Source organism: Artemia franciscana, chromosome 16 (assembly GCF_032884065.1).
Source record: "Artemia franciscana chromosome 16, ASM3288406v1, whole genome shotgun sequence".
Classification (NCBI taxonomy): Eukaryota; Metazoa; Arthropoda; class Branchiopoda; order Anostraca; family Artemiidae; genus Artemia; species Artemia franciscana.
The window spans coordinates 37478815-37550903 of NC_088878.1; the positions used below are offsets into that span (position 1 = coordinate 37478815).

Sequence of the window (72089 nt, forward strand, 5' to 3'; positions counted from 1 at the left end):
GATTGAAGCACGTTAACAGTCTAATTTGGAGGATTTGAAGGACAAGCTCTGCAGACGTTAGCTTATTACATTTAAATAGGCAACAGTAAATTGTTTTTTATATTTAGTATCAGTCTTTTCATTTTTGTGATGTTGTCTTACAAATTGAATATGAAATTTCTGATGGAAGTTTGTTTTATTAAGCTTTTATTTTTGGCGATTCGAAATTTCTTTAGAGATCCTGAGAATTCTGTATTTATCCATATTTGAAAACGCTGTCATAATGTTTTATCCTCATTTCCATCATCGCCATCTTTGCTTGTTCAAATATCCGGTAATTTCACCAATTTATTGCTAGACAGAGCTTCTCAAAATCATATTGAGGCAGTTTTTACCGATCTTGGTGTGAATTGTCACAAGGTTTGAATTGTAGGCAAGGTTTTAGTTTGGAACTTTTTGCTGTCTTAGGAAGCTTTGCTAATTTTTAGGAGAATCATCTGTTTTTTTGTATATCCAGTATGCCCATAATTTTTTTAGTAGCAAGATCCCTTTTATAAACAAGGTGCAAAATCATCAAAAAGTCTAATAGGCTACAATTTGTCTGAATTAAGTACTTTCTAGATATACACATTTTGCAGCAGGAAAATCTTTATCTTCAATTCTTTCTTTGTTTTTGCACTTTACCTGAGTAATCCAAGAATTTCTTAGTACCTATGTATTAGGAATATATACCCCCACCTCTCTAATGTACAAATATACACCTAGAATTGTATTATGAATCTAAATATAACCTTGATTTGTATCACAAATTAACTTTACCCATGTCATGATATGCAAATAAAGCTTATAGGCCTACCCTGATCAGGATATATTTAGCAGTGGGAGTAATTTTCTTTTGTGATGATGCAAATGAAGGTTATATTTAGATTCAGAATGCAATTCTGGGTATATATTTGTGCATGAAATTTGCTCCAAGATTGCTCTAAGCTGCAATTTAAGGTAATTAAGGGGGTATATTTTCTTTTAATGTATATAGCCTAGGCTAATATATGGTAAAATTCTAGTTAATTGACTTCTTGCTTTCTCAGAAAGGGTTTACGTTAGGAAAATGAAACTTTCAGGGATGGGTCTACAGGCTAAAGTATGTCCTGGGAAGGTATTTTGAAGTACCTACCTCTACTACTTCTCCCTCTAGAGGGCCCTGACCTTTGATGACCTTTAAAAATATGTGTGTTATAAAAGTGAAATCTTGCAGAATAGATCTTCTGCCTAATTGAAGTAGGCTACAACAAAATTGTTTTCAGCTTCATAACTTTGCTCAATCACATTTTATAAGGTTTTAAAGATATGCAAATACATTTCCAAAATTTTGAAAAAAATATCAATATGGCTCAAAATTCTACTCAAACAACAGGAATTGCATCTTCAGAACTAAAGGCAGAGAAAAAGCAACTAGTAACTGAAAATTAAGGTAAAATAATGTTTTGTCAAAATAGGCATATACCTGTCATGTAGTCAAATTTCAGGGCCCACTAGAGAGAGAAAAAGTAGAGGTGGGTACTTTAAAATACCTTCCTGGGACATACTTTAGCCTGTAGCCCCATCCCTGAAAGTTTCATTTTCCTAACCTAAACCCTTTCCAAGATAGCAAGAAGTCAATTAACTAGAATTTTACCATAATTTCAAGTAAACATAAAGTGTTTGGCCTTTTCTCAAAGAAATATACTGAACAAATAAAAGTGAGCTAGAGTATGTTTTGTGGAAACATTAAAATAAAGATAGTCCCATTTTAGGCTATTCCTTGTTTTATTCTCCTTCCAAGTATCAATGTTGCTTCTCTGGCAGTGCAAACCACCCTTACCCCCATGCTTGATGGTCCTATATATAGCTCTAATAAAATATTTCTTTTTTTCATCTCTTGAGGTTTTGTTGGCCTATAACAGGTAGTTAGTCTAGATTTAAAGATTTTCACTACCTGTAAGCTATCTTCATCTTTGATTAAGTAGAAAATTTACCAAATATTCTTTGAAATGATTTAAACATCCATAACAATAGAAATAATCATGTTAATCAGATTAATAAAAACAGCTAAAATTCTAGTTTAGCTACATTTTGATATCTTGAAAAGGGGTTAGGTTAGAAAAATGAAGCTTCCAGGGATGGGCCTACAGACTAAAGTACATCCTGGGAAGGTATTTTAAAATAACTACCTCCACTCATCTCTCTAGAAGGCCCTGACCTTTGATGAACTTCAAAAATCTTTGTTTTATAAAAGTAAAACCTTGCAAAATAGATTTTCTGAAGGAACAAGGTACAACAAAACTGTTTTCAGCTTCACAATTTTGCTTAATCCCAATTTATGAGGTTTCAAAGATTTACAAATGCATTCTCCTAAGTTTAGACAAAAATCCATCTATATGGCTTAAAATTCTACTCAGATGGAATTGCATTTTCAGAACCAAAACTAGAGAAATATAAACTGATAACTGAAAATTAAGTTAAAATTATGTTTTGTCAAAATTCCAATTAGTATAGACCTGTCAAGTAGGCAAATTTCTAAGACTTAGAAATCAGAAAAGGGTTAACATAGAAGCTTGGCAATACCTTTCCAGATTATGTTTTTGGCCCTGGTTTTATTGCTGAAATTTTCATTTTCTAACATTACCCTTTCCAAGATAGCAAATAGTAACTAAACTAGAATTTCACCAATTTAAATTTAGACAAAAGTTACCTATACATTCTACCTATTTAAATACACTAATTCCATTTCACAAGACTTGTCTTGGATTAAGTCTATCCAGTGTTGACTTAGTTCTAATTTTAAGAGCCTGTTTCAAATATTAGACAGCATTTTCTTAGATTAGGTTCAAGTTTTAAATGTGTGGCAAAGTTTAGACCCTATTGTTGTCTATCAGTATGTTTGAAATTTTGAATGTTGTGTGTGGTTGAAATATTCAAGCTAATAACATACTTGTTAAGAAAATTTTGACATGTCTAATGGTGAAACAATCCACTTCCTAGGTTGTATGATTTAGATTTTACCATGATTTATCTGTTAACAAGTAGCTTAGCTGACTGACTACTATGTTATCTTACCCTAGTAAGAATTTTATTGTAAATTGTTTCCTCTGAAAGTAAGAAGCAACATTAAAACCCAAAACAAACAAATTATTCCGTATGTGAAGGGGCTGCCCCCTGCTCAATACCTTGCTCTTTATGCTAAAGCTCTTAGCACTTTTAATAAAGATTCTTATTCTGAATTAACAGTCCTTGTGTTTTATGAGCTGGCACTTGTTAACAATCCAGACCATACCAAAAAAGTGAAGTTGTGTTAATCCAAACAAAATATACCAAAATATGATGAAAATATAATACTTAACTAAAGAAAAAAATATAGAAACAAATTGTTTTCAAAGAATTATGGAAAGCAGGCTGCCCAGAACACATTATATTAAATACCTAACCACCTCTATATATTAAATATTTAATGAAAATATACCTGCATTGTAGTTTATTTCATAAAAAACTGGTTTACTCAGATCAAACAAAGCCAACTTCTTGAGTGTGTCCTGGATTGCAAACAAGTACTGTAAGGAGCAACATTAAAACTCAACAAGCAGAAATTATTCTGTATGTAATAGGGTTGCAGTCCTCCCCAATACATTGCTCTTTATGCTAAAGTTTGAGTTTATTGCAATTTTTTTTAGATCAAATCCTGGGGTTTTCTCTTGCATTTGTTTATAATTAGCATATTCTTTCGTGAAATAAACTACAATGCTAGTAAAATTTTAATCAATATTTAATATAAAGAGGTGTTTATGTTAGTGTAGAAATTTCCTCCCATGTAAAATATACCTCCTCCCCATAAAATTTCCTCTAGATAGTTCTATGCTTGCTGTAAATCCCCTCCCCCTTGTTAAATTTCTTTCAGATATTAAGACTGAAAAATTCTACTTAGCATACTTTTGTTTGAAAAAGACTTCAATTTCTAATTGTTTTCTTGATCACTTCAGAAATCCTCCTTCCATGAAAAATTTTCCCTGAAAGTCCAAACATGCTGAAAAAACCTGTATAATTAACTTCATAACATTTCTAAATGCAAAATTGAGCTGACAAACTAAAATAAATTCATTTAGGAATTCTGTAAAAAAAATTCCCCTGGAAATTCCCCTCCCCACTGAAAATTTTTTCCTATGGATATGCCTAAACACATATTTATTGGATCTTTCAACTATGTTGAACAAAATGACTATCCCAAATTTGATCAGACAAATTTGAGGAAAAAGGGGCATGGGAGTGGGGCTAGTTGCAATCTTTTTGGTAACTTAGGAAGGGCACTAGAACTTCTAATTTTTCATTTGAATGCACACTCTCCCATCTTCTAGGACTAATGTTTTGATACAATCACCCCTTGGAAAAATAAATAAACACCCATCCATGATGTTTCTTCTGGCAAAATCCCACATTTTTGTATATAGGAGCTTCAAGTTTCCACAGTAGGGTTCTCTTATATGCTGAACCTGATAGTGCAATTTCTATTAAGATTCCTTGAATTTTGGGGGATGTTTCCCCCCTTTTTTGAAAATCAGGCAAATATTCTCTGACTTGTATCTTTTGATGGGTAACACTAAGCTTGAAGAAACTTTTATGTTTTAAATTAGCATAATAAACTGATCCTTTTCATGTATCTATTAAATTAAAAATTATGTTTTTTTTAGAGTTTGGTTACTATTGAGCCAAGTTGCTCCTTACCTCCAGTTTGTTACAGTAAACTGTTTGATAAATAGGGCTATATATGGGATCATCAAAGGGACAAAATCTGCAAACTGTTTTTATAGGGCCTAGGGGGTATAGCCCAATATAGATTTAAGAAAAAGATCTGCAAACTCTTGTATAAAGTGTAAGGGCTGTAGCTCATCCTTTGAAGGGAGGCTTGGTTGCAATTGTAATTGTGTTGATTGTTACATTTGCAAAAAGCATTGAAAAGAAGACCAAAGGGTATTTTCCTTTTATTCTCTCTCTCTCTCTCTCTCTCTCTCTCTCTCTCTCCCTCTCCCTCTCCCCTCTCTCTCTCTCTCTCTCTCTCTCTCTCTCTCTCTCTCTCTCTCTCTCTCTCTCTCTCTCTCTCTCTCTCTCTCTCTCTCTCTTATATTATGTATTAACCAACTTTTGTAAAAAGACTAGGTCTATAGCCAGATATTAAGTGAACTTTTGTGCAATGATAAAAATATCAAAAATTACATTCAAAAAAGGGTGTTATATAGGGAACCTGTTGCTGTTGTATTCGGTAAAGAAGACATCTTACACCATATTAAAGCTACCAAAACATAAAAAGCTATTTCCCAAAAAATTTAGTGATCTTGCTACAAAGTTCTTTTCCTGGATTAAACACTAATAATACAAGAGTATCACTTGATGCCCCATTCAGAAACGTTCCAAATAAAATAAGTACTTCTGTGACAATTGTATCCTGATGTGCCCTAATAAGCCCTGTGCTATTTACAAAATATTTCTTATCAGTATTATAGTTTTTTACTGTATAGATATCAGATAGGAAAAAAATATTCAATATTCAATCCATGTAGCAATCACTGCTGTTGAAATTGTGTCCTATGCTCCTTCTCTCCTCTCTAATATTCCCAGACATAGCCCTATGCTATATACAGAAGTTTTTTTTTTTATTGGTTATGTTTGGCATTAAGAACCCACAAAATAAGCAAACTTTGGTATATAAGCTAGGCCTAAATGTGGTACCATTAGGGGGGCTGAGGGAATTTCAACTGCAGATTTATAGGTGGAAAGAATTGAATAGAAAATTTGATGGTATGTTTTTCTATACATTATTTCTGCCTTGTTGTAAAAAAAAAGATTGTGAGCACATCATTCTTTGCTCAGGTAGTGATTCCTTCACCTGATTTGGTTGGTTTAGAAAATGTTTTGTACCTATTTTATCATCAGCAGTTGGCTTATAAAAAAAATAAGTTGAAAAACTTAATTTTAAACAATTAAATAAAAAAAATCAACTAATAAAAAACAATCAGTAACATTTTGTGTATAGCTGAGGGGTATATCCAGGTGTTAGGATGGAGGGGAGCTGGAATACAATTGTTATGATAGCACCCAATATATTTTGAAAGAGGGTTAATAGGGAGTCAAATGGTGTTACTCTTTTGTTCATAGAGTTTTTGTGTGGGAGGCAAATTCAGATAGTGTAATCTTAGACATAAGACTAAGATATGCAGTAGTTGCAGCTTTTAGAAGAGAGTAGGATAGTTTTAGTATAAGGAGAGAATGTATTGACCAATTTTGCCCTTAAGTTATTGATCAAGAAGTGTTTGCATCATGAAACACATTTGATTTTTAATTTAGTTCAATGTATAGGCAAACCCTCAAAATTAGATCAAGGCTCAGGCCTCAAAGGCCCAATGCCTCTGTATCTCAAATATGACTACACTTAATTTGCAGCCAAAGAGGCCATTCATGGATTGCCCCTCCTTCCCTCACTATGTCCTCCAGTTTGTAATTAGTATTGTAAGATACCTCAAGCTAGCACCTTATCCTGGCTAGATGTTTTTCTATAAGATACCTTCTTGTTTTGATTGTGGTCATCTCAGACTTTTTTTTTTTTAAAATTGGAGACTCAGTCATCCCTATTCATTGTAGATGCTTGGCTTCTGTGACCATTGTTGTATTTGATCATTTCAGTTGTAGAATATGTTTAGTTATGTAGGGATAAAAAATCTCACTGCTGCCTTCCAGCAGCTCTGGGAAATTGGGGTAAAACTTCTGCTTATTACAATTTCAATGATGTTCCTGTTGTGGTTGTTTCATCAGTGATTTCATTAACCTCAACCCCAGATTGTCATGGGACCCGTATCCAGTAATTTGGTTTTCATTGAATGGAGGCTTCACAGTAAATGCTTCACAGCTTCACAGTAAACAATTATCTGTTTTGTCTTCTCCTTATATTCTGCAGAGCTTCTGAGCATGGTTGATTATCAGTTAGGATAGGAATATCTTGTCCTATGGTTTTCATTTGTACTAGTCTTTTAACTGCATGCTCTATAAGACATTTTGGCATGGAAAACTATGCTAATAGTTTTCCTACAATGTAGACGCCCTGCAAAGAGACATCAACATTTTCACTTCAAACCTTTCAAATCTTGGCCTCAAACTCAACATCATGAAGTGCAAAGTAATGTAGATTGGAAGACAAAGACAGCTGCCCCCCCCCCCCTCATATAACAATTCAAGACAAGCTGGGCAAAACACACACTATGCCAGTCAAAGACAAGGAAAAAGACCTTGGCATGATCATTGATGATGAGTAACTTTAAGTAAGGAAATAAATTCTCCCAGATGATAAGTAATGATCTCCTTGTTCAAATCAGAAGTGCTCTGATAACTCTGACCACACACCCCAAGAAAGTTCCCTCTTAGCTCTTTTAGCCCCTGACACCTGAAAAGAAAATGGTCTAGCCCATCGAAATCACCGCAAATTGGGCAAGTATACCGCATTTCCAGGTAACACCTTTTTTTTCCAAGCACAATAAAGAGGGAGACAGTTTGCTATGTGAATTTCCTTTTTCTTGTTTAACCTTTCTATAGTAAAGCTACTAACACCATACCATATTCCTTACACCCCAAAGTTTGCCTAAATTCAAGTCTTTAAACAAATGGTACATGTGAATTTCCTTTTTCTTGTTAGACCTTTCCATAGTAAATGGGCTGGTCCTGTATTGCAAGTGTGTTACTACTGGACAAAAATCCATAAACTTGCTGCAGTTCAAAATGGATGTTGCATGTGCCTTACTGTCTGGCACATGCTCAGCAACACCCAAGAGAGGTTGACCCCTCAACACAGCTCTATTCCAAAAGGAAGTATAGTTACTGCCCACCAGACTCAACAAGGCTTGGCAGCCAGGAGCACTTTATAGCTTTGATAAATAACAACCAGAAGTGCCAAGCTTGTGTTCAAACCCACCCTAAGATGAAGTGTATTAAGTGCAAAGTGGCTCTGTGTTTCATGCCAAACAGAAACCGTTTCTTGTTTGGCATTATCAAATATATAATATATTTCTGTTTGGTTCATTATCCTATCCCTAAAACCTAAAAGGTAGTTCCAGATTGACATGAAGGATAGGAGTGAAATTGAGCTGCTCCATCAAAATATTGTGATAGTCTGTTATATAGACTACCTAAATATTAATTGCAATATATTTCCATTTCCTTTCTTATTGTAGTAGCTAGGCAATGTGTGACTATGCTGTTAGTTCTGGATCTTGCCTATAGGAGCTATTCTGTAGTTACTTCACTTCCGATATAGTCACTTCCATACTGTAGTTTCTTCCCACCAATGGATGAATTGCTGTATCCATAAAGCTTCCTGTTTTAAATCCCATTTGATGATCAGGTATCATGTTTGTGATATCTGGTTTATATGATATCAATAAGCCAATTGTTCCATTAACTTCAGTTGAAATGATTGTCTGGGTATGAAGACACCTCTTGCTTTGACATGTATGGAGGACATGGCTTAAAGTGAGACTTTTCTTCATGATCCTGATATATCGGACATTCTACTGTGGAAAATAAGCCAATTGTTCCATTACGTCCAGTTGAAATAATGGTAAAATAATCATTCTATAAGCCCAGGTGTATGAATACTTTTCTTTCTGTTGTCTGGGTATGGAGACACCTAGATTTGACATGTATGGGGTAAAGTGAAGTTTCTCTTGGTGATCCTCATATAATGTACATATTGCTGTGGAAAATAGAAAAAGTGGGGTAGCATAGTAGCAATGCTCCTTGGTAGTGTTCATGGTCTAGTGAAATTTGTTGGCAGATTTGGTTTTTTTAGAATTCTGTCAAATTCTGCTACTGGCAGCTTAGAAACTTTTTTCATAACTGTGGACATGTATCTTGTCCTGTCATTCCTGGAGGATCACGGGATACCCCCATCAGTATCTGGGTGTGTGGATGGTTGGAAATCATCTATAGTTTTCCTGTCCTCTTTTAAATTTTGGGATGCTAGACTCCTCAATACTGGGGTTCATTCAGTAGGCTGGCATTGGACTAATTTCTCCCAGGCTATTTACATGCACCTCAAACATTTGGTCCTGGGTTTTTTCCAAGTCACACTTCTCAAGTGTGTCCAATGGTCTTTTTAGCCTGTTAGTAGCTTCATCTCACTTGAAAATTCCACAGAAAATCCTCCATCAGGCTACGTTTGCTCTCCTTATTTCTTACTAAGGAGGTTCAAATCTTCCAAGTGTGCATTCTTCAGTTTTCAAGGTTATTCGTTTGGGCAGCAATTCTTCAGTTTTCAGGTCAACTTCCTTCTTTGGCTTAGTTCCAAAGTCCATCAGTCATTTGCTCACTTTCTTTCTTCAATTGGCATTCCTGTGAGTCTTTCTGCTTCTTTATCTAGATCTTCTCAGGTCAGCTTCCTTCTTTGACTTAGTTCCAAAGTCCATTAATCATTTGCTCACTTTCTTTCTTCAACTGGTATTTCTGTGAGTCTTCTGCTTCCTTATCTAGATCTTTTTCAGTATTCAGGTCAGGAGTCTTTCTGCTTCCTTATCTAGATCTCCTTCAGTTTTCAGGTCAGCTTCCTCCTTTGACTTAGTTCCCAAGTCCATTTGTCATTTGCTCACTTTCTTTCTTCAACAGGCATTTCTGTGAGTCTTGTGCTTCCTTATCTAAATCTTCTTCAGTATTCAGGTCAGGTGTATTTCTGCTTCCTTATTTAGATCTTCTTCAGTTTTCTAGAATTGGGAGGCAAATCTGCGAGCTATTTTGCCAACACTTTATTATAAGTGTCCCAATTTGTTTTATTATATTTCTCAACAGTTTTCTTTGCAATTGAGATATATCAGTTCTGAATTTAATTTCTCAACGGTCCAAGAATGACAGTGTCACTCAAATGCCACTCCTTTGCCAATCTTTCATGCTATGAAGAGATCATTATCAAATCTAACACTTTACTTCTTCTTGTTCTAAAGTTGGGCTCGAATTGCTGTTGCATCAGGTGAAGTTTTCTCCAGCTAAATGCTCTAGAAGCTCCAGGCATCTTCCATTCCTTCTCTTTAAAATTCTACCAGCTCTACTACCTTCTTTGGTGGTGGCTTTTCATCCTTTGGCATGTACATGAGCTGAATACCATACATTACAGCAAATCACACTTTTCACCATAACATATATTTATTTACTGTTCAAAGAGCCTCTCAGATGACAAGCATGTAGCATATACTCTTTCTGAGGACCAAAGAGAATGTATTTTGCACCCTTCCCAAGACATTAAATTACAAGTCCTCTTGCCTCCTGAGTTGTAAGCCCCCCATGCCCCCAGGTAGCATATACTCTTTCTGAGGACCAAAGAGAATGTATTTCGCACCCTTCCCAAGACATTAAAAAAGTCCTCTTGCCCCCTGAGTAATATGCCCCCCAGGCCCCCATGCAGCATATACTCTTTTCTGAGGACCAAAGAGAATGTATATTGCACCCTTCCCAAGACATTATAAGTCCTCTTGTCCCCTTAGTAGTATGCTCCCCATGTCCCCATATAGCATATACTCTTTCTGAGAACCAAAGAGAATTTATTTTGCACCCTTCCCAAGACATTAAATTATAAGTCCTCTTGCCCCCTGAGTTCTATTTTCAGAAGTTCATATTACAATTCTACTTTCAAACACTGAACTTCTAAATTTTGGACTTGATACCAGTTGATAATCTATTCACAGTTTTAACCGTTGGTGTGGAGTTTTGTGAGTGTGAAATATATCTAATTGTGAAATATTAATAATATTTAAATATTTTCATTAATATTTTATTTTAGGAGTATAGTGCTTGGTTGTGTCCTTTTTTTTACTTTAGTGACATATTTTTTGAAATGATAAATTATATTTCAGAAGAGGTCATTTGTTAGAAATGTCATCATCACTTGTTTGGGAAATCATTGGCAAAAACAGTGCTTTTATCTTGAAAAAGAGGAACCTCAAACACCCTTTCAACACTGTAAGTCAGTTTTTGTTACCTTCATTTTTTATGTTTGCATGTTCATTTTAACTAACACTGTAAGTTAAGTTTTTATTATGCTCATTTTTGGTGTTGTTACAAAGCAGAGTTTTTGCATTGTTTTTCTCTTATTTTATATATTTCACTGGCCTTTGACCTGTTTCTTAAAAAGAAAGTTTTTTTCTTTGTTCTTTTCTCAGTTTTTCAATGAAGATATAGAACCACCATATGATGAATGACAGGGAATGTTTCTAATTATTTCAGCCATGTTAAAAGAAGAAGTGTGACCTTTTAGTAATCATTCAACATGGCTGAATTTTTTTTAGGGGGGGGGGGTATTTTAGTTCCCAAAACCAGGATGTTGGCTGCCAACATGTTTTTGCATCTTACTGGCACCATCTCTTAAATAGAAAATGAAAAAGCTGACTTTTGGTAATAAAATTAATAAAATAAAAATTTCAACTGAAAGTAAGGGGCAATATCAAAACAAAACGAACAAAAATTATCACGTATATTAGGTAGTTCGCTCCCTAGTCAATATTTTTCTATTTATGCTAAACTTCGAATCCTTTCCAATGTCTTAGAATGACCCCTTAATCATAAAGGCTGTTGAATTAGAATAAACAGCTCTTTTGAAAGTACTAAAAGAACAGCGCAAAAAGCGAGATATTGGTTTGGGGGTGAACCTCCTCACCCCCTCAGATATTGATTTGGAGATGAACCATATGCGTAATAATTTATGTTCGTTTTAAGTTTTGATGTTTCTCCTTACTTTCATTTAAAAATTTGTTTTTTATTTAATTTATGTTTTTTTAAATAATGCTGGGGAGTCTGGTGCCCCTTCATAGCAATGTCCTTTCCAAAACTTCCTCCATGGAAAGATCCTCCCACGCAACCCCCGAACCCATCCCCCCACTAACAGAAAAATCCTCCCTGAAAACTTCTGCATACTTCCCAATAACCAATACTATGTGTAAACAATGGGCAAATCTCATAACTTGCAGCCCTTCCCCTGGGGACTGCGGGGGATTAAGTCATCTTCTAAGACATAGTTTTTATATTTTTCAGCCATGCTGAACAAGATGGGTATCTCACAATTTTGATTGGGTGAGTTTGGAAAAAAATGAGTGTGGGAGGGGGCCTAGTTGCCCCCCATTTTTTGGTCACCTAAAAAGGGTACTATAACTTTTATTTTCCGTTCCATTGAGCCCTCCCACGGTATTTTAGGACCACTGGGTCGATTAGATCACCCGTTTTTTGCAGTTAGGAGCTTTCAACCTCCACAGTAGGATTTTCTGATACGTTGAATCTGATTTTGTAATTTTCATTAAGATTCTACGGTTTTTCCCATAATTTTCTCAGGCTCGTAACTTTTGACGGGTATGACTAAACTTGAAGAAACTTATATATTTGAAATCATCATAAAAATCCAATTCTTTTGATGTATCTATTGGTATCAAAATTTCGTTTTTCGGAGTTTCGGTTTCTTTTAAGCTGGGTTGCTCCTTACTTACAGTTTGTTGCCACAAACTGTTTGATGGTAATCAATAGCTAAAAAAAAATCACCTTTTACAAAATCATCATCAGAAGAAGAGGCGGGTATGAGAAGAAGCTTCTGGGGACATTTGAAGTGTTTTCCATGCCATGAAATTTATTCGCCATTGGATATGAGTTTTCCTTTGAAGGGCTTGTAGAATAGTTACAGGTTAAACATTATGTCAATGCTATAGTTATGTGGCCTTAACTTACATCCCCTGGACAATTTAGAGTGTTTTGGCCAAAGAGAGAGCTTTTTAATGTATTAAATCTACGAGAAAGATCACAAAACAATATAGTTATTGCTTTGATAGAACAATACTATAAAGTAGGGGATGCTAATTCACAAAAATGTTTGGGGAGAGTATGCTTTTAAAATTTCTTTTAATAAAGACAAAAAAGGTGTTTTTCAAGATTTATGGGAGAGTGGTCGTTTTTTCTTTTAGTTTTTTTTTCAATGAAAATACCCAAACGAGGTATTTTTCAAAATCATATAATCCCTGCCCAAATGGTATCCCTGCAATAAAAAGAGGGGCGAAGTGCCCGTAGTTCAGAAGGCTGATGATAAAGGACATAAAAAGAACAGGAGAAGTTTTGTAATCCTAATAGAGACTGAATAAGGCATTAGCTTTTTGTAAAAAGAAGACTCGTCATTTATTTTTAAGCTGAAATATTGACGAATTTTAATCTGGTATTTTGTGGCAGATTTGTGTGATCTGTTTTTTTTTCAAAAATACTTCTTTAGTTTGAATTTAAAGGTTCCACCTTTTTGAAAAACCTATGAATTTGAAAATGTCAATCTCCAATAATCTATATTGGAATCCATTATAAATATGTGTTATTGTATAAATAACAAAAAATGTATAAATAAGGTAAATTAAGTTAAATAGCTTTATTGTGTAAATATTTTATAATGGAGTATATATATATATATATATATATATATATATATATATATATATATATATATATATATATATATATATATAACATAGAATGAATACTGCAAGATCTCTGAATATTCTTTCAGATTTTGCTAAAAACTAGATTCCTTGAAATAAGTAAAATATTTTTTGAATGAATAACCGTGACAGATATTTGTTGCTTAATGGTTTTGAAGGAGGGCAGTGCCTGATGAGAGCAAGACTATTAGGAAGAATTACGTCCATTCGTTAGGCCCTGGACCTTGTTGGCAGAATCAAATTTTCATTCCATTGTAGAACTAAAGCTGTGTTGTCAGGTAAAATTGAAGTCTACCCCCATTGTCCTAGGTTATTACTGGACCCCCTAGCTGCCTGCCATATATGCACAAATCCTTAGGTGCCAAGGACAAAGAAAATGAAATTTTGATGTTTCAATGGATTAATTACTTTAATTAATTAAACTTTTTAATTAAACTTTCACAACCATGCAGACCTAAATCCTTAAAGATTATGAAAATCGCGAGTTCAATTTGTAATGGAAAATACCTCCATATGTAGCTATGTAGTTTTTGGTATTAGTAGGAGCTGAATTAGAGAAAATAAAGCATGTGTGGAAAATCTGCCAAAAAAAAGCTAAAACTTCCCAGAAACAGTTGGATACTAAACTGGAAATTTTAAAATTTGACAATGTAGAAGACGGATGGACAAATTTTAGGAAGATAGTTTATGAAGTCGCTGATGGTGTCTTAGGGAAGAAAGTTAGGAATGCAGCTAGGAATATTAGTGAAAATACTTTGTCTTATAGAGAGAAGAAGGGGCTTGTATAAGAATTATCTGAGTTATGGATCATATGAAAGTAAGAGGAATGTAAAGAAAGTAGAAAAAGCATTAAAATATAAACTAAGGGGGTTTGAAGTGGAGGCCATGGAAAAAATTACTGGAGATCATAGAAGATGCAGCTAGATGGCATAATAGTAAAATATTTAAATTAGGTGATATAGAATTTGTTTACTTAGGCAGGAAGGATGGGGTAAATAGACAGGGAGTAGGGCTCATGATGTATAAGGAAGCTGCTAGGTCTTGTTTAGGCTGGGAAGGTATTAATAATAGAATACTAATTGCTCACTTTATGACTAGAAGGTCTAGGGTATTAGTAATAGTAGTATATGCCCGTGTAGAACCGGCTGACAGATACTAGGGACACCAATGAATTTTACGTATAGTTAAAGGTGCGAATAAACAGGGTCTCAGATAGAAATATGGTGTTTTTATCAGGTGATTTTAACGCCCAGGTTTGTAGAAATAGGGAAAGATGGTATCCTAGCATAGGTAAGTTTGGTGTAAGATAAGGAAACAGTAATGGCTGTAGGCTGCAGCAATTTTGTAGGTATAACAATCTAGTTATAACTAATACAGTGTTTGGTCATAAAATGGCCCATAAGTTAACATGGTATTCACGTGATGGTAAGAAAGCAAACTTATTGATTATGTTATTGCAGACTGAAGACTGGCACGATCAATACAAGGTACTAGGGTATATAGGAATGCTGTTATTGATGTTAAACGTAAAGATCACCATATAGTAGTGTCCAAGGTTAACTTCAAACTGAAAATTTTGGAAGGGTAACTACCTCCCGGGAAATTATGATGTTGGTATATAGCCTTTCATGGGTATTGATTATACATCAATTAGTTCAAAGAATTACAACCCTTTGCTTTTATTTTGTAGAAGAAGAAACATATTACCCAAATAATCACGTGAATGTTCTCGCACATTAAAAACACGTGAACTCTTTCAAATTAATTACAAAACTTCACTTTTATTTTGTTGAAGAAGAACCATATTACCCAAACAATCACGCGAATTTTCATTTGCGTTGAATACACGTGAATTCTTTCAAATGAATTGAAACACTTTACTTTATTTTTTTAGGAGAGGAACCATATCACCAACACAAACACCTACAGACACAGCACCTTAGTGCATAGGAGAACGGTTGGCATTGAGGAACCTAAAGACAAAAGAGGAATTGTTCTAGTAGCCAACACCCATGCCGTTGTAAGCTGTTTTTTAAGTACTGGTGTGATTATTTTGTAATTGATGTACTTTGTAACTGTAGCCATGTTGGTTTATTTACTTCTGTCAAAGCTCAAAAGTGAGCATGTTAGTACAACCAGAGGGAAGTTGTTATAAATGTTGCTTCCATTTCGAGACAGCTTGATAAAATAAATTTAAAAAAATTGTTTTCAAAGCTGACTGAGAAGTAGAATTTTTTTCACAATTTATGAATAATATAATAGTGAAAACGAGGGATATAAAACTAATTTGGCTTTACATAACATAGACATTTTTTTATGGAAAAGTTGTAAACGCATAAATCAAAAAAGTCGGCAAGTTGAGGAAAGCCAGTAAAAAAAAAAAAAAATTGTTTAGTCCAATCTGTTTTTCGTTACCCGTTTCCACTTGTGTCCCCCCCCCCCCCCCCTGAAAAATATTTTCTACTTTTTAATCCATTTTGAAAACCTGAATTTTTTTACCTGTTTATAATTCTCGACATTTCAGTCTTTCGCTTTTATTATCTTGAAAGTGTATTTATCCTTTTGCAAACATTTGTATATGCTTCATATTTCTAAATACTGTGCCATCTCAGTTTCCAGTTTGAAACAATGGTTATCAAGTCCTGTAATTGTGAAAAAAAAGTCGGTGATTTGAAGAAAACGAGTTAAAAAAAAAGAAGCAAATAAATATCAAGCAATAATATTACAAATGATGAATTAAGAATCATTTTTTGTTGGCTGACTATGTCAAAGGCAAATGGTCCATTAGCAAATTGTTCCAGGGGACTACTTCATTGAAACCTGTTGAGAATATTGATTTGATTATGAAATTCGTTTGAAAAGACAATAGTATTGTCGAAAAATTAAGCAAGAAAAACGGGTATAATTTAAATAATGCAGTAACGAAGAATAAAAACAGACAACACATTAATTAATAAAAAATCCGAATATTTTAACTGCATCCAGGAGCTGTCAAAGTGATCCAATGACATCTGTTTTGAGGTGATTTTTGGAATTTTTGTTTGCAGGTATACTAGAACGTTTTTAGGGACAACGCTTTCCTGAATTTTAAAAAGGAATGGCCAAACTAAACAAAAGCTAAGAGCTCATATGGCACTTGTGACGAGGCAAGAAGAGTAAGAGCCAAGAGATCATATGGTATGAGCTCTAGCAAAATTCTATGAATCAATAGATTGATTTAAAAGGAAAATAAAAGGCTTAATGCCGGTCAGGATTTAAAATAAAGCTCTGAGTCACGATGTCCTTCTAAATATCAAAATTCATTAGGATCCGATCACCCACTCGTATGTTATAAATACCTAATTTTTTCTAATTTTTCCTCTCCCTTTAGCCCCCCAGATGGTCGAATCTGGGGAAGTGACTTTATCAAGTCAATTTGTGCAGCTTCCTGACACGCCTACCAATTTTCATCTTCCTAGCACGTCCAAAAGCACCAAACTCGCCAAATCATGGAACCCCTCCTCCAAAGAGAGCGAATCCAGTACGGTTCCGTCGATCACGTATCAAGGACATTTGCTTATTCTATCCACCAAGCTTCATCCCGATTCCTCCACTCCAAGTGTTTTCCAAGATTTTCCCCCTCCAACTCCCCCCAATATCAAACGATCTGGTCGGGATTTGAAATAAGAGCTCCGAGACATGAATTCCTTTTAAATATCAAATTTCATTAAGATCCGATCACCTATTCGTGAAATAAAAATACCCCAATTTTCACGTTTTCCAAGAATTCCGGTTTTCCCTTCCAACTCCCCCCAATGTCACAGGAACTGGTTTGAATTTAAAATTAGAGCTTTAAAGCGCAAGACCCTTCTAAATATCAAATTTCATTAAGACCTGGTCACCCTTACGTAAGTTACAAATACCTCAATTTTCAAAATTACCCCCCCCCCCCCCCCTCCAACTCCACCAAAGAGAGCAGATCCGGTCCGATTATGTCAGTCACGTACCTTAGACAGGTTTTTATTCTTCCCATCCAGTTTCATCCTGATCTCACCGCTTTAAGTATTTTCTAAGATTTCCGGTTCCCCTCACCCCCCCCCCAATTACGCTGGATCCGGTTGAGATTTAAAATAAGAGATATGAGTCACGAGGTCCTTCCAAATATGAAGTTTCATGAAGATCTGATCACTCCTTCGTAAGTTAAAAATACGTCATTTTTTCAAAACTTTCAGAATTAACTCCCCCCCCCCCCATAGAGCGGATCCGTTCTGGTTATGTCAATCATGTATCTATGACTTGTGCTATTTTTCCAACCAAGTTTCATCCCGATCCCTCCACTCTAAATGTTTTCCAAGTTTTAGATTTCCCCCTCCCAACTCTCCCCCAATGTCACCAGATCTGTTCGGGATTTAAAATAAGAGCTCTGAGACACGATATCCTTCTAAATATCAAATTTCATTGAGATCCGATCACCCGTTCGTAAGTTAAAAATACCTCATTTTTTCAAATTTTTCTGAATTAACCCCCCCCCCCCCCCAACTACCCCAAAGAGAGCGGATCCGTTCCGGTTATGTCAATCATGTATCTAGGACTTGTGCTTATTTTTCCACCAAGTTTCATCCCGATCCCTCCACTCTAAGTGTTTTCCAAGTTTTAGATTTCCCCCTCCCAACTCCCCCCAGTGTCACCAGGTCCGGTCGGGATTTAAAATAAGAGCTCTGAGACATGATATCCTTCTAATTATCAAATTTCATTGAGATCCGATCACCCGTTCGTAAGTTAAAAATACCTCATCTTTTCTAATTTTTCAGAATTACCCCCCCCCCCCCAACTACCCCAAAGAGAGCGGATCCGTTCAGGTTATGTCAATCATGTATCTAGGACTTGTGCTTATTTTTTCCACCAAGTTTCATCCCGATCTCTCCGCTCTAAGTGTCTTCCAAGATTTTAGGTTTCCCCCTCCCAACTCCCCCTAATGTCACCAGATCCGGTCGGGATTTAAAATAACAGCTCTGAGACACGATATCCTTCCAAACATCAAATTTCATTGAGATCTGATCAACCGTTTGCAAGTTAAAAATACTTCAATTTTTCTATTTTTTTTCGAATTAACGCCCTCCCCCCATCCAGATGGTCAAATCGGGAAAATGACTATTTCTAATTTAATCTGGTCCGGTCCCTGATACGCCTGCCAAATTTCATCGTCCTAGCTTACCTGGAAGTGCCTAAAGTAGCAAAATCGGGACTGACAGACCGACAGAATTTGCGATTGCTATATGTCACTTGGTGAATACCAAGTGCCATAAAAAGTTTATAATGGTCAAGATTGGTTGTAAAATTAGTTTTAATAAATATAAAAATTTATCATTTAATCATAATATTTCTAATTTTAGTGTTGGCGATGTTTGTATTGCCAAATCGAACAAAGATTTGGTAAAGTTCTAATTGATGGCGAGAGTAATTCTCCCTTTCTCTTTTTTTTGGCTGTGCAATTATCCCTTTTTTGCTCAGTCTCCAGGTTTTGTAACAAGGCTACTGCTGTAACTTGCAACGAATCTATCCACTCACCAAGCCAAAATTGTGATATTAAGAAAGTTACGATATTTTTCTACTTTTCCTACTACTGCGAAGCAAACTTATATTATTGTCTCATGCTGAAACGTCAAATCCATGGGACAACAGAAAAATAACATACCAAGTACTAGCACAAGGAATATAAACAAGTTTTATAAATTTTTGTTTAATTTGATTTGTTTGATTATTGTGTCATTTTTTTCACTTAAACCTTATAAATATATTCTTTTTCTTCCATTAGAGAAAACCAGCTAAGAGCATTGTGAAGATGCCAATGAAATATGGCCCACGTCGCGCCAACATGAAACTTAGAAATTTTCTTGTCAAGGGAGGATATAGAAAGGATCTTCGCGCTGTAAGTACATTTTCTCCTGCGCTAGTTAAGTTAACTAAAGTATCTACGTCAAATGTGTGCTCAAAGTAAATTAAGACGATTCGTGCCGTTACAAACAAACGTACAATGTCAGGCCAAAGAAGTTATAGCAGCACCTTTTTTTCTATCTTTATCGCGTACGTTTTGTTGGTTTTATGTAGCTTTCTATGACGCCATTACTTCTATATTTGTATAGCTAGCTGATTAGCTAGTTATTTGTATATAAGAAAATTGTTAGTCACTGGCTTGGTAGGGAAAAAACATCCCTTAGTTACATTGTTCATGATAAATTTTAATTTTTTTACCAAAACAAATGATGTTCTCCATTTTGATTGACTTTAATTGGTGACAAGAAGGGCGGGGCTTCTTTGCTTTCCGGTTTCTGGTTATAACCAATTGCGAGAGGGCATACGTAGCTGGGTTGGTACCCATATACGTAGCTTTGGTGCATGGCTAGGTGGTTATATTGGTTAGGTGGTTTGGTGCAGCAATGGTTTGTTAATAGTAGTAGTACGAACTTAAACCTTCTACAACTTGATTATAAAACTTCTCAGACTTACTTTTTGATTAAAACTTTTTATCTCAAAATGGACACGAGTACGAAATAATTAATTATTTTTATCATTGAACTCAAATAATATTACTGGAGGCGATTTTTACTAGCAAACGCAGTTTTTTGTGAATTATAATTGCGACTTTGAATTATTGCATATATCACAAAACGCCAAATTTTATTCTTTATAATTCTAACATAGAAAGTACCCTGAACTTTTCTAAACTATTCATTTGTTAGATTTATTTTCGTTTTTTTTTAAACGCGTCACAATTGTGCTCTTTGCGTCACTTGGTGTAACAAATTACTATGTCATTATTTTTGAAAAATATCTTGAAATTCCTACGTAAAATTGAGGTAAACTTGTGGTGAAAAACATCATTTTTGAATATGCCCAGATCTTTTGAGTGACATCTTAGAACATATAATAAAATTCCAGGCCATCTTGCACTTGTTGTAAAGAATCTGTTACCAAAAATTCTACCAGTTTAAAAAAAAATTCTAACGTGAGGAGATACTCGCTTCTTTTACATGTCATGAGTTTGCTGCTACCACGAGGTAGCATTTTGATTTTTGAATTAAAATGAAAGAGAATGATTTAAAAACACATTTTTAATGCCAATCTTGCTTTTTTGGCTACTGATTTCATAGGTTTATTTGTGACAGGTAGCCGTTGATTTTTGAATTAAATCAAATAGTTGTGGGCCTCAAATCATGGCTAATTGTAGAAAAAGCCAAGACAGATAGTACAGTTGAGCGAGTGGCAATTCTGGCATTAAACCCCCTTGTTAGGATTGTATAAAAATGATGTTAGTTCAGCTGTTAATAGATATGTCTATCTATTATCTGTCCACGCGTCATTCCTCGGGCAATAGAACTAAGATATATAGTTATAGAGCTAAAATAGTCATAGAACCTATAGTTTGCTGCTACGAATTCTACCGCGTAGCGGGCGGGGAAGAGAACGTCGCAACTTTCTCGATTACTGATTTGCTGCTATGAAAAGGACGTCTACGGCAATTTCAGCCATTTTAAGGAACTTTTCATTCTGGCTTTCTTTGCCCGTAATAACCAAGTGTGATTTTCAGCTCAGATTGTCCAGCAGTATTGCCAACGCTTCGGAAGTAAAAGTACCGCAAAACGCCCTAAAATTGCATGACTGATCAAAAAATTGTACCATATCTATTTTTTGCGTGTTGTGCTACGGGCAAGACGAAAATTTTTTTTTTGCTACGCATAACTTGTGGACGATCGGGAAATTACATTACAATAAAGATAACAAACTATCAGATATATTCTTTCAAAGATGTGTGGGAGACCACCTTTCCCTTGGGACCACCACCCTGCAGAAACCATTTTGGTGTCACTCCTCCGAATAGCTGCTCACCTATTTTGTACTTACCGTACAGATAGCTTTGCTACTTCACGCTATATTATGACCGCAAGAGGACAACAACAGGCACTTAAATAAATGTATAAAGGAAAACTTAAAACTTTAGAACAGAAAACAAATAGAAACTACAATTCCCTCCGCTTGCTGCGTCCTGACGCCCAGTCAAATCTTATTGTACCACATTTTGTAAAATGTACCAGGAAGTTTGTGATTGTACCAGAATGTACCTATAGAGATAAAATGCATCAAAGTGGTACAATTGTACCGCTGTTGGCAACCCTGTTGTCCAGTGAATCATTAGTAGTTTGGGTCACTCTGGATGCCACTGCCAGCTCCTACTTAAATTACGTGTGACTTCAACGTAGTTCACTGATAATAGTTGTTCTAATGATAAACAACACAGTTCAGAAGCCTGAAACTCTTTGTCAGTGTCAAGGTAATATTGTGATTGATAAATTAGATATCTATTTTGAAAAATCGCCTAACCCCCGAAGGGCTGAACTTGACTTTCGGGGTTATTAAACAAAAACTTCAAACAAAGCTTAAATGTACCGATACATTGAAAACTGGCGAAGGATAATTTATTAAAATTAATGAATATTTGAAAATGTCGTTTTTTCAATTTCGTCAAAAAATGATTAATTAATTTAAATTAAAGTTATTTTAGTTAAAAGTTATTTATTAAATTTATTTATTTAATTTTAAATGGTAATTAAATGGTTATTAATGGTAATTAATGGTTAATTCTTAATTTTAATTAAAGTTATTTATTTAAATTAAAGTTAATTTAAGATTAAAGTTAATTTATTAATATTAATGATTAGTTATTATTAAAATGTCATTTTATCAATTTTATCAGATAATAATTAGATAAATAGGTCGTGACACGTTAAAAGATAAAACGGATAGTATGCTGCTATCCGTTTATAAAATGAGGTAGCTCAGTGGTCGTCGACGATGGAGTTGCATGTAGTGATCACCTTGGAACCCAGCTGTCAGTTCCTTTCCAGGCTCTATTCCTAGTCATTCTGAACACAAGTGGCACAAAAGAGGCGAATGGAAAAAAGTCAACCCCACCATATAGCAAAGTTACCTGGAATTTATACTGCATAAGATAAAATTGCCATTTTACTTACTAGCACTCAAGTATGAAAAAGATCGTGTAGCCCTAAATATTTTCTTCGCCGAAATAGTCCATGCGTTGAAATATGCTGAGATAAATTCAGTATGATTTTCCTACGTTTGTATAGCAATTTATGAAAGAGGTTGGGACAGTCCTTGTGTGAAGCGTGCTCAACATAAGGCCAAATTCTGGTATCGACCTTGGCCCGATTGCGATGGACCTCGTTGTGGACTCGTGTTCTGTGCTTTCCTAGATACCAAAATGATTACAAACGTATTATAATCCGATACTGCTGGAATATACAGTGCTTTGTAAGTCAATTATTTTTTATAATAAACTGTTATCAAACATTGAAATCAAATTTATTTTATTTCAAGTAAATGTGGGTTTTTATTGTTTAAGACAGTTGAATACTAAAATTAATTTTTTTTTCTATTAAGTTTTAAAAGTATTCTTGGTTTTTGTATTAATTGAAATACTGACTTTTCTTATTCTAGAGCGTAAACATTCCATGATAATAATATATACAGATGATAACGCATAATAATCTATGATGATAACAAGGCTCCCTCTCCTGAGGTTACCCAATAAAAACCTCATGCTGACTACGCCACGACTGATCAAAGATCATTCTTAGTTATGTGAAAAACCATCTTTGATGTAAAATCTAATATTTTTTTATTTCGCAGGTAGCTTTGAAACGTGCATCCAAGATTATGAGAACCCAGCGTACACCAAAGGTCCGCAAAGAAAAGGCTACCAAGGCCTAAATTTTGTATTTAAACTGGAATAAATTTTCTGGTTTTAAGTGTGTTTTTTGTTTATGAATAGAATTTGTAGTAATCAGTTAGATTAGAGAGAGAGAGAGAGAGAGAGAGAGAGAGAGAGAGAGAGAGAGAGAGAGAGATCGGCATATTTAAAAAACTATCGTAGCATAGCTAAATTCAGTTTTTTTTTTTTTTTTTACAAAATCATACATTTAAACAAAAATCACAAACTACAACTCAGCATTGAAAGTTGATGTGGAGAGAGGCACAAATGAGTTGGCGTAACGATTAGTTCGTACTTTGTGCGGTAGAAGTTTATTCTGTAACCGAGTCCGACTATTGGGAGGGGCTGGTTCGGGTAGTAGTGATCGGTGGCTCTTATTGGCTAGGACGGATTTTCCAAATTGCAGAATAAGGTGTTCAAGCCGGACTTTAAGTGGAGATAAATTCAATTTTGCGAGGGCTTGATCATGGGTATGTCGCGGTTTCGGAGTATAATCCTTGTTTCTCTTTTCTGGACGGACTCTTAAGTCGCGTAATAGGTACGCTTTGGGGATAGCAGATGGACCCCACACCGGGCACGCGTACTCGAGCTACAGGCGAACATAACACATGTAGACATGGAGAAGACTTTCAGTATCACACCAAAAATGCCTCATTTTGATAAGTGTCTGAAGGCCTGCATTAGCCTTTTGGACAGTTAAATTAATATAGGTACTGAAACTACAGACACTAGTGAAAGTTACTCCTAAGATTTTCATCTCGTTCACCATCAGAAAAGGGACTAGAGGCACATCTATATTCCGCTTCAGAGGGTTGAAACGAATTATCTTCGACATTGCTACGTTGATGGTAAGATCATGACTTGAGCATTCGGTCTTTAGCTGATCAAATAACTGCTCTGAAAACTGCTTTGTTATGATAGTGTTTTCGACCAGGTAAGCGAGCACAATGGACAGATCATGCAGTGTTCGGACTCGCCTATAAATTCCAATCAATTCCTATATTTTAATGCACTCCTATAGAATGCCTATATTTTGGCAACAATCCTATTATTCCTATATTTTCGGCTGAAGAGCACTAAGAACATTGCTCTTGATTTGCAATTTTCCGTCTTTTGGTGTAGATTGATAATTAATTACAACTGTAGAGCTTTTTGAACTTAATTAATGCTTTGTGTTGGGCTTAGTAAGCTACTTCTGCCTGGGCTATGCTGTTGTGTTGACTTAGTAGCCTATGTTTTGTTTTTTTGTCATGTTGAGCCTGTCCGAAATGACCAAATAGTCTCTGCTTAATTAAACAGGCTAGCAGTCTCTGCTTAATGAGAATGGAGTTCTTGCGACTTATGTGTTTCCTGGCTGAACGCTGGCTGGCTGATGTGAATACGGCCCAGTTATCCAAATGGGCTATTCTAAGATAGTTGCTAATCGAGGGAAGTATAATAGACGTGCACAGGGTAGGCTATATGCTACATTCTGTGATCAATCTGTCCTTTATCTATCTGGTCTTTATCCCCTTCTAAAGAAAAATGATTTTAATCAGATTGGGACTTTTTATTTCAGATATTGTAAATTTTTTACTTTATCTCCACCCTTGGTATAACAATGGTAAGATAATTCGTAAGTTTGATGTCCCTGATATAAGTGCAAAGTTGGCCCTCCTGCATGGAAGATTGTCGGAATCAGCTTTTTATCGTTTATCGCCTCGTCATCCTTTGGTCCGTCTGTCCGGTTAATCTCATTGTAGCTTGGTGTTTTTATGGCACTTGGTATTAACCAAGTGACATATAGCAATCGCAAATTATGTCGGTCTGTCTCTATGTCAGTTCTGGTTTTGCTACTTTAGGCACTTCCAGGTCAGCTAGGACAATGAAGTTTGGCAGGCTTATCAGGAACTGGACCAAATTAAATTAGAAATAGTCAATTTCCCGATTTGACCATCTGGGGGGGGGGGAGTTTGGGGCCCGTTAATTCAGAAAAATGAAGTATTTTTAACTTACGACCGGTTGATCAGATCTTAATGAAATTTGATGTTTGGAAGGATATCGTGTCTCAGAGCTGTTATTTTAAATCCCGACTGGATCTGGTGACATTGGGGAAGTTTGGAGGGGGAAACCTAAAATTTCGAAAACACTTAGAGTGGAGGGATTGGGCTGAAACTTGGTGGGAAAATAAGCACAGGTCCTAGGTACATGATTGACATAACCAGAACTGATCCGCTCTCTTTGGGGTAGTTGGAAGGGGGGGGGGGGGTATTCTGAAAAATTAGAAAAAATGAGGTATTTTTAACTTACGAACAGGTGGTCGAATCTCAATGAAATTTGATATTTAGAAGGATATCGTGTCTCAAAGGTCTTATTTTAAATCCTGACCGGATCTGGTGACATTGGGGGGAGTTTAGGGTGACCTAAAATCATGGAAAAAGCTTAGATTGGAGGGATTGGGCTGAAACTTGGTGGGAAAAATAAGCCCAAGTCCTAGATACATGATTGACATAACCAGAACGGAACCGCTCTCTTTGGGGTAGTTTGGGGGGGGGGGGGTGATTCTGAAAAAGTAGAAAAAATGAGGTATTTTTAACTTACGAACGGGTGATCGGATCTCCATGAAATTCGATATTTAGAAAGAATATCGGGTCTCAAAGCTCTTTTTTTAAATCCCGACCGGATCTGGTGACATTGGGGGGACCTAAAATCATAGAAAACGCTTAGATTGGAGGGATCGGGATGCAACTTGGTAATTTATGTGACCAGGCATCCCACGCCATCTACCACAGATCTGATCCCGAGGACTTCTGAATCCTATATTGGCCAATATTTGGGCCCGGGAAATCCTATAAAAATAGGACAGAGCCTATAATTTGAAACGAACCGACCTGTCCGAACCCTGATCATGTAGAAACTTGTAACGGTCGTCGTGATAATTAAGCAGGGAATTAATCACAACCAGGAAAATTATTCCGGATAATTTCGTACCTTGTGGGGCCCCGCAAGAAGTATCTGACCATGATGAATCCGAATCCTTCTCGTGGAGTGCAAAGACTTTTTGTTTTCGGCCAGTTAAGAAGTCAAGTACAAGGCCAAGGGTGCGACGTTTAGCACCCATTTCCTGGAGATTCATGCCTGCAGTCAGGTGGCGGATTAGGCTAAAGGCCTTTTTGAAATCCACTGCGTAAATGTCAGCGAAACAGCTACCTTTTTCGAGCTATTGGAGGACACAGTCAAACATCCCTACTAGGTAGATTGCAGTACTACACTTGGGGAGCCCACCGTACTGGAATTTATCAATGCGCCCATGGATTTGTTTCAGAAGAAACTTGAATATGAAGGCCTCGGTTACTTTCGCCAAGCAAGGTGTAAGTGAGATCGGGTGGAGATTGTCGCATGCACTAGGGGGGCGCTTCTTAGGAATAACTAGACCTACGTTGCCTGAGCAACGTGAAGTGTTTCGGCAACCTTTGTCCGGCTTCGCCGAATAAAGTGTTGCGAGAGCAACACATTAGTTATATTTCTTTGCTATCGGTTAAACGCTGAAGTTGTCAGCCTATCGAAGCTTTTAAAATGTTATGTTCAAAGAAGAACTCAATCAGTAATCACATGATCAAAGGCTATTCCTCAGCGTTGGAAAACAACAATAATAAAAGAATATCGAAAGAAGGGACTAAATTGACTTTGCAGCCAGTTGAACTTTATCCTTTTCAATCGTAGACATCGTGACGATGAAAGCTTAGAACAATATCTTATATAATCCAGTTGGTATTATAAAGCTATTTGTAACTTTTCAGAATCAAAATACCATAAATGACACTATTAATTATGAAAAAAAACTACTATGACATATTTTTATCAGCTCATCACGAGCTATCGATAATACCGAAAGAAGGGACTAAATTGACTTTGCAGCCAGTTGAACTTTATCCTTTTCAATCGTAGACATCGTGACGGATGAAAACTTGAAGCAGTATCTTATATGATCTAGTTGGTATTATAATGCTATCCGTAACTTTTCAGGATCAAAATACCATAGATGACACTGTATTATATATTACGAAACTGCCTCGTTGTTTTACGTTATCGTTTGTACCTGTTGCGTAAACACTTAATTCTAGGTTACAGTGAGTATAGGTAGGCTACACCAACTGGCAAAAGTTACAAACCCCTCTTCACTAAAGATGATTGTAGCCTAACAGACGATTATTACTTACAAGTCCCCTAAATGTCTTACCACTGGAACCAACTCGGTCTTATCATCAAATACACTGGAAACAAATAATAGGTACACCAAGTAGCAAAATTTGCAAACTCCTCACTGCCGAAGATGATTATGAGCTAACAGCTGACCTTACCTTACAAGTCCCCTACAAGTCTCACAGTTGGTATCGGCTTATTTTTGGTTTCAGTGTGTACCCTACAACTGAAGTTGTCAACCCCTTGAAACTTTCAAACTAGTATATCTCATGAAGGAATTTTTGTATCAAAAAATGAATGACATACACTTTGATCAGCTCATCAAGAGCTATCGATTACCGTCGAAAAAAAATTCTATCTGTCTTAGTTCAAAAGTTGATTTTTTTTTGCCTTAGGCCAACTTTCTAACGTCACCACTTAGAAAGGAGCAAAGGATAAGCTCTAATTTCTTTAGCAATGACAGAACTTTTAAATTTTAAGAGGTACATCTGATAACCATCCCAAGTCCGAAAAAACAAATGATAAACCCAGAGAAAATCACGGCAGCTCTTTCGGACCCGTGGGAAAATGCCGCTTTTTGCTTCTGTAAATTTTTCTATTTATCACTCAAAGAAGATATATTGGCTGTGGGGCCGTGTAACTGCCACATATATTTAACACTTAAAGATTTTAGTCCATCTTCAATTTGAAAGTGGTGCCTGCCTGCTTGCCTGCTAGAACGGAGCTTTCCACTCGAAAGCAGAAACCAGAGTATCATTTGTACTCTTGTGAAAACAAATTTCATCTGTTGGATTTTAATTTTCAACTTTGTTCCTTACTTTCATCAATTTTTTTTTCTCAATAACGTCAATTATAAACGACCATCAATTGATTTTGAAAAAGTCTTCGAAAAAAGATATTTATTAAAGAAAAGTAAAGAATCAAACTAAAACCGAATACATGTGGAAATAGAGTCATGTAATATAATTTAACCTGAAAGCAAACAGAATTTACTATAAAGGAACAAATGAAACCTGAATTTTGCAAGAATAATAATTCAATAAATATAATATCAAAAATAATATAAATATAAAGAACAAATAAAAAACAAATAATATATAAAGAACAAAAAATAATAACAACAATAATAAAGGAACAAATGAAACCAGAAATTAAACTGAATAATCACGACAAACAACACTTGTGGATCCAGGGGACCGGGGGAGGGGGCCAAGATTTTTCTGGTGCCCTCATTCTTTTTTATTTTTTCTGTTTTTCAATTTCTTTAAAATAAATTTGTCAATTTGGCTAATCATCTGTGTCCTTGTTTCATTGAGCCCCAAGATTTTTTTTATTGACGCACTTGTCATATTCCCCCCCCCCGATACTTTGCTCTAGATCCACCCCTGACAAACAAAGACGATAGATACTGCAAATGAATGAATCCTAAAATGAAGAGAAGTAACACATGGGAGTTAGGTGGCTCTTTAATAAGGCAACACTGGAGAGCTAAAAACATTTATTATTTAATATTCTCAAAGCCAAGATAGCACATAAGAATTACGTTGTGAATTATTCCTCCTTTTGGTAACCCCAAAACTCATACAATTAGCAAATACCAAGGGATTGTTGTTTAAATATATGTTTATGCAGCTTAAGATCTTTGATTTTACATATTAACTTTTCACTAAGTTAAGACTACGTATCTCTCCTTTTGCTGCTCTATTTTCTACTTCTCTTACGGACTTCTCACTTTAAATCAACGTGTATCCTATGTAGACAAGTTTTTTTTTGTTTCACACATAAACCCTAGCCCTTACACCGCAACTTTAAATTATCCTTAATTTCCCCCTTCCCTTCCCAAAGATCATGAATTCATGGTGATTTTGGCTTACTTCAATCTTTTTAGTGGGAGATTAGCCATGGATGCTCCATAGATAGGTAAAACCCAAGCATTCTCTTATCTCAAATCTTTAATACTGCGATTTAAAAAAAAACGTATCCCCAAAAAAGTTTTTCAAAGAAAAGTAAAAAGTCACATTAATACCTAAGACGAGAAAAAAATTCAGACAAAAAATGGCCAATCTCCTTAATTTTAAATCATCCTTATTTTTACCTCCCCCCTTTCCCGAAGATGATGAATTCATGCTGATTTTGGCTTACTTCAATCCTTTTAGTAGGAGAAGTTGAAAAAGTTATATTTTAGTAGTGTCTTTGAAGTAAGGAGAAATTCACAGGAACAAACAGAAATCAACATAAGTAGGACTGACAACCCCTATGGCTTCCCAAGGCCATACCATAATTTGCACTTTACTGAAAAAAATAAAACAATGAATAAGTGTTGTCTTTTAATATACATATTGTGATACTTATTCCTTAAAGTCTTAATAATTTTTTATTTATTAAGGTTAAAAAAGTGGAAATATTTAAAAGTTATTACGTATATGAGGGAGGTTGTCTCATCATCAACACATCGCTCTTTACGCTTAAGCTTGACTTTTTGTCTCAATTATTTAAGATCGACTCTTGAAAGACAAGGGCCATTTATTAGAATAAATTAAACGGCCCTAGAAGATGCTCGGTGGCCTGTTTTTCACTACAGATCTTCCATTTATAAGAACAAAAATATGCTTTCATTTACTTATATCCTTAAAGTGATGGAAATTCTTATTACGGGTTAGAAAGTGTTGTACAGCCGAATATAGTAATTTGTCCCCAGTACCTTTGACTTCTTGGACTCTCGTTGGACTTCTCTAATTTGCAATCATCAAGCTCAGAAGCCTTTAAACTTCAGTTTTTGTTAAAAATTTAAGGAGGAGAGGCAATTTCCTCTCCTCTTCTTGATCATTGATGTCACAAAATTTGCAATCAGTCAGCTCAGAAACCCTTAAATGGAGGGGGGGTGTACAGGATAAAGAAGGGTCGGAGTTGGGGCGCTTCAATCCTAAAGACTTCAAATATTTCAATAATTCACGTTTTTGAAATCAGATTTCAGATAAAAAAAAAGAACAAGCGGGGTATTAAGAAAGGAGTACAGATCAAAAGGTCTCATCTTAGACCCTCAATCGGACAGGAAATTAAAATTCGAGAGGAGTAAAATTCGGGAGGAATAAAATTTAGCGAGGAGAGGCAATTTAGTCTCCTCTTGGTCATTGCTGTCGCAAAATTAGTCTCAGATATGTAATCAGCCAGCTCAGAAACTCTTAAATGGAGGGGGTATAGGATCGAGATGGGTCGCAGTTGGGGCGCTTCGGTCCTAAAGACTGTAAATATTTGAATGATTCAGGCTTTTGAAATCAGATTTCAGATACAAAAAAGAACAGACGGAGTATTAAGAAAGGGGTACAGATCAAAGGGTCTCACCTTAGACCCTCAATCGGACAGGGAATTTAAATTGAGGAGGAGTAAAATTTAGGGAGAAGAGACAATTTTGTCTCCTCCTCATGATCGCTGATGTCGCAAAATTAGGCTCAAATTTGTAATCAGTCAGCTCAGAAGCCCTTAAATGGAGAAGAGAGTTATAAGATCAATGAGGGTCGCAGTTGGGGCACTTCAATCCTAAAGACTGCAAATGTTTGAATAATTCAAGTTTTTGGAATCAGATTTCAGATAAAAAAAAAGAACAGGCGGAGTATTAAGAAACGGGTACAGATCAAAGGATCTCCCCTTAGACCCTTAATCGGACAGAGCATACCAATTAAAATAACCTGAAAACAACTGTAATGGAGTTCAACCTAAAGAATAGACCTTTATTACTTTTAAGTCCGAATTGATGTTTTTGCTAAAATCCTAGCCATTCATAAAAAAACAAAAAGAATAAAAGCCAGAAAATTTATTTGGTTCTAATACAAAATATAGGCCCGGTAGTCCTTTCCTTATGGACCAATGGTGTAAGCTGGGTTCTCATAATCTTGGATACACTTTTCAAAGTTTCCTACAAAGTAAAGAAAATATTAGATTCTATAATAAAGAGAATTTTTCCTGTAACTATGAACAATCTTTGATCAGTCGTGGCGTAATCAGCATGAGGTTTTTATTGGGTAACCTCAGGAGAGGGAGCCTTGTTATCATCATGAATATTTATGTATTATCATATATTTTTATTATTATCCCAGAATGCTTAATGTTCTAGGATCAATGAAATCAGTATTTTAATTAATAAAACTACTAAGACAACTTTAGAGTGTCATAGATTATAATTATTTGTGGTATTCACCTGTTGTAGCATAATAAAACCCCGGCAATCTAACCAGAACGTAGTACATTTGACTGTAATAATAGACAACCTTGGAATTTAGATACCATATAATTTCAATTATCTATTTTGATTTTTGGTGAAACAATATCTTTGCCAAATTTCTAATTCGTAGCTTAAAAATGCTTATTTGAGGAATTGTTGTGGCTTTAATTATCTTTGTTTGTGAATTTGTTCAGTGAATTTCTTATTCAGAAATTCACATGGATTTGCGCACTAAAATAAAATATAGCATGCAATCCTTTCTGCTAATTTTGGTGGGGAAGGGTTGAACGAAAAGTGGCTCTTTTTCGGGTTCTCAAATCACTCAAATTTGAAATTGCTGCCTGACTCTGGTTCAGCCAAGCTGCAACACCTCAGCTTTTCTTCAAAAGAGTCAGCACTGGAAGTAGTGAAGCGGAGGTTTCAATTGGAGTGAAGTAGAGGGATCAAACAGTTCGTGGTAACGAGCTGTAAGTAAGGAGCGACCCAGCTCAACAGTAACTGAAACTCTAAAAAAATGCAATTTTGATACCAATAGATACATCAAAACAATTGGATTTTTATGCTGATATCAAATATAAGTTATATCAAGTTTAGTTCTACCTATCAAAATCTACGTGCCTGAGAAAATTTGCCTTATTTTCGAAAAAAGGGGGAAACGCCCCCTAAAAGGGATAGAATCTTAATGAAAATCACACCACCAGATTCAACGTATTATAGAATACTACTATAGAGGTTTTAAGCTCATATCTTCACAAATGTGGAATTTTGTACTTTTCACCAGAAGAATGATCATAGATGCGTGTTTGTTTCCCCTGGGGTGATCGTATCGACCCATTGGTCCTAGGATTTTGCAAGAGGGCTATTTCGAAAGGAAATGAAAAGTTCTAGTGCGCCTTTAAGTGACCAAAAAATGGAGGGAAACTAGGCCTTCTCCCATGCTCATTTTTTCCCAAAGCCAACGGATCAGAATTCTGAGATAGGCATTTTGTATATGGTTCTATTCGCAATATCATTCCTTCTTTCCTTTCAAATTGTCAAAAATTTTCCGCCTCATTTCCTTGAACTTTATCACGGTTTTGACAGCTTTAATGGCAGATATCTGATAATTATATCCATGGACTCGATTTTAAATCGTTTCAATTCATACTTTAATGCCTTCTTTGCTTCCCTTGATTTCCTCTTAGTTTCATATAATCTATCACTCAAAAACTTCTTGTACAAACCCCTCATGTTTTTTACCAAGCTTGAAGCGCTTTCGCTAATATTCCTTGCAGTGTTTCTAACTATCCTTCCTAAAATCACTTCTTTTACTCCACAAACGAGTTTAATTATACTATTTTATCCGTTTTCTACGTTATCCAATTTCAAACTCTTCGGTTTCATATTCCACTGTTCATAGAAAGATCCTCTCAAACTTTCATTTGGAGTCTATCGACATCATAACTTCCTGGCAGGTAGTTATCCTTCCCAAATTTCAGCTATAGATTAACTTTAGACGCTACTAGATGGTGATTTTTACTTTTAACATCAGTAACAGCACACCTCATTTCTATAATGCCTTGTATTGTTTCTGCTAGTCTTCAATCTACAATAGCATAATCAATAAGGTCGTCCTTCTTACCGTTATGTGAGTACCAAGTATCTTATGGGACATTTTATGACGAAAACCGTATTAGTTATAACTAGACTGTTATATCGAGAAAACTGCAGCAGTCTATTACTGCTGCTACTTTGCTTCACCACGCCATTTTTTTTCTAGGCTAGGATACCATCTATCCGTATTTCTTCCGGTCTGGGCACTAAAATACCCAACTAGATTTACCCTACCCTGTCTATTATTGCGAGTAACTGTACATCTGAATCACTAATGTGATTCATCTGAGTCACTAGTGTCTGCGTCAGACACTTTTACAGGGATATATACCACTATGACTCAAACCTTGCACTTTTTAGTCACAAAAGAGTAACTAGAGTCCTATCTTTCCAGTCTGAACAGGACTTAGAATCTCCTCCCTCATTCAGCACGGCCCAAATTCATACTTATGTAACCCTTCTACTTGAATGAACAAATTGTATATTACCAAATTTCATGTTTGCTGATCTTGGGAGATGAGTTTCTCAAACTCTTAAAAAGTCCTGTTACAACAGCTTGCCTTGTTGTATTCCAGAATTTACGAGTTTTCTTCCACAAATGTCCTTGGCTCACAAAACTTCCAAATTTCCCCTAGCATTACACTGTGTGCCATCATTTTTCGACAATACAGGTAATCCCTAAAAAAAAAAAAAAAAATTAAAAATGCAAGTCAAAAGGATATTAAAAACTGTTTAATTTTGTGGTTATCAGTTCAAAAAAGAAATCAGTTCAATTCATGCTTGGTGACTGAGCATCATTTGATGTACTAAGCTAAAAACACGAATTTTGAAATACTTTTAAATCATATTGACTCTTGTGGCTTTGTCATGACCAGTGTTTGTTATTGTGTTTCTCTGCTCCCTATTTTCTTTTGTATTAAATTTTTTTTTAACCAATAATAAAAAATAGGAATATTTTTTAATGGTTAAAAACTTATCATGTCCACCCATAGACTTTGAAAATTACTGAATGGCTGATATTTCTGGCTTCAATATTTCTGAAAATAATAATAATAAAAAATTATGTTTACAAAAATAAAGATAGTCTAAAAATTTGAAAATTTCTCAAAGGACCAACGGTTATATCTTACTTGACTAGTAGATCCTGTACCCATTTTCTTCTATTTTCCCCTAGAGGGTAAATTATACATTGCAGAAAGATAGAGCGAAGTCACTATACTCGTGTAAATCGTAGCTGATAAATGCGAACGTATACGTTCGCATTTAATACGAGACGGCCACCGTTTTAATTTTCTCAATAATTTTCTCAAAACGGAGGAATTCTCAGACGGCCACCTCAAAGATTTTTGAAAGAGATGTTTATTGGAGTGCCAAAAAAAGAGATTATAAAATGCATATTTTTCTTAGAGTGTGGACGTGGACATTTATTTATTTTAAACTTAATTTTTCCCGGAAGGAGAAATAAGTTCTGAATGAACACATGAACATTCGCCCATAAGAACTCTTTTTCCTTGGGATTTGTAAAATGTGACTATTGGAACGTAACTATTTTTATTGCCTTAAAAGTTGAACTTTTCTGCAAGTATAGAAAACATATATAACATACATATATATAACATAATATAATATAATAGTAATAGTTTATACATAATAGTTTATACGCATAATAATAGTCATTTTATGTGTTTTTCATTATTCTAATAAGGAGAAGTGCCCTCTTGCCTTCCTCTTTGGTCTAATTTTCTTTGCGTATCAATTGATTAATAGTGAATGTATCAATAGTATCAATAGTGTATCAAATGTATCAATATCAATAGTGAATGTATCAAAAAAAGCTTTTGCTTATTCGTTTTCACGGTTCAACTTGGCAACGTTGACGAAAAAGGATAATGCCCTAAAAACTTCATAAATTTGGAACAAACAGAGAAATCCTTGGAAAATCACAATTTATGGGTATAGATATATTTAAGATGGGCCAGAGACAACAAAAGTTTTTGTTCTAATGTCCTTTGTACTTTAATTATTGTTAGCTAATACGACAGCTTACCTAATTGTATTCCAAATATGACGAGGATCCTGCTAATAATTGCATTTGGCTTATGATTCTTTCAAATTTCCTCTAAAGGCACAGCTTCATGTCGCTGCTTTTCGGCAATATAGATAATTCCTAGAAAAAAAAGAAAAGAGTGACTTACAGATTAAAAAAACGCTTTTTAAATTATTTTATTTTGGAGCTATCAGTTTAAAAAAGAAAATCAGTTCAATTCATGCTTGGTGACTGAGCATCATTTCAATGTTAAATAGAAAAAATAACGATTTTAACCCTTAAATGGCTGGATATCATAGGCAGCGAAATAGCGCTGCCTAAGTAAAAAGCGATGTGGACACGATGTATTATTTATTTACTTTTTGTTTATTTTTTTTTTATTTGTTTTCGACCAGGGCCTTTCGTATCGAAGGAGTTGTCGTAGAAACTTCGAAAAGGGCTCATTTCATTGGAAATTGAAAGGGCTAGTGCCATTTTTAGTAGTCGAAAGTCATTGAAGGGCAACTAACCCCCATCCCACACCCACCATTTCCCCATACACATCCAATCAAAATTTTAAGATGGTCATTTTATTCAGCCTAGTTGAAAGGTTCGGAAATTATGTCTTTGAGGATGACACCCTTCCCTCACAGATCTCAGGGCAAGGGTTGTAAGTTATGTCCTGTGGGCATGTCAGGTTTATACAGAAAGTGTGATCGTATAAACTTTGTAGTGTGCTCTTTGAATTGGTAATGAGATGCTCTAGTGCCCTTTTTACGATTCAGAGTGATCAGAGAGTTCAACCCCCTCCCAAGACCTCGTATTTTCCCGAAATGCATCTCATAGAAATTTTGAGATGGCTATTTGTCGTCATAGAAACTTCGAAAAAGGCTCATTCATTTGAAAATTGAAGGGACTAGTTCCTCTTTTGATAGTCAAAAGAGATTGGAGGGCAACTAGCCCCCATCCCACGCCCACCATTTCCCCAGACACATCCAATCAAAATTTGGAGATAGCTTTTTTGTTCCATGTATTTAAAAGACCCGGGAATTAAGTCTTTGAGAATGACAACCCCTCACAGCCCTCGGGCAAGGAATAAAAGTGAAGTCCTGGGGGCATATAAGGTTTTTGCAGAAAGGGTGGTCGTATAATTTCGGAGGAGGCTCATTGGATCGGTATTCAGAAATTCGAATACCCTACATTCAAGGTGATCGGAAATTGGATACCCCCCACGCCTCGTATTTTCCCGAAATGCATCTGATAAATTTTTTTAGATGACTATTGTAGTCGTAGAAACTCCAAAAAGGCCTATTCGATTGGAAATCGGAAGGGCTTTTTTTTAAATGTCAAAAAAGACTGGAAGCCAACTACTGCTACCATGACTGCTGCTGCTATTTAAACTAAGGATATTAAAGCAAAAAATTGGAATTTATCGAGACTGTATGGAACTCTTTTGAAACAAACCATGCCCACAAAAGTTGTCAAGCAAACGCATCAGATATGCTTCAGGAAATATTGATGGTATGTATTAAGCTGAAACTTTCAGCGAATGTTGAAGGGGATGTTGGAGAAACCAAAGGTGTTATGTTCATACTGCTGCTACTACTGCTGCTATAATGATACATACTGCTGCTACTGCTACTGCTGCTACGGTAGTAATACTACTATTGCTACTGCGCAAGCTAAGGGTATTAAGCTGAAGCTTTTAAGGAATATTTAAGTGGATGTTAAACTTAATAAAGAAAAACTATGAGCATGTGAATTTTCAAAAAGGTGACAAAGCAATTTTAAAGAACAGCTTATATTATTAAATTAGACCTTTAAGGGTAAGTTGTGGGGGATTTTGTACTAGCCAGAAGGCATTGTATGTATACTTATAATATTACCACCATAGTTACTGTAACTAATGACATTAAGGGTATTAAGGGTATTAAGGGTATTAAGACAAAACATTTAGGGAACGTTTAGGAGTATAAATCAAACGAAAAACTATATGCATGCAGGTTTTCAAAACGACATAAAACCAATATCATAGGCAGCACCACTCTGTAATAGCTAGAAATATCATTAAAAATTTTAATGGAGCTAATTCGACTCAAAATTAAAAGTTCTGGTACCCTTTTAAGAGTAAAAAGAGATTGGAGGGCAAGTGGCCCTTCTCTCAAGTCCTTTCATTTTCCAAAAAAATCCGGTCAAAATTTTTAGACAGCCATTTTGTTCAACGTAGTAGAATGGTCCAGCAACTATGTCTTTAGGGATATTAAGCATGAAAACCCCCCAAAATTATGCAATTGGCCCATTATGCTTTAAAACTAAATGTTGCTTTAAAAATAAATTAGAAGGCATTGTGTTTATGGTTGTCAATAAGAGAGCTCAGCAACATATCGAGATCACCTGGGGTATTAACTCGAAATTTTGGGGATACTATTACTATTTCTGCTCTTATAATTTAAATAAATAAGAAGATTGTAAGTGTATCCAGGTTGTCAAAGAGCATAGATAGAATCTTTTGGGAATGATATTAAGTTTTATTTTCAGGTCAACTTTAGAAGCTATAAAAATAAATAAAAAAATACTGTTTGTGTTAGGATTAAAAATTGTTGAAAAAGTTTCTCCAACATGCAAATACGAACCCAAACTATGGATTCTTATAGAAAGATTGAAAAGATATAAAATATTATTTTTTCCATAAAAAAGACCATGTTTAATATTAAACGAACAGCAAAAATTAACATGAGTATTATTGATAACCCTTTTAATTAATTATTATTAGCTAATACGACAGCTTACCTAATTGTATTCCAAATATGACGAGAATACTGCAAATATTTGCATTTGGCTTATGATTCTTTCAAATTTCCTCTAATGGCACTGCTTCATGTCGCTGCTTTTCGGCAATATAGATAATCCATAGAAAAAAAAGAAAAGAGTGACTTGCAAATAAAAAAAAAATCTTAAATATTTTATTTTGGATTTATCAGTTTAAAAACAAAAATCAGTTAATTCATGCTTGGTGACTGAGCATCATTTCAATACTAAGGTGAAAAATGATTTTAACCCTTAAATGGCTGTATATCATAGGCAGCGCAATAGCGCTGCCTAAGTAAAGAGTGATGTGGGCACAATGTATTATTGATTTACTTTTTTAATTTCTTTTTGGTTTGTTTTAGACCAGGGCATTTCGTATCGAAGGAGTTGTCGTAGAAACTTCGACAAGAGCTCATCCCATTTTGCCCAAATGATGATGAGAGCCAATTTAATGATTCACGAATGACCTACACAATTTTGCTAATAAAATATTCTATTTTCACCATATTTCGTTGTCACCAAACTCCACTTCTCAAGTTTGTTTTATATAATAGACAAGTACTAAAAGGAGGAGAGCCTCCGAAGAAGGGGGGCAATTTCGATGAAAATTATAATATTTAAGTTACTTGTCTCTTATAGCGCCTATGCTAAGTTCTTCATCTAAGTAGAACCTGTTTCTAAGACTAATCCTAATGAAATATAAAAAAAAAACAGGATGAAAATATAATACTTCATCAACAAATTTGGGCTACATATTTGCACATTAAGGGGGATGGGGTAACGTTTAGCGTTTCTGTATTCAAAATTTGTTAGGTACATATATTTCCCATCTATTATGTCATTTCTCTTTGTGTTGTCTCACACTAAGCTGAAGGAAATTAACGAAGAGACCGGTTCTAACAGACAAGTACCCTATTTAATTTAACATGTCCTAAAAGCCTGTACTGGAGCTTTTAAACCCATATACTCAAACACCCCCTTCCTTGAAAAGCTATAAAACTATGATATGAAAAAGTTTAATAATTTCAACCCCACCTCCCACGCAGAAGAATATTTGTGTTGGGTGATTATCTTTTTGAAGTGTTTTATAGAAAAAATAAACTCTAAAAGCGGGTGATGTAGAAACAATCACAAAACGGGTGATTTAGGGGTGCCATTCCTATCACGCTGAGGATAGCCCTGATAATTATACAGAGACAGAGATGAATCAAACAGTTCGTGGTAAGGAACTGTAGTAAGGAGCGACCCGGCTCAATAGTAAACGAAACTCTAAAAAACAAAATTTTGATACTAATAGATACATCAAAAGAATCAGATTTTTATGGTGATTTTAAATATATAAGTTTAATCAAATTTAGTCTTACCCATCGAAAGTTACGAGCCTGAGAAATTTGCCTTATTTTGGAAAATAGGGGGAAACACCAACTAAAAGTTATAGAACCTTAACGAAAATCACACCATCGCATTCAGCGCATCAGAAAACCCTGCTGTAAAAGTTTCAAGCTCCTACCTACAAAAATGTGGAATTTCGTATTTTTTGCCACAAGACCGATCACGGTCTTCTGTTTATTGTTTTTGTTTATTTGTTTTTTTCCAGGGGTGATCGTGTCGACCCAGTGGTGCTAGAATGTCGCAAGAGGCCTCATTCTAGCGGAAATTAAAAGTTCTAGTGCCCTTTTTTGTGACCAAAAAAATTGGAGGGCACCTAGGCCCCCACCCACGCTCATTTTTTCTCAAAGTCAACGGGTGAATATTTTGAGATAGCCATTTTGTTCAGCATAGTAAAAAAACCTAATAACAATGTCTTTGGGGACGACTTACTCCCTCATTGTCCAAGGGGGAGTGGCTGCAAGTTACAAAATTTGACCTGTGTTTAGGTATAGTAATGGTTATTGGGAAGTGTACAGACGTTTTCAGGTAATTTTTTTTGGTTTGAAAACAGGGGGAGTTGAGGGGAGGGGTTACGTCGGAGGATCTTTCCATGGAGGAATTTGTCATGGGAGAAGATGATTTCCGTGAAGGGAGCGCAGGATATTCCAGCACTATTTAAAACAAAAACAAAACAATTAAAAAATAAATATTGAAAAGTTTTTTCAACTAAAAGTAAGGAGCAGCATTAAAACGTAAAACGAACAGAAATTATAACGCATATGTGGGGTCCATCTCCTCCTAAATACCTCACTCTTTACGCTAAAGTATTTTTAGTAATTTCAACTATTTATTCTACGGCCTTTGTGATTCAGGGGTCATACTTAAAGAATTAGGACAAATTTAAGCTTTAATGTAAAGAGCGAGTTATTAACAAGGGGGGCAAACCCCTTCATATACGTAATAAAAAAGTACAAATATTCGTTACGTATCAGTTCGTTACGTGTTTTAATTCGTAAGTTACGCATATTTTCTACTAATAAAAACGTTGGTATAAAATTAAAAGTTCTAGTTGCCTTTTTAAGTAACTAAAAGATTGGAGGGCAGCAAGGCCTCCTCCCCCACCCCTTATTCTCAAAATCTTTTGATCGAAACTAAGAGAAAGCCATTTAGCCAAAAAAAAAATTAATATGAAAATTTGTTTTAATTATTCATGTGCGGACAGCCAAAATAAAAAATATATATTAATTCAAAAACGTTCAGAAATTAAATAAAAAAAAAAAATTTTTTAACTGAAAGTAAGGAGCGAAATGAATTATATGAGCGGTGTTAAAACTTAACACCGCTCATGGAGTTAACACACTTAATTTATGGAGTGGGCAAACCTCCTTCCCCTTTGGCTCTTTATGCTAAAGTTTCAACTTAGGTATAAGCCTAGAAATGGGTCTTTATAAAAGGAAACATGATAATAAAATAATTTCTTACTTCTTACTGCGCAGAAAAATTGTAGTTAACGTATTTTCAAGTTGATTCTACAATGTTTTAAGCCCTAGACTCACCCTAATGTGCAAACATAGAGCCCAAATTGCATATTTTCCATGTGTTTTTCCGTTTCTTGATTTCGCCAGTGTTGAATCAATTTATGGGTACACGGATTGAAACAATAATGACATATGGGAAACATACAATTTAGGCTATATAGTTGCACATTGGAGGGGTTGGGGGGTAAAGTATAGTAGAACTACAGTGAAAATATGTTAACTGCCATTATTTTGCATATTCTGAAGTAAGAATTGTCGGTCAATGTTGGTATTACCTGAACAATTGTTTTGGGTCATGAAACTATTGTTAATAGATGCATTTTGATTTTTTGAACATCTTTTCTCTCTTGCAAAACTACCGCAAACTCACCGTTAATGGAGTTATTACATATTTGCACATTAGGAGGGGAGGAAGCATAGCATATATTAAATACAGCAATGGTTAGTTTACGTATTTAATATATGCTATGCTTTAACCCCACCCCCATAATGTGCAAATATATAGCCCAAATTTGTTTCTAAACTATTACAGATTCGCGATTTCAAATATTCGGTCAACGAAAACGGAAATGATTGCAATTCTATATGTGTAAATACAAGAATATTTGGGCCGGAATAACTACATAACGGTGAATTTGTGGTAGTTTTGCAAGAGAGAAAAGATGTTCAAAAAGTCAAAATGCATCTATTAACAATAGTTTCATGACCCAAAACAATTGTTCAGGTAATACCAACATTGACCGAATTGTTTTATTATCAAGTTTCCTTCTCGACAACTACAGTTCTAGGCTTATATCCTAATCTCAATATTAATGGTATAAACCAAAGAATCTTGTCTTATCAGAAATGGAAATAGATTTACTCACATTTAACTGATTTCGTCTATGTTGGCGAAGTCACTCATCAAAAAGCAGACAGGTCACTGAGAAATCAAATGTAAAACTGGTATGAACTGAATTTTAACGCTTCCTGGCTGTGACTTGTATTTTCAATGAATTAAAACGTTGCGAAACAAAATGTCAGTTTAGATTGTTATCCTCTGGGAAATTTTCGATCAAACTTGGGATTTTTTAACTTGCTTCTCCTTAAAAACAACTCATAACCAGGAAACATTAAAATTCAACGGAAGCATCATAACTCATGGCAAGCTTTTTGTAAAACTAATGGGAATCAATTTTACTATACACTTTGGATGGTAAGCCCTTACACAAAACTTGGTTGACTCAGAAGGTTGTAGTTTTGTCACTAGATTGGATAAAAAAAAGCCCCCTCCGAAGTTTATACTTAATAAAACGTTACAATGCAATCCTTTCCTAGCTACTTCATATGGAAGGGATGGTTGTGGAAACTTGGGAGGTAAAGGTAAAAGGTAAAGAATACGGCATTAGACTTTACAGTCCCTACCAGCGGTGCTGACCTCCGTTTCTTGGCCCCTTCAGCCAGGAAGTGCAATGGCTGAGGGCCAACCATCCTGTGCTTTCGCACACCGTCCTGTTTGCCTTCCCCAGATTTCTCCAGGTACCCATTTAGAGCTGGGTTGATTCTGGCTGAGCTTACAGAGTCACGCCACAGACCCCCGTCCCAACTAAATAATTGGGTACACTAGGATTCGAACCCTCGCCCTTTCAGAAAAAATTGGGAGGGATCTCGTTTAATCAGGAATAGAAAGTTCTATGCCTTTTTTAGGGACCAAAATTAGAGTTCAACTAGCCCCTGTCCCAAGCTCTTTTCCTAGGTTTTCTAGTAGCCCCCCCCCCGTGGTGTCAAATCGAATTTTCATATAGCCATTTATTCTGTGAATATTTGAAAGGTTTAACTAACATGGTTCATAGACGACATGATCCACAAAGCCTCAGGGACAAGGTCCCTAAATTATGCATATTGCTCAGTTTTCAAAGATAGGTTTCAGAGCAATAAAACTAAGACACGTTTAATTTCGACGGGGGCTAAAAAAAAGGCCAAACAATGTTTTTTTTCTGAAAAGCTTATAACTTACATTCAAACCTTTGGTTTTGAATGTAACGGTACACTGACGTGCTGACCTCAACGGCACACTTGCCTCTTGAAAGTGCCACCCTAAAATTGGCCAAAAATCTTTATTTTGTGATCAGCTCTAAACTTTCTGGGATCGTTCCCTAGGCCCATTGGACCTCTAGTTTTTTTGGGAAGGCAAGGAAATAGGAATCCAAAAATGGGCAAAATTTTTTTCCAATTGACTTGAAATTTTACCCTAAGTTCTTCTGCTAAAGAAACTTCAATGTACGCTAAGAAACTGAATGAAAAATATTGTTCCGCATGAAAATGAGGCTCCAAAAATGTCAACAAACTCTACTTTCCGATAGATTTAAAACGTGTAACCTTAAATTCCTAAGCCAAGGTGACCCTAGTATACGAAAATATTTGTGTTAGGGGTAAGGGTCTCCTGAAAATTTACCCTAAAACTTATTTTTACGATTAGTGTAAGGCCTATACACGTAATTTCTTTCCTGAATGGCATGAAAATCTCATCCGTAAGTCCCTGGGTCAAGGGGCCTTACGATAAAAATGGTTTGTCAGGCTGGGGATGCGAGTTCGTCAAAAGTGGGGCAAAATATTGTACATTCAGACGAAATATTGAGGATTTTTGTTCGGGGGAGGGGCTATTTTCTATTACAAAAAATCTTCACAAAATGCAGCAAAGCTAGTTTAAATGGATTTTTTAAGGGTCGGGCTTGTCGGAAGGGGGGGGGGGTCAAACCTGATTACCTCCTTGGATATTACTTTTAATTTACTTTTAGATCAGCTTAAAACTTACAGATATCATATCTGGGCTAGTAGAGCCCAGATATTTTCTGCTTTTTTACTGCGTAAAAAAGATCATTTATATAAATCAAAAATAGCACTGGCCCTAAAACTGATCCCTGAGGGACGCCAAAATTCACTTGTGATTGACAGAAATTAACCTATCATTCAAATAAGATTGAAACCAAGAAAATACATTACCCCTAATGCCAAAATGAGACATCTTCGATAGAAGAATTTCATGGGTTAAGGAATCGAATGCCTTGCGAATATCCAGGAATATAGCAGCCGGAATTAATCCCGAATCCAATTCAGAATGTATAAAATTCAAAAGGGTCATACAGGCATGCTCAGTGGAGTGCTTCATTCGGAAACCAAATTGAAAATCATGAAGAAACTCTTTAGATTTTAGAAAATTAAGCAGACGAGAAAGCATAGCCTTTTCGAAGATTTTACTAAATACTGATAGAATTGAAATTGGTCGATAATTTGCTGGATCATTTCTTGGTCCACCTTTATACAGAACAATAATCCGAGCACGCTTGAGAGGATCTGGAAAAACCCCATATTTAAATGAAAGATTAACAAGTTTTGTAAGAGGCACAACTATTGAAGGAAGAATAGATTTAACTACCTTAGTAGGAATAGAATCTGGCCCAGATGAAGATGAGTCTTTCAAGCCATTAAAAATTTTAGTAATTTCAATTTCTGTTACTGGCTCTAGAAACATAGACTTAACACAAGACGGCCCGAGGTAAGATCTAAAGTCCGACTTAGACCGAGAAAAAGTAGCTGTGGAAGCGATATTATTACCAATACTAGCGAAAAATGAAGTAAATGCTTCTTGGACATTAAGCTCACCCTCTACAGTCTCATCACCAATGACCAGACTCATAGGTAAAGAGCTATATTGAGAACCAGGTTTAAGCACAGAATTTATTACCTTCCAAGTTTTACGAATATCCTTATTACACGCAGCAAAATTATTTAGATAATAGAGAGATTTGGCTTTCCTACACAAGGAATTATATATATTCCGGTAAATCTTGAATTGACAAAGACGAATAGCACTCGTTGAAAGTGTAGCGCATTTATAATACCTCCAGAGATTATTTTTTCTTCTCCAGCTTTTGAGAAGTCCGGATGTCATCCATGGGTTTAGAGGAATAATCCTTTTAGACCTGCGATTAGAAGGTGGTACTTTACAAATGTTAAGAATAGCCTCTTTTATGGTTCCATAAAACGACTCAAATAAACAAGAAAAATCCTTGTTATTATCAAATAAGCTCCACGAATTTTTCGCTAATTTAGAACCAAGAAGAGATAACTCATTTTCACCAAACCTAATAGAATAGGAATCAAACACTTGAGCCCGGTTATTCCTTCCCCGATTAAAACTGAACCGAGAATATATGGGAAAATGATCGGAGATATCAGTAACTAAAATTGAGTTTTTCTTCAAGCAAAGCGTAGAGAAGATATTGTCAATCAAAGAAGCTGTAACATTAGTTACTCGTGTGGGGATGGATGTAGTTGGTAGAGTTCCTGCGGCAAGCATGGTTGAAAGAAAATCAACTGAAGCCGAAGAATTTGAATCCATCAAATTTATATTAAAGTCACCCATTATGATTAACTGACACGGACGTTTCAATATTAAGTCAAGTATTTCCTCAAGATTCCGAAGAAACAACGAAACCGCGCCACTAGGAGAACGATAAATATTGCCTATGATTAGATCAATACCATTAACTCTAATTTCTATAAATTGTGACTCAAAAATACCTTCAAAATTCCTTGATAAGTCATCCCGTAAGCAATAATGCAAATTACTAGATATATACATGGCAAGACCTCCTTTAGCCATCTTGCAGCGGTTTATATGTTCCATTTTGTAACCATAAATATCCAATAGCATTTCATTGCCAGAATAAAAAAACGTCTCGTATAAACCAACAACATCAGGCTGTCCATCCGAAGCAATTTGTCTTAAATTATCTATTGAAGAGAATAGACCCTGAGTGTTAAGTTGAAGTGCAGTCAGAGAATAATTTCCTTTGGTAACCTCCTCTCCCCCCAATTCCGAAACATATTTACTATTACAAACAGGGTTTATATTAGTCAGGTTTTGATTAACCTGACCCACAGAATTATTCACAATACTAATTAGATCAAAAGGATTATTTTCAAGCTCGCAAAGGCGTCTTTCACGACTTAAAATATTGACAAAAGCAGGTTTTACTTGGAGTCCATTTAAATCACCAGATGAACAAAAAAGAAATCTTTACCTAAATCTATTACGAAAGAAAAACCTGTCAAAGGATTATAAACACATAAATAATTAATAGCACAGAAGGTACTATCGGGATGAACCATGAGCATGAAAAAAAAAAAATGAAACGAAATAAAAAGAAATTGTAAAACAGAATGACTTAGGAAAGGATACACATCAAGAAAATATTAACCAGTCACATACTAATACATTCATGCAAATAATTTATTTTGCGTATACGAGTTTCACCAGGAACTTTGGCTAGAATTTGACCGTGATCAGACCACACACTTCTTGGGCCAAAGGTGCTACGGGCCGCGTTTAATAGATCCCGACGCTTTTTAGTTAGGTTTTCTAAAACGAATACACCTGACTTTGCCAACTTACTTTTTGCTGCAAACACTTTACGAGCAGTATCTAAGCTTGAAAATTTTACTAGAACTGGGGCGATTTTCACATTCTCAGTTTGATTAGCAGGCATGCGGAATCGATTAACCTTTAAGAGGTCCATTTCTTTAAAATCTTGCAAGCCCATTATTTGTGTTATCACTCCATTAAGATTTTCTCTCAGTTCCACATTGGGGTTTGGTTTCACGCCGTAGAAAATTAGGCTATCAAGTAAGGCATCCTGCTCTAGTTGGTCAAACTTGTCTTCTAAGTTAGAGATTTTATTTTCAAGCAAGTTCACGGCATTATAAAGTTTTCGAAGGGTTGTTTCAATTTTTTCAAATTTGGCATTATATTCAAGGGAAATCGAATTATAAACTTCGTTCACAATATCTTCACTTATAATTTCCGAAGCTCGGCGATCTTTCATTGTATTTGATACGACACGAGAAATATCATTCATTAGGTTATACTTAGTGCTCATTAGTTCCTCTTGAGTTTCATTTATTATTTCTTTTAAATTTGATGCTGCTGCAGAAGTTGGAGTTAATGGTGCTAGGCTGGATTTTCCTTTAGTTTTAGCGGGTAGTGATAAGTAGGACTTACTTAGAGTCTTGAAAATATCAGGGGATAAGCGCTGCTCTTCAATTTACATCTTTATCTGTCCTCGCACAAGCTTCTTTAAAATGGTCATTCCAGTTGCGGATGTGTGCTTCAGCTATATTATGCTCAGAGTGGGTGCCATAGCAAAAGACTAGCTTGATTTTTCTGGTCTTTGGTGGTTTTAATAACTACTGATGGCCATAAGGGATATCCTTGAAATGAAGCTAGGACAAGATCAAACGGTTTATATTTTGCCATTTTACAATCTTCAGTCACAATGGGGGGGGGGGTGAACACTACAGGTAACAAATTTCAAGAACAGAATGTTCCAATTTGCCGCCCCAAAAGTACTCACGTTTGTAATATGTGCTTGGTTATTCACGCAAGTTCATCAAATTCTTAGCAAGGACTATATCCAATTCAATTGAAAACTGGTTTAGCTCTTCACTCTTTGAAATGGGGCTTAAATATACAAAGAAATCCATTTCAGTTGGGAGACCCTGAAAATGGATTCCGAAAAAGAGCCAAGAAACTTTTTTATCTGTTATCGGCTTAAAAATTACACCCGTAAGTTCCTGGGCAAAATAAGAGCAGTGCTACCACCCCCTTAAATCCTCTAAAGGCAAGAGTGTTATTTTTACTCCTCTGAAAATGTTTATTACTGGGATTTTTTTTCTTTATTTGTCAGAACTCCAACAACTACAGCAAAAGTAAATCATAATACTGATCACAAATAATTGATTAATTGAATTGACAAATAATAGCTGATGAATAATTGATTAATAATTAATTGATAAATGATTACAAATAAGAGCAACCAGATGCAAGACTGGGGCTACCCATACCCTCAAACCGTCTAAAATGAAGGAGTTGTTTGTTTTCTACTGAAAAAATATATATTTTGAAGGGTAGGCTTTCAAGTCTTTTACTAGTCATCCTTCACGTCTCTCACTAGAAGGACAAGGAAATAATGGTTTCCTAAAAGACTTGAAGGATATTTTTTTGGAATAAGTACATTTGTGACTTACAATTTAATTGCAATGTTTCTAATGAACGCTTCTTTTTGTTATAGCTTTTCCTTTTGATTCCATGTATTTAAAAGTCAGGAAACCAATGCCTATATTCAACTTGTAAAACGACTATTAGAAATTTTTAAAGTTTGCTGAAACATTATCTTGTTATAGTTTTCACATTGTTTTAGTTCTTGTACAAGACGATTAGAAGAAATATCGTCTTCTTTTCATATATTAATTAAATAAAAAAAAAAATAGTTTTTTTAACTGAAAGTAAGGAGCGACATTAAAACTTAAAACGAACAGAAATTACTCCGTGTATGAAAGGGGCTGTTCCCTTCTCAACGTCCCGTTCTATACGCTAAAGTTTGACTCTTTCTCTCGATTCTACTTTATTAAACAGTAAAAAAATTAGCGCAAAGAGCAAGGTGTTGAGAAGGGAACAGCCCCTTTCATACTCGGAGTAATTTCTGTTCGTTTTAAGTTTTAATTTCGCTCCTTACTTTCAGTTAAAAAAACTAGTTTTTTCTATTTAATTTCTGAACGTTTTTGAATTAATGCATGTTTGATTATGGCTCCCCGCACATAAATTATTAAAATGAAATTTGCATACTAATTCTTTTTTTTTGGCTAAATGGCTTTCTCTTAGTTTTGATCAGACGATTTTGAGAAATAAGGGGTGGGGAAGGAGGCCTAGTTGCCCTCTAATTTTTCGGCTACTTAAAAGGCAACTAGAAATTTTAATTTTTAACGAACGTTTTTATTAGTAAAAAATATAAGTAACTTAAGAATTAACTTACGTAACAAACTTCTATATTCTTATTATGTATATGAGGGGTTTTGTCCCCTCGTTAATACCTCGCTCTTTACACTAAAGCTTAAGTTTTGTCCCAATTCTTTAAGAATGACCCCTGGATCAGAAAGGCCGTAAAATAAATAGTTGAAATTACTAAAGATACTTTAGCATAAAGAGCGAGGTATTTAGGAGGAGAAGAACCCCTCATATGCGTAATAATCTCTTTTCGTTTTAAGTTTTAATGCTACTCCTTACTTTCAATTGAAAAAACTTTTTCATTTTTCTTTTTTATAGTAATGCTAGAAAATCCTGCGCCCTTTTCATTGAATTTCTCTTCTCCCATGACATATTTCTCCAAGGAAAGAAACTCCCACATAGCCCCCTCCCCTCAACCCCCCCAAAACCAAAAATTCCCCTGAAAACGTCTGTACACTTCCCAATAACCATTACTGTATGTAAACATTGGTCAAAGTTTGTAACTTGCAGCCCCTCTCCCGGGGACTGTGGGGGAGTAAGTGATCCCCAAAGACATAGTTATCATGGTTTTTGACTATACTAAACAAAATGGCTATCTCAAAATTTTGATCCGTTGACTTTGGGTGAAAAAAGAGCGTGGGAGGGGGCCTAGGTGCCCTCCAATTTTTTGGTAAGTTAAAAAGGGCACTAGAACTTTTTATTTCCGTTAGAATGAGCCCTCTTGCGACATTCTAGGACCACTTGGTCGATACAGTGACCCCTGGGAAAAAAAACAAACAAAAAAACAAATAAACACGCACCCGTGATCTGTCTTCTGGCAAAAAATACGAAATTCCACATTTTTGTAGATATGAGCTTGAAATTTTTGCAGTGGGGTTCTCTGATACGCTGAATGCGATAGTGTGATTTTCGTTAAGATTCTATGACTTTTAGGGGGTGTTTCTCCCTATTTTCCAAAATAAGGCAAATTTTCTTAGGCTCGTAACTTTTAATGACAAAGACTAAATTTGATGAAACTTATATATTTAAAATCAGCATGGAAATCCAATTCTTTTGATGTATCTATTAGTATCAAAATTCCGTTTTTTAGAATTTCGTTTACTATTGAGCCGGGTCACTCCTTACTACAGTTCGATACAACGAACTGTTTGATCTCTTTATAAGATGATTACAGAGACCACGCCTTTCTTTTCTTCTGAGAAGAATCATAAATTGCACTTTACTGATTGCCCTCCAATTTTTCGGTTACTTAAAAAGGCAACTAGAAATTTTAATTTTTAACGAACGTTTTTATTAGTAAAAAAATATAAGTAGCTTAAGAATTAACTTAAGTAACAAACTTCTATATTTGTATGTTTTTATTGCGTATATGAGGGGGTTCACCCCTTGTCGATACCTCGCTCTTTACACTAAAGGTTAAATTTTGTCCCAATTCCTTAAGAATGACCCCTGAATCACAAAAGCCGTAGAATAAATAGTTGAAGTTACTAAAAATACTTTAGCATAAAGCGCGAGGTATTTAGGAGGAGTAGAACCCCTCATATGCTTAATAATCTCTTTTCGTTTTAAGTTTTAATGCTACTCCTTACTTTCAATTGAAAAAAAACTTTTTCATGTTTACTTTTCCATTGTTTTCTTTTTATAGTAATGCTAGAAAATCCTGCGTCCTTTTCATTGAATTTCTCTTCCCCCATGACATATTTATCCAAGAAAAGATCATCCCACATAACCCCCCCCCCAACCCAAACCAAAAAATCCCCCTGAAAACGTTTGCACACTTCCCAATAACCATTACTGTATGTAAACACTGGTCAAAGTTTGTAACTTGCAGCCCCTCCCCCGGGGACTGTGGGGGAGTAAGTCATCCCCAAAGACATAGTTATTATGGTTTTTGACTATAGAAGAAAAAACAAGCTCTGGAGACTGTATATTTCGCCTAAAACAAGCGACTTGTTTGAAAATTATAAAAGAGTACGTAATGGAGTTACAAAGCAGACTCGTAAAGATCGATCGAAGTTTGAAAGTTCAGTTTTTATATGATATACAAAGCGTTACAGAAATATGTGAACAGAAACCAAAAGACATGTTCACTTTCTTCATGTATTTTTGAAAATGAGCAAGGCTACGACATTGTTGTTGACACAGAAAAGGCAGTTTTTTTGGTTCAGTGTTTTCACCAAAACAGACATTTTGCCCCATAGCGGCGTCACCTGAAGTAAATCCTACACATGGGTTTGATCATAGGCTACGACATTGCGGTTGATACAGAAAAGGCAGTTTTTTTGGTTCAGTGTGCCCATAGCGTCGTCACCTGAAGCAGATCCTACACATGGGTTTGATCATAGTAATATAGCGGCGGAGCAAGTATTTGAAATGCTCTGTAAATTGATTGCAACGAAGGACCTGACATACGCTGGCTTTCGAGCACTGGTGCAACCTTGCAACAGTGTTGGCAGTACCCCAAAATAATCTTATAATTTGTGTTCAAAACCTAACAAGCATCCTAAAGTATGGACGAAGTTGATTATCAAACCGTTGTACGGTTGGTTGTTTTAAGATTACAGGTCAATTATAGACCTAATTTTTGAGAAAATAAGTAATCAGCGTTAAGAAATATTTTGAAGTTAATAGTCTCGAGCAATGCGCAACACGGATATAGAAGAAGAAAGGTCACCCAACACGCAGCTTCTAGAAGTAATAAATAAATTTCATAAAATGGCTTTGATTTTCAATGTATTTATTTTGGAGTCTGGAGTAATGCGCAACACGGATATAGAAGGAGAAAGGTCACGCAGCACGAAGCTTGTAGAAGTAATAAATAAATTTCATAAAATGGCTTTGATTTTCAATGTATTTATTTTGGAGTCTGGAGTAATGCGCAACACGGATATAGAAGGAGAAAGGTCACGCAGCACGAAGCTTGTAGAAGTAATAAATAATTTTCATAAAATGGCTTTGATTTTCAATGTATTTATTTTCCTGAAGCTTTCGACTGTTATAGAAATGTTGATCTGCAGCTGTGAGAAGCTCAGTAATGGTCCTGAAGCTCTTTCATGGATCCGTGATTATCTTACTGGAATAACGTAAAGTTATGGTAGGTAGTATTGCCTCATCACCAATTCAGGTGGGAAGGGGAGTTCCTTGGGGAGCTGCCTAGGTATCATTTTGTTTTACATATTTATAAATGACCTTCCAGCTGTTATTAAATATTCAATTATTAAGTCTTCCCAAATGATTTCTAATTATGAAGACAAACAGAAAATCCTACAAATATCGAGCTTTTACATGCAGATGCACTGCACGAATGAAATCGTCTGAATTCAATGTTCGCGAACATTGAAAAAACTTGCGATGCCCTCTATATGCGAACAAATACAAGAGACTGCATGGAGAATATTTATTCGAGAACAGTTGGTGCAGTAGAAACAGTGAAAGAATTCGGTGTTTTCTTTGATAATAAGCTTTTTTTTTAATGCAGCGCTTATGTCAAATAATGCAAATTCTCGTCCCCACGAGTAAATATAACCTAAGCGAATATTTCGGCTCTATGACTAATAGTAGTCTTCAGAGAAATATAATGCAAATACTAAAACAAAGAAACCAATATAAACTAACCGAGCTTACTCTTTCTATTAAAATAATGTTAATCTCTAATATTGATCTTAAATCTCTTGTTTGTGCATGTTAACTGTTTAATGACTCCTTTTTTTCAATTGCATGAATTACACCTCCGGTTCCATGATTCAATACGCCAATCGTGTCTGGACAGTTAGTGTGACACTTATACATAAGGACTCCCCGCATCCAACGAGGTCCAATGGTAAATTTCCAATGAGTTGAAACCGTAGCTCCAAGATGCCCAATTGACATCTGCATTTTGGCTGATTATTTGATCTGAGGAAATCATACGCAGAAGATCTATGGCTAAGAAGACTGTGTAGCAAGTAGCCCTATCCTGTTAAAAATAAATGCCACCCATGTCATATTCTTTAATTTTTGGAAAGGATAATGCGCTTAGAGTAGGATGGTCATGTTCGCTATTGAGGGTAAGGGCGGTCCTTATTTATTTTGAAAGAAACATGGCCCAACGATGTTGCCGGACCAAATAAAAAAATTACTCGTAAGGATAAACAGGCTGCTCAATGACATGTGTGGAGTCTCTGACAGGGTTGCCAACTGCCAACGTCTAAAATGAGTGCAAATCCAGACCAAAAAAGTAATTTCTGCTCAAAAAGAGTGCAGGTAAAAAATTTGAGATGGGCCTAGAAGGCCCATCTTTCAAAATCAAAATTTCCAACAGTTCACATTCCAAATTCTAGATGATCCTCTCTTTATTACCCTAAAGGGTACAAGATTCCAAAAAACAAAATTGTCATGTCTTCTTCGTATTATTCATAAATCGTATTTTTATCGTATTATATCGTATTTATCGTACTATTCTGGCGCAGGATTGGCCCTTTCATCGGTTATGATAGAAATGCCGGTAAAATAGACAAATTTTCAGTAAAAACACAGTAAAATCAACAAAAATGCAGTCAAATTCAGTGGCAATCCTGGCCTCTCATTAGCTCCCCTCCTTCTGTCTTCCGAAAAATATTCAGGCCGAATTTTAACAAAATTTTCATTTATTAACAAAATTGGTTTCAGTTTTACTCATTAAGTAGTGATTATTATCTATTATACTTGTATTTGTTACTCAAATTAATTAATTGTTATTAATTATTTTAATTCAATTATTTTAAGAAAATTTGTTTAATAAATAAAAGTTTCGAGGGCAAAACTACATTTCCATCAGTGTTGCCAGATTAAACAGTTAAAATAACAGGCAAAACTCATGAATTTTTCGGAATAACCAGAATACCCGGTAGTTCACACTCCGAACATTAGATGACCAATCCTGTGTTGTCCTGAAATTGAAAAGGTACCAACAAAGCATATAAATGTCGTCTCGCTGTCTTCATGTTATTCATACATGGCCAAAAATAAAACCAAATTTCTGTCAACTCATAAGCGTCATTAACATTTCAGAATCGAAATACCCATTAATTCACATATCAAACGTTAGATGACCCGTCCTGTATTGCTTAGACAGGACAAGGGCCCAACAAACCATACCCATAAAGCACCTCTGTAGTTCTTACAGCCTTTATCTTGGAATTTCCAGAATAATACCAATAGTTTAACAAAAATTTAGATAAATAAGCTCTCATCAGAGGGTTAAGAGTAAGAGATTTATAGACGGTCTAGCTATTCATTGGCTAATATACACCTCCATGAATTATAACATCGAATTTAATTCTCAAAATAGAAAAGGCTTAAATACAACTAAGACTTTTAAAGTAAAAACCAAAGACAAACTCGATTTATCAATTACAAAATCGATTTATCGATCTGGGTAATCGATTTACATTGCAGGTGCTAAATATATCGGAAGCTAAGCCTTTTTCTTGGATTTTTTTAGCGGGTATTCATAGGACTTAGTACAACAATTTAACCTGATCTGCAAGGTTCTGCAGTACCATCGTTATGGGAAGGGGGGATGCTGGGGACTTCTATAAGAATTTGGAATTGTAGCTTTTATAAAAGCTAAACGTCTGGATTCTTCATAAACAATGAAGCATATTTTGCCAGCGAAAACGTTTTTGAAAAATAGTTCAGGGAGAGCCTAAAAACAGGGGTTATAGCCTAATGCGATAGCATGGACTAATGCAACATTGGTCTTTCTAAGGATTTTAACTTTAGACTGGAAACTATTTTTGACATTTTTTGGACGAAATAAGCAAATTTCTTCATATTCAACTTGAATATTCGAGACTATATAGGAAATCTTGGTTGTAATTTTGGAGGCAACCCTTCAAGGAGGTACATCCGAAACTTCAAATGGCTTCGTTTTTTATGCAGAATGAAAATCCTTAACTTTTATAGGTGTTAACAGTTGACAATTTTTATGCTCGCCCCCCTTCAACCTCATGAAGGGAGTGCTGGACACTCTATATGCTGTTTTTAACTGTCCCACAAAGCCCCATTTGCACCTAATATAAACACTATTAAAAAGCTACTTAGTTTCCAAGATATTTAGAACCATAGACATAAACCGATCACCCTGTTCACAATTTGAATCCGATAAATGTGAATTACTTCTAGAATTTCATGTGTCACTGCTAGATATTTATTCAAAAAGTGTCATCCATTGCTTCTTCTGCGCTGTACATAGTCGTTTTTGGTGTCGACGGGCTTTGCATATAAACAATTCTCTGTTGCGGTGTTCTCTGAGTAGGCTGCACAATCTTCACAACATTCCCCTGAGAAATCTAAAAATGAAGACAAATATTTACGCGAATGTCAAGTTCTCATGAATTAGCCTTGGAAAAAAAAAAAAGAAAGGACAATAGATAAAAAAAATCTAAAAAATTGTGCTAACCGGGTGGCTTGCGCAACGCGTGGCACGACGGGTTCAAAAAGATACACCAGACGACGGAAAAGGGGCGTTTCATTCAGGATAAAACTTTGTAAGCTATTAAAGCTGTATCCATCTTCTAAAGTTCGAGAAAAAAATTGATAAATATGTAAGAAAATTGCATGCCTTAGTTTGGTTAGTCAAGACACTTTGTAAAACAAACCCCTGCCTACTGCCCTGATTGGAGAATTACGTCCCACTGGCGTTTGATAGGGTAGGGAACATTACAGGATAGGGAAGGGAGGCTAGCCTTATGTATTGAAAAAAAGAATGGAGTTATAGTAGTAAAATTTCAAACTATAGCCAATAGAACGATAGCATAAAAAACATTCTTGGGGCTGTGAATAATAGGGGCATCAGCCATTAAGCCTTTGTATGCATCTATTGTCTCGCATGTAATGAGTCGTATTATTCGAAGCCATCGTAACATGATGACTGGGTAATGTGTAATATATTTTGCAATAAGATGATTTGCCGTTCTAATTTAGTCGTTCTCCTATGTGTACAGTGACAAACATCCTTTTTGGACGAAATTTTCAAGAAAAAGATCCATTTTTGGCATATATTTTCTCATTTTTAACATCGAACGAAATATAATTTTTTGGGGAGGGGGGGTTTGTCTGGACCAGTGTCCTTATTTAAGCTGTAGAACCATTCCTGAACCTTTCATTCATAGCAAAAGAGCCCTAGGTAATTTTTTTCTTACAAGATTCCCTTTCTACACTAGTGACAATACCAACGTAATTCTTCCTTCATTCTTATTACGGAAACTCTATTTAGTTAATTTTTACAATTACTTTCAGTTTAGCTGTACTCAAGCCCTTCCCCCCTAAATAACTGAGGTAAGTTAGAGCTAACACTAGGTTTCCTGATTTTGTTAATTTCAACAATTAATCCAATTAAAAAAACACATAACAACAAAACAGTAAATTTTGTGTTAAGCATATGGCAATAGCCAGACATTGGGTGTAGGGGAAGGGGGTAAATTATAATGAAAGTGGATATAAAAATCAGCCAAACGGAGTTCTTCTGATAAGAAGGAAGTAAGATTTTCGGGGCAAATTTATCTTGCAACATAGAAAACAGAAAAGAAAAATAACATAATATACCATTTGATTCCACATTCAATTCTCTTTCCATATTTAATGGCCAAAACTGCCAAAATTCAGACCTAGCCCCCCTCCCTCGTAATGCCACGGAAAATGGAACTTTCAGGGATGGGTCTACAGGCTAAAGTATGTCCCGGGAAGGTATTTTGAAGTACCTACCTCCACTCCTTCTCCCTCTAGAGGGCCCTGACCTTTGATGACCTTTAAAAATATGTGTGTTACAAAAGTGAAACCTTGCAAAATAGATCTTCTGCTTAATTGAAGTACAACAATATTGTTTTCAGCTTCATAACTTTGCTCAATCCCATTTTATAAGGTTTTAAAGATATGCAAATACATTTCCTGAATTTTGGAAAAAAAACCTTGATATGGCTCAAAATTCTACTCAAACAACAGGAATTGCATCTTCAGAACTAAAGGCAGAGAAAAAGCAACTAGTAACTGAAAATTCAGGTCATTTTGTCAAAATTTCAATAGGTATAGCCTGTCATGTAGACAAATTCCTTTAAAATTCCTTCCCGGGACATACTTTAGGCTGTAGACCCGTCCTTGAAAGTTTCATTTTCCTATCCTAAACCTTTTCCGATATAGCAAGAAGTCAATTAACTAGAATTGTACCCAAAATTGCAATTTTACTTAACAAACAAAACAGATTTCAAATTTTAGTCTGCGCCTAACCTAAACCTCATATGCCTATGTAATATCAACCCTTAACTAATAATTGGTAAGTTATAAGGCCGCGTGGCCTAATGGATAAGGCGTCGGACTTCGGATCCGAAGATTGCAGGTTCGAGTCCTGCCGTGGTCGAAAAACAATTTTTTTTACCAATTTTATTTACCCCTCATATCTTTATTTCTTGTGAAATTAAATCTTGAGCCCACCTCTACAAAAACATATATAAATTTATTTAAATTTACTATTTAATATAAATATAAATAGTAAAAGGAAATAATGAAAGTAATTTAATACTTTTTTGAACAGTATAGCTAAGAAAATCATCTGTTGAAGTTTTTCTTCATTCTTTTCACTTCATTTGTATACAGATTGATTTGACTTGACTTTGCTGGTCATTATTTTTGCTTACTAAAAATAGTAGAAAAAAGAAGGTAATAGTAACTGGAAAAAAGGGGCAAACCTTTAGTTCTTTCTGCTAATTCGAAAAGTCGTTTTGCTAGCTATGTGAAGGAAACTTTCAGGAATTGTTCTAAAGCCAAACTTTCCAAGACTTTTCTAAGCACCCATGTCCGAATATTTCGGCCCCACGTCCGTGAGCCTTTCTCAACTTTTTTACTTTTTAAGTAAAAACTTAAAAAGTTTTTTTTTAAAGGGTCCCGTCCGGGAGCCTTTAACAATTTTTTGTTAAAATGTAGTTTAAAATGTATTGAAAAAATTAATTTTTTTTCAATGCTTTGTCGAAATTAAAACCCGTTTGCTCTTTGCTTAATTTTTCGTAAATGGAAAAGCAGTGGGGTCTAAGAAATTATGTTTTATTCGGGGGTGAGAGGGGGGGGGGGGGGGTTTACGAAAAAACCTTTAAAAACGCAAAAAAAAATTATTGGTATTCGTTTTTGTCACGTTTTTACAAGTCGAACAGACATTTCAGGGGGAGGAGGTTCAAATCCTCAACCCCCTCTGGATACGGCCTTGCTCCTGACAAAGCCTATAGTCCAACACAAACTGGCTCTTAGTCAAACTTGAAAAACAGGCAAAAACTAAATCAAAACAAGGAAAATAAAATCAAAGTTGAAGTTTTAGAGCAAAAAAGTTCAAGTGAGACTAAGTATGGTAAGAGTTGAGGGTGATCAAGCGTTATGATTGAATTACGGGCCAGACACTCACAGCGCACTATTCCGTGCATCTCGTTTTATGGTGCAGCTTAAGGAGCTTTGAAACAGCTTTCGAACTTAAAGCGAACTATAAGCTTTCGAACTATTCATAAGTTCGAATACATATATTATAGCTTTCGAATTATAAGCTTCACTGCGTACTACTTACCAGCTGTTTTAAATCTCGTTCGATACTTAGCCATTCACTAGTACCGAACGAGATCTTTGGATTTTGCTAATCACAGATCTTGGAATCAAGTTTTTGTCTTTTTAAATTTTCAATTCTGCTAATTTTGGATTCCATTTGTTTGTAATTTTTATTGGAAATCCCAGGATGTTTGGTCTTTAGATCTTTAATTCTTCTAATTTTAGTTTATGTCTGTTTCTTTTTCTGTCGGCTTTCCGCGTTGCTTGATTTTATCCGAATTGTCTCGTTCAAGTTCTTTCTAATTTTTCTGATAGCAACTGAAGAGTGGTGGCTGTTCTCCCGAAATATTCACTTTACTTATCGAGTATTTTTGTTGGCCTAGAAAAAACCCATTCTCGTTCTTTATTCCTCCAAATTTGTTATTATTATGACAGGCCAGTATGGCCCAAGAAATTATCAATGTCAGATATTCGGATCTTTAGGCTCCAAAGTACGGCTCACAAGCGATAATTTCGACGAGATGCCACATCTTCTTTAGGGTTTTTTCTATTATTTTATGTTCACCAACCAGGAAGACGAATATGTATCAGGATAAAAACACTATTAAAGATAATTGAGTATTTGTATTAATTATCAGACTTTCAAATCACAAGTGGCCCAGGTCCATTTTACGTTATTTTGGCAGCGTTCCTTGTGGAATATGATTCCTTATCATATCCTGATTATAGTTTGTAACTGTAATAAATCTACAGCCTTAGTAGCACTTGCAACCACACAGATGAGAGCAATAGGAGGCATCGCAGGGGGATGTATCAGACCCCCCTCAAACCTAAATTTTGAAATTATGGGCACTTCGTGTTCAAACTAACAGACAAGATGTAATTTTTACCCCACCCCCCAATTTTTTTATTTATTCCCCTCCTAAAGAAAATCCTGGGTAACGTGCCTGTTTCTTCCCTGTAGATTACATCAAATAGCTAGCCTTTATTCTGGTGATGGTAAATCGCTGTCTGTTAAGCTTCATTTGAGAAAATTAGCTCCCTTCCTCATTGAAATTTTCGAAAAAAAAAACTCTTAATCATATTACTCTTTATCAAGTTTTCCTTTCTCTTTCTTCTTATGACGAGAATTATCTCCGAATAATATATAGCCTACAAGATATATTATGCAACAATATAAACCAAACAATATATAATAAATAATGAAAAAAGACTACTTACCATTTGGCTAGGTGTTCCTGGTCGCCCACTGGTCGTTATCAACTTTTGCACTGGAGTTCCCACCCTCTGAATGGCCAATGGGGTGGCACTTCCAGACCTTTGTATGATTGATGTGCCTGTATGCATTCCTGAAACATATATGCCTCTTACTTTACTCATTATTTAGCCTTTAGAAGGAAATTTAATGAGTGATAACCCAATCCAGATAGGGAAGGAACAAATTAAGAGACCCACGAGGGGTCGTGGAAACCTTGTAAGTCAAGTCTTCATTTCATTCTACTTATATTCGGTTCCTTACATTCTATATTCATTTCATTCCGAAAAGCCTAAAACTAGTAGTATCCATAATTCATTCCAATCCATCTTTCCATGTTCAGCAAAATGAAAGATTTCTACTACCTCATGAAAAGTCTAAAATTCTAGTTTAATAACAAAAAACCAAGCTTATAATACAAAACAAATCCAAATATTTTGTTCCCTCCCCTCCATTGCAAAATTACAAAGCCTCATAAACCAGGCTAACCAAGGCTAAAAAGGAGAGATTAATGATTTTGCTGATTCATCAATTGGTACATTAGGAATGATAATTGCCGTGTTGATCTTCTTTAAAAGCAAAGTGAGCTGGTACATTACAGGGCCAGCTTAACCTCTGGCAATAAACAGTTCAAACCTCAATGTTGGTCGTATATTCCTAGAGTAAGGTCGTTCCTTAAACGTGTTGCAAAGTGAGCTGGTACATTACAGGGCCAGCTTAACCTCTGGCAATAAACAGTTCAAACCTCAATGTTGGTCGTATATTCCTAGAGTAAGGTCGTTCCTTAAACGTGTTGTTTCATTCTTAAGTCATTTCTCTTACAAAAAGCTTGAAACTTTTCAAGGCAAGGAAACAACATAAATCAATGTTTTCTCGGGAGAAGCATCAGGTTTTGTTCTGGGGGATCCATTGCCCTGGGGGGTTCCATTTCACTTATCAAAAAGGTTAAATTCAGCCAGCACGCTTTCGTTTTTATGAAGCGTCAAAGGAGGTGATATATTTATTGGTGATAAAGGAGGTGTATATTTATTGGCGATAAAGGAGTTGGTGATAAAGGAGGAAATTGGTGATAAAGGAGGAGGTGATAAAGGAGGTGTATGTTCATTGGTGATAAAGGGATTGGTGATAAAGGAGGAAATTGGTGATAAAGGAGGAGGTGATAAAGGAGATGTATATTTATTGGTGATAAAGGAGGAAATTGGTGATAAAGGAGGTGTATATTTATTGGTGATAAAGGAGTTGGTGATAAAGGAGGAATTTGGTGATAAAGGAGGTGTATATTTATTGGTGATAAAGGAGGAAATTGGTGATAAAGGAGGTGTATATTTATTGGTGATAAAGAAGGTGTATATTTATTGATGATAAAGTAGTTGGTGATAAAGGAGGAAATTGGTGATAAAGGAGGTGTATATTTATTGGTGATAAAGGAGTTGGTGATAAAGGAGGAGGTGATAAAGGAGGTGTATATTTATTGGTGATAAAGGAGTTGGTGATAAACGAGGAAATTGGTGATAAAGGAGGTGTATATTTATTGGTGATAAAGGAGTTGGTGATAAAGGAGGAAATTGGTGATAAAGGAGGTGTATATTTATTGGTAATAAAGGAGTTGGTGATAAAGGAGGAAATTGGTGATAAAGGAGGAGGTTATAAAGGGGGTGTATATTTATTGGTGAGAAAGGAGTTGGTGATAAAGGAGAAAATTGGTGATAAAGGAGGAGGTGATAAAGGAGATGTATATTTATTGGTGATAAAGGAGGAAATTGGTGATAAAGGAGGAAATGATAAAGGAGGTGTATATTTATTGGTGATAAAGGAGTTGGTGATAAAGGAGGAAATTGGTGATAAAGGAGGAGGTGATAAAGGAGGTGTATATTTATTGGTAATAAAGGAGTTGGTGATAAAGGAGGAAATTGGTGATAAAGGAGGAGGTGATAAAGGAGGTGTATATTTATTGGTGATAAAGGAGTTGGTGATAAAGGAGGAAACTGGTCCATAAAGGAGGTGTATATTTATTGGTGATAAAGGAGGAAATTGGTGATAAAGGAGGAGGTTATAAAAGGGGTGTATATTTATTGGTGAGAAAGGATTTGGTGATAAAGGAGAAAATTGGTGATAAAGGAGGTGTATATTTATTAGCAATAGGTAAGTCTATGTGTTAGTTATTTTAACAAAGGGACGATCAATGGATTTGAACTCCGCCAAAACTACTTTCATGGGAGGGGAACATGAAATCACTGTGTATGTCTTCTTTACTTATTCTTTAGAGCACACAATAAGTCTTTTACACTCTAAATAAAATTAAAAATTAATGCTAAAATCTGTCAAACAACAATATTATACAAACAGTTGCTTCAGTATCATGTACTAAATATCAGTATCATGAACTAAATCTTTAGAAATAGATATTTTCGTTTTTACTGTTGCTTACTAAACAAATTTTTTTATCATAATAAAACAAAAAACAACATTTTCCATTCCTTGTCTCTAAAGCAGTGTTCAGGGAGAAGATAGAGAAAGCGAAAAAAAATTACATAAAATAGAAAGAGAGAAAGAGAAAGAGAGAGAGAGAAAGAGAGAGAGAGAGAGAGAGAGAGAGAGAGAGAGAGAGAGAGAGAGAGAGAGAGAGAGAGAGAGAGAGAGAGAGAGAGAGAGAGAGAGAGAGAGAGAACCCTAATAGATCAATTTTTGTAGATCGTGACGGGCTTTTCAAAATATTCTGTGGGACAAAGTTCTTAGACAATTCTTAGTTAAGATATCCTACACCCCCTCCCCCCAGGGGCGTCCCGAGCCTCTTTACATTGGGGGGTTGAACTTCAAAGATTTTACCTAATCGCTATATGATTTTCACCGAATTAAAAAAAAGAAGAAAGATTGACCTTTAAATATACTTTGATGTTTAGGGATCACATAATATGTATAGGATCATAATTAGCGAGAAATTCGCCGAGTTTTCGTTCCTTTTCAATTTTGAATTATCAGAGGCAAGTCACACTGGTCTAAAAAACCAAAATCAAACAAACAAAAAAAAAAAAAAAAACTGTTCAAAAATCCGTAATCAGGATTTTTGCTGGGGAGAGGGTTTCTGGGGTGGTGGTGGTGGTGGGAGTACAGTAAAACTTCAAAAAACGATTTTCCGCAGAGGGGAGGGGGGATTTTCCACAGAGGGGTATTTTCCACGGTGGGATGTTTGCCGCTAGGGGCATTTTCCGTGAGCGTAAACGTCAGCCACCGATGGATTATTGGCGGTAACTATAACCTTCTATGATGCACTCATAATCTAATACTTGGACAAGAGTATTCTCCAAAATGATTGCTAAAATCATAGCGACAAGTATTTTTTACCTGATATTGACGAATGTAATAATGCGAAGTAAATTGATATTAGCAAATATTAGACGTGACGAACAGATTGAAAGAACGAGGAACGGAAAAAATGGATGAAGATGGCGGAATCACTGCAATATTAATGCTCTTTTACATACAAATTAACTCCAAGGATTCGAGATGCCACCCCTCCACCCCACGCCTGGAAATGACGGGCTCGTTTAACTCCTTTAAAGATATCCAGAACAAATTCTGGTTAATATATATGCGATAAAAAGAAATTTCGTGCCTGAAAGTATTGTTTGTAAGCCGGCATCTCCACTCACTATGGCGTCATCAGGTAGTGACAGGTCCTTAAGAATTGGTGAGGTAGTTATTGCCACATAAATACTTTCATTGACAAAAGCTCGTAAGAAGCTTTGAAGGGGAGTGGAAAAATTTACAGGAGAAATTATATGGGAGATTAAATAACAGAAATATAAAATGGCAAAAACTCCTATCAAGTCGGAGTAAAGTCGCTTTCGAATTGTATTTCTTGTAAACTAACTCAGAAAGCGCTCGATTTGACTCGATTTCGACTTGACTCGATTTTGAATTGTATTTCTTATAAACTAAATCAAAAAGCGCTCTATTTGGCAATCGATTGTTGGTTTGCATATGACGTCATTATAAGTATAAAAGGCTTTGCATATGACGTCATTATAAGATGACGCTACAGACCGGGACACCGGGACACAAATGACGACCGGGACACAGGGAATATAAATGACGACCGGGACACTCAAAGAGAAATTACAGACTGGGACACCGGGACACAAATGACGACCGGGACACAGGGAATATATATGAGGACCGGGACACAGGGACACAACTACAACGGGGACGCCGGGGGGCACAGGGGGGGATATATAAATGACGACCAATTAGCAACCACCATCAACAAAGCTCAAGGGCAATCATTAGAAAAATGCGGTATAGATCTGAATACGGATTGTTTTTCCCATGGACAATTATATGTTGCATGTTCAAGAGTCGGAAAACCTGACAATCTATTTATATGCACAGATAATGGGACAGCGAAGAATGTTGTATATTCGCAAGTTTTACATAGTTAAAAACATATATATATATATATATATATATATATATATATATATATATATATATATATATATATATATATATATATATATATATATATATATATATATATATATATATATATATATATATATATATATATATATATATATATATATAACATGTATATATACAATGGCGCGTAACGACTTACGCGCGCGGGGGGGGGGGCGAAGCACCCCCACCAACTAGGTGTTGATGTGGCGCCAAGCGCCACACCAACAACTAGTATTTAATAAGAATATATCCACATTGTAGTTTCTATCACTTAAAATAGGCATATCCTAACCGATCCCAGGGAGGCAAACCGGTTCTCAAGCTCAGTATGATGGACTTATTTGTTTACTATTAAAAAATATGGAGGGAAACAGATATTATTTATTTGATAGCCTATTTGACTTTCATGACTTTTATTTGACTTTTATAAAAAATCAATTACTTAATTCGTTAAAGCATTTGTGCAAAGTACAAGATTTTACTTCTTTCGATTTTTTTTTCGTAATGTTACCTTCCATTTTATCCATTCGCCTGCAATTCTGATTTCACTTTCATGAAAAATCAATTACTTAATTCGTTAAACCTTTTGTGCAAAGTACAAGATTTTACTTTTTTCGATTTTTTTTTCGTAATATTACCTTCCATTTTATCCATTCGTCTGCAATTCTGATTTCACTTTCATGAAAAATCAATTACTTAATTCGTTAAAGCTTTTATGCAAAGTACAAGATTTTACTTTTTTCGATTTTTTTTCGTAATGTCACCTTCCATTTTATCCATTCGTCTGCAATTCTGATTTCACTTTCATAGAAATCAATTACTTAATTCGTTAAAGCTTTTGTGCAAAGTACAAGATTTTACTTTTTTCGTTTTTTTTCGTAATATTACCTTCCATTTTATCCATTCGTCTGCAATTCTCCGTTAACCTTGTTCTGACTAATAGCCAAACTACACAGTTAAGTAATGAATGTGAACCAGCTAAACTTGTCGAATCTTGTAAGTGGAAGTACTAAACCAATGCAATTCAGTACCGGGATGGGCTTAATGCTCGAATTCAACAAGTTTGGTTACGAATCAGATAGGAGCCAAGGAAAAACTTTGACAAATTTAGTGACAGACCTGGACCAGTACAACAACCGAATTTGGTTCCTTTTAAGTTGCCTACAACAACAAAATTTGCGAATATTTAATGAATTACAATAGGAATCTAATAAATTGTAATGAACAAGTCAAATTACCCGATTTGCAAATGATCGGTACTAGCACAATAGAACTAACAAATTTACCAAATTCATTCTGTAGTAGCGATAGGAACCGACTGACGAAGATACTAGTGACTCAGAAGAATTTTACTCACAGTTACAGGAGCAAATAGACAGGGTCCCAAGTAGAAATATGGTGTTTTTACTAGGAGATTTCAACGCCCAGGACGGTAGAAATAGCGATAGATGGTATCCTGGCCAGATTTGGTGTAGGGAAAGAAAACAGTAATTGTTACAGACTTTTACAATTTTGTAGGTATAACCATCTAGTTATAACAAATACGGTGTTTGGTCATAAAATGGCTCACAAGTTGACATGGTATTCACATAGTAAACAGAAGACTGGCAGGACCAATACAAGATACTAGGGTATGTAGGAGAGCTGTTATAGATATTACAAGTAAAGATCACCGTCTAGTAGTGTCTAAGGTTAATTTAAAGCTGAAATTTCGGAAGGGTAATTACCTCCAGGGAAGTTATGATGTTGGTAGACTCCAGGATAAGAATTCGAGAGAAAATTTGACAATGCTAAAGATGGTTGGAATAATTTTAGAAAAACAATTGGTGAAGTTGCTGATGGTGTCTTAGGGAAGAAAGTTAAGACTGCAGCTAGGAATATTAGTGAAAAAGCTTTGTGTTTAATAGAGAGCAGAAGGGGTTTGTACAAGAATTATCTGAGTGATAGATCATATGAAAACAAAAGAAATGAAAAGAAAGTGAAGAAAGCATTAAAATATGAACTAAGGAGGTATGAAGTGGAGGCCATGGATAAAATTGCTGAGGAGATGAGGTACTGGCATGTTAGTAAATTGAAAGGGAGCAGTCAGTCAAGACTTATCCCAGTAAAAGATACAAACAGGGCCACAATTATTCATAAGGAAAGGGTTAAAAAGAGATGGGCGGAACACTTTGAGAATGTGCTAAGCCGAGATACAGTTGCAGAAAAAGATATAGAGGTTAATGAAGAAGTTTTTGATACTTAGATGTGAAGGAAGATTTGTTTTGTGGGGAAGAAGTTACTGAAGATTATAAATATGATTTTTGAAAAAGGGGAAGTATCCAACGATTTTAGGAAAACCATAATTGAACCACTGTATAAGAAAGGGGATAAGAGTGAGTGCGGTAACTATCGAGGCATTAGTCTGGTCTCTGTAGGTAGCAAAATGCTAAGTAATATGATACTTTTTAGACTGAGAGATGCTGTAGACAAAGTTTTAAGAGAAGACCAGTGCGGTTTTAGAAAAGGTAGAGGATGTGTCGACCAAATTTTCACTTTTAGGTTAATAATTGAGAAGTGCCTTAGTTGTCAAACACCTTTGGTCCTCAGTTTAATATATTATGAGCAGGTATTCAATTCTGTTGATAGAAGAGCCTTAGCAAATATCTTACCCTTGTATGGTATACCAGATAAATAAATTAATGTAGTTAGTTCTATGTACGAGAATAACACTACTGCGGTTAAGGTAGGAAATGAGGTTAGCAGCTGATTTTGTATCGAATCTGGAGTTAAGCAGGGTTGTGTTCTATCCCCCCTTATATGGATCATTTCAATGGACTCTGTCTTAAGGAGCACAGGAAAGGCAATTGGAGACCATGGAATCAAATGAGGAGGAAATATTCTCCTGGACTTAGATTACGCTGATGATTTAAGCATTATAGATGAAAGTTTGAGCAAAATGAATGAGCTTATAGAGGTCTTGCGAGCTCAGGGTGCTAGAATAAGTTTGAAAATTAATGTCAAGAAGACCAAGTCACTAAGGCTAGGAATAAGTGAAGATGAAAAAGTGACGTAGGGTAACGAAAAGATTGATCAGGTGAGCAGCTTCACTTACCTTTGTAGTATTATTAGTTAAGACGGGGGGATCAGTGAAAATGTTAAAAGTAGAATAGCCATGGTTCAGGGTGTTTTTTAACAGTTAAAAAAATGTCTGGAAGAATAGGAAAATAAGTCTGCAAATCAAGATTAGAATATTGGAAGGTACAGTGATGAAAGTGTTTAAATATGGCTGTTAAGCATGGGCGCTCCGAAAAGCGGATGAAGATTTACTAGATGTCTTCCAGAAAAATTGCCTACGGACTGTTCTGGGTACCCGTCTGACTGACAGTATTTCAAACTGTAAGCTGGACGAAAAATGTGGTTCAATCCCACTTTCTAGGGCTATAATGAAAGATTGGTTGAGATGGCTAGGGCACATTCTGCAGATGAAGGATGACTGGTTCCCAAAGATTGTCCTTTTTGGCCAATCGTCTAGGGCTAAACGGAAAGCAGGTCGTCCTCGTATGAGGTGGGAGGATGTCATAAAGAAAGGCATAAAGGAAATGGGAACCACCTGAGAGGATGTAAAGAGGGAGGCTTTGAATAGACTGAAATGGAGAAGGCGCGTGTATAACTGTGTTGGCCTCAGGCGGCTTGGTGGTGCGGTGGGTTGTTAGTAGTAGTAGTAGCAAAAGGGAGCCAAATGAACACCTTAAATCACCAAATTTACAAGCAGGTGGAGCTAGTGCAAAAGAACCACTGAAATCGGTAACGTATAGAAGCCAAATGAACTATTCAAATTACCAAATTTTCAAATTAGTGCAACTGAGCGGAAATGAAATGAGTGAAACTACGAAACAACTACCGAATTCTATAATGAATGGAGACCAAATGAACAAGTTAAATCACCGAATTTTTAATTAGGCAGAATTAGTACGATAAAACTACCGAATCCACATAAATTAGGTAGTGGGAATTAAATACATGCGCTAAACCATGCTATATGGAAATAGACAGAAAAAAAAATAATAGAAATGGGCATCGTGGCTTCGCCACAATGCCCATTTCTGCCCAAGGCGAAAAATTCTACCAAATACCAAAAAGGTTTGAGGGGTGGTGTACCCCTCCCCCTCGCGACCCCCATGCCCCCTCCCCCTGTTTTAGCAGCAAAATAAAACTGTTTTGAGAACCTGGAAGCTATAAATTCACCACAAGTACATACAGTTGTGACTTTAGAAGGGACTGGACACTTACCACTTTTTGTTTTTAAGGGAGGGGCAGATGGGAGATTTGACTTCTCGTAAAGTGCACTTTTGTAGGTAGGATTTTTCATAATTTTCTCCTAATTCTGCACATATTTTACCGATGCTAAAAATTTACCTGAGACCATAGCTCGAGCCTTGACTGTAGAAGCGTGTAGTACCGGACCAAAATAACCAAAGTCGTTTCGAAATTCTTCCGAATTATCCGGTGGACTTCTTATTGTTCTTAAAACGGCTCCACAATGTTTCTACGAGAGGCAGAACATCTCAAATTAATTAAGCACGAAATGATATAACAAGGAATCAAAACTCAACTTCCACATTTAGAGTATTATTTATGGTTCTTTTAGCACTCTATTATTGTGTTGTATGGCACATAACAAGCAAAACTTCTTGGACCAAATAAAAATTTTTACTTTGTAATAGTGTTTTAGTATTAATAAAATGACTGATTGATGATTGATTGACATCATAGGCAGCGCAATGTAAACCAAAAATAAAGAACTATGTTGGCACAATAGAGCTCATCCGATTGAAAATTGAAACGGCTAGTGTCCTTTTTAATAGACGAAAGTAACTGGAGGGCAATTAACCCCCTCCCACGCCCATACTTTTCCCAAAGACATCCAATCAAAATTTTGAGATAACCATTTTGTCGTAGTTGAAAGGTTTGGAAATAATATCTTTGAGGATGACAGCCCTCCCCCAAAGTGTGTCAAGTGTGGTCAAGTTTCATTCCCACTTAGATATCAAGTGCCATAAAAACCTTAAAAACGATAAACAAGAGTTTGAAGCTTAGCAGACTATTCGTGTTAGAAATCGGACTTGCTTCAATAATAACTTTAGTAAGAAAATATCTTTGAAAAGGGCAGTATAAAAAGACATATCAGTAAGAAAAAAACTTTCTAGACAAACACAAAAAACACAACACAAACACAAAAAAAAATAAACACAAAAGCACTTACAAGCACTATAAACGATCATTCGTTGGAAGAAAAAGGATTTTTTGTCCCACCACCTGAAAAATTAACAAATCTACAACCTATACCATCATGTAAAACTAGACCTGTAAAGGCAGCTAAAGCAAAGGGCATTTGCAAATTGTCTAAAGTAATGAAAATCCAAAACGAAGAAGAAAGAAAAATGGGGTTAGAAGATTAGCGACAGCGAGAATCAAAACGTGGCAAGATTGAAAATGATGGATTTGAAATTTTGACATGGATAAAGCCATCAATACTTACCATGCCGTTTTTAGGAAAAGAAAAGTTGGGCGTTATATTTTTTTATAGTGACAAAAGACAAGCCAAGGCAAATGTTAAAGGTCCACTGACAAAAAAAACGAAATTTTACAAAGACGGTAATTCTACTTTAAAGTCATTTAAAATGTTTAAGGGGTCGATTGATGAAAATGAAGCACAGATAAATCTGATCAGAAAACTAGTAAAAGTGAGAATCGCAACAGCTAAAGAAAAAGGCATGGAACAAACGACAGCAATATATATTAAATTGCAAATGAAATCTTGATCGTTTGTAGTTAGAAACTTGCTATATATAACGTCTTGAGAAATTAAGTAAGGTTATGTATGAATCTAAACTGCCAAAGAAAGAGGAGTGGAAAACACTTCCTGATGTAAAGATGAAAAAAAATGCAAAAAATGAAATTTACGGTTGGAAAACAAGGGACTGCGATGAAAGGCCACAAAAACAATCTAAGTAGGTCAGGACTTTAAGAAAGAACTCGTATTTTTACAGGATGGCTTTACCGAGCCTGTTGTGACGTCATGGAGAACAGGCTCAAATTGTCTGCGGTTAGAGGACAAGCGACAATGAGAATATAGCCTGCCACTTACCGGGGTACTATATGCGCCGAGCCCGCCACTATATATATATATATATATATATATATATCATGAAAAGAGAAATCACCAATGCTACAGCACAAACACACAAAAAAAAAAAAAAAAAAAAAAAAAAAAAAAAAAAAAAAAAAAAAAAAAATAAAATAAAATAAAGAGACAGAAGGAGAAAAGGAAGACTGTTTTCCTAAATTAGTGATTAATATAGACCAGCACTTGAATGAGGCCTCAACCCTACTCATCCATACAATCACATAGGTCAAACAGCATAGTCACACACAATCAACCATAAGGAATAATCCATGGACAGGCAGTCATGTCGTCAATAAGTATAAGTCGTCATTTACCGAACAATAGAAAAAATAATATAGACAAATAATTCAGAGGCAACACCCAACATAAGGGCTCATCAGGAGAATACACTGGCCTATATTGGGTTTCGCCACTCTAAATTCTCTACCCAGCACAGTGTTGTGGCTACCACAGAATATCCATGGCATCCCCGCGTCAGGTATCACCCCCAAATTACATGCCTATGAAAAAAAAACAGCAAATGTAAAACAACCAAGTAAAACCAAAACCAAAACAAGCTTATCCTGTTAATATATCCCTCCCTTTAGCAACAATAGGTAAACTAAATATTATAAATTTTACCAAATCACAAATATTAACACATTGCAAAAAACCTGAATGAACTAAACAATTATAGAATTCATCTTTACCATGTGGCTAATTTTTCAAAAAATTACGCTCAATTAGAAACGCAATTCAAAATAAATGGCGCTGTGACAACATTTCTCGAACCTCCCAAATTAGTTAAAAATTTCTTTAAGTATTTCTAGATAATTCTTTTGATATTTATTTAAAAGTTCGTTATAATGAAAACTAAATTTTTTAAATTGCCAAGTTAATTTATTTGCAGAAAAACCTCTTGATATCAATTTTTGGCTTAAGATTTTACATCTATTTTTAAAATCAATATAATTACTACAAATCCTTGCATAACGAAGTAACTGTGAGAAAAACGCTGAATATGTGATATTTGAGTGTATATTACTTTCAGGGAATGGGAAACTAATCACTTCAAAATCAAAATCATCCGTTTTATTATACATTTTAAAACTTAATTTATTATTATCACAAATATTAATATTTAAATCTAAGAAATGATCTTCATGACCAGCGCTATGACTAGGCTCAAGAATAAGCTCTGATGGATATATATTTTTAGAAATATCAATGAAATCCTTACAATTTAAGACCAAAATATCATCTATATATCTTTTATTATTTGACAAAGCATGTTTTAAATTAATTGGATTATTCTTATCCATCATATATTTATATTCTAGTTGACTTAAAAACAAGTCAGCTATAAATGGGCTGGCATTCCCCCCCATGGGAATTCCCATAATTTGCTTGTACAAATCACCCCCAAATCTTATATAAGTATTGTATAAAACAAATTCCAATAACTCAAAAATCATATCCAAGCTGTAACATCTCAAGTTAACTGTAGTATTAAAGCAGTTTGTCCATATGGCTTTTTTATTATAACTGTCTATTTTTAAGAACCTTTTACTAGATAAGAGGAAAGATTTCTTTATAACAGTTTTTAAATTATCAAACACTAAATTAAGTGATAAATTAGTATACATTGTCGCAAAATCGAAAGACTCAATTCTTTTAGCTGAAACCATTGTTAAAGAATCTATCACCTGCAGTGAATTATTAACACTCCAATATGGATTAAAATTCGAAAATTTTTTAATACCAGAACAATAGGTTTTAAGTTTATTTACAATTTCCTTTAAAATTAAAGAGAGGTCAGTAGCAGCAATGCGGGTTGGACATTTAGCTGCTCCTGCAATAAACC

General features: G+C 35.4%; 2 protein-coding genes, 1 long non-coding RNA gene and 1 other non-coding gene across 8 annotated transcripts in view; 2 read left to right on the top strand and 2 right to left on the bottom strand.

The window, feature by feature from the left end:
- Positions 1-220: 220 nt before the first annotated feature.
- LOC136037412 (large ribosomal subunit protein eL28-like) lies at positions 221-23296 on the top strand. Of its 3 annotated transcripts, none has more exons than XM_065720168.1 (5): positions 221-313; positions 10890-10995; positions 15388-15513; positions 19288-19401; positions 23178-23296. In XM_065720168.1, exons 2-5 carry the CDS (start codon positions 10909-10911, stop codon positions 23256-23258), a joined length of 408 nt encoding a protein of 135 aa, XP_065576240.1. In that variant the 5' UTR covers positions 221-313; positions 10890-10908; the 3' UTR covers positions 23259-23296. The 3 variants fall into 3 exon arrangements, with proteins under 3 accessions (XP_065576240.1, XP_065576241.1, XP_065576242.1); XM_065720169.1 differs by having other exon boundaries at positions 285-399; XM_065720170.1 differs by lacking the exon at positions 221-313 and adding an exon at positions 385-408.
- A 7941-nt stretch (positions 23297-31237) lies between these two features.
- Positions 31238-41981, bottom strand: LOC136037413 (uncharacterized). Its single transcript, XR_010619928.1, has 5 exons — positions 41863-41981; positions 38070-38163; positions 35301-35420; positions 33742-33931; positions 31238-31354 (listed from the first exon to the last, which is right to left on the bottom strand). It is a non-coding gene; the product is annotated as an uncharacterized LOC136037413 (long non-coding RNA).
- A 12114-nt stretch (positions 41982-54095) lies between these two features.
- The window catches only part of LOC136037414 (transcription initiation factor TFIID subunit 6-like), a 70094-nt gene continuing 52100 nt past the window's right edge, over positions 54096-72089 (bottom strand). For all 3 annotated transcript variants that reach the window (XM_065720174.1, XM_065720173.1, XM_065720172.1), the window contains 3 exons: positions 68476-68605; positions 59583-59710; positions 54096-55132 (listed from right to left, as the gene is read on the bottom strand). In XM_065720174.1, coding sequence (XP_065576246.1) covers positions 54995-55132; positions 59583-59710; positions 68476-68605 — 396 coding nt within the window. In that variant the 3' untranslated portion in view covers positions 54096-54994. The remainder of the gene's footprint in view (positions 55133-59582; positions 59711-68475; positions 68606-72089) is intronic.
- Trnar-ucg (transfer RNA arginine (anticodon UCG)) lies at positions 57123-57195 on the top strand. Its single transcript has one exon. It is a non-coding gene; the product is annotated as a tRNA-Arg (tRNA).

Coding starts and splice junctions, on each gene's coding strand:
- LOC136037412 (XM_065720168.1), top strand. CDS start 10,909: ATGTCATCATCACTTGTTTGGGAAATCATTGGCAAAAACAGTGCTTTT. Junction 15,514..19,287: donor TAGCCAACACCCATGCCGTT/GTAAGCTGTTTT, acceptor TTCTTCCATTAG/AGAAAACCAGCTAAGAGCAT. Junction 19,402..23,177: donor ATAGAAAGGATCTTCGCGCT/GTAAGTACATTT, acceptor TTTATTTCGCAG/GTAGCTTTGAAACGTGCATC.